The 72,089-nt window shown below is 40.4% G+C and overlaps 1 protein-coding gene across 1 annotated transcript; it reads left to right on the top strand.

Annotated features, from left to right (window-relative positions):
* The first annotated feature begins 19,078 nt into the window (after positions 1-19,078).
* LOC119722722 (phospholipase D1-like) lies at positions 19,079-68,442 on the top strand. The gene is made up of 21 exons (XM_038192991.1): positions 19,079-20,170; positions 23,902-24,052; positions 27,067-27,195; positions 30,494-30,602; positions 36,808-36,873; positions 39,911-39,969; positions 42,138-42,248; positions 44,374-44,526; positions 45,480-45,623; positions 47,646-47,811; positions 49,642-49,752; positions 51,016-51,216; positions 54,572-54,833; positions 56,616-56,734; positions 57,703-57,813; positions 59,296-59,406; positions 60,988-61,076; positions 62,480-62,646; positions 64,748-65,033; positions 66,390-66,510; positions 67,957-68,442. Exons 1-21 carry the CDS (start codon positions 19,120-19,122, stop codon positions 68,179-68,181), a joined length of 3,942 nt encoding a protein of 1,313 aa, XP_038048919.1. The 5' UTR covers positions 19,079-19,119; the 3' UTR covers positions 68,182-68,442.
* Positions 68,443-72,089: the final 3,647 nt, after the last annotated feature.

Here is a 72,089-nt window from a genome sequence, read left to right as displayed (position 1 = left end):
AAAATGGTATTTTTGTATACATTTCCAACGATGGTCGGCCGACCACCGTTGGAAAAACCTAACTATTTTTCAACTACAGCTCCAAATTTACAATTTTGTTTAGTCCAAATTTTGTTTGCTATTGGTTACATGTTTTTGAACGGGTGCAGGCCAGCTGGACTGGTTCCCTTACCTTACAATTTTCCGACATCTATGAATTGATCCATTTTATCTTTAGTGGAGTCAGGGAACCAGACTACTTAAACATTTTTGTTTTTCTTGGTTTTTCAAGCATTTTCGAACACAAAACTTCAAACATGTCAGTTAAACAATATTTGATCTATTATACTAACCCCTCAACTAGTTCATTTCTGAAAATTACAGCAAAAGCCAATGATGTACATTCCCTTTAACTTGGGAGTTTTTTGCTTGATTATACAATATACATGCATTAATAACTTCGTTATCAACAGAGCACCACTGAACTGATTATTAGGCATAGTAAAAAAAAATGAACTAGTTGTGGTCCCCGCCCGCTTCCTTTGTTCCCAGCTATGGTTTTTTTGTTTTGTTTTTTTCCTTTTTAAAATTCAGACATTTTTGCAATATATTTTGCTCTATTGTCAATATATTGTTTTTTTATTTGTCTGCAACAAAATTGTAGCTATGTAGAAACATGGAGCTATAAGGTAGAAAGAGAAATGGCTCCTTTGGACCCAATTTTGTAACAGCAAAAAAAAGTTGAGAAAATTGAAGAATCCATGTGCCGTCTTGGAAAATCCACCATTTTTGGGGGGGAAAAGCCCTCCCCAAAGGGCCGCCTTTGTTTTTAACCATAGTACCCCCGAAAAAAGTCATTTTTTGGCCCCAAAAGTCATTTTCTCGAAATTCAGTCAAATGTTTTACACAGGCTTATAAATCTGGAATTTGCGACCTTGGTTTTAGAATATCAGGCTTGAAAAAAAAAATAGTTTCTTAAAATCCACGAGGACCTCAATAATAATGTGCTGTGCAATTAAATCCGCTAATAAAGGAATGGAATTGTTTGTGTTTAACTTCCTGGGGGATAATGTTCTGAAGAAAAAGTTTGTTCTATATCCCTTAAAATTCTCTCAAACCTTCAAAATAAAGTCTGAATAATCTGTAGGGGTGTAAAGATGTTAAACTCGCTGACACTATACAATTACTCCATTCTTTGACCATTTTGGACGGCGCGCGAGCACTTCTTTTGAGCACTGACGAATAAAAAAAAAGTTTATGGTCACCACCGCCCCGCCGTTCTGTCCATACTGATCGCGATCTCCCGATTAAAAAAAAAAGTAGCGATAACTCAAGATAAAACACATTGCATTGTGTCAAATATCATAGCAAAATATTGGACGAAATTTTATTCCAATGCAATGTGTTTATCTTGAGTTATCACGACCCGTATTGACAGAAGTTGGGGCGGTGCTGACCACCGGTGCGTGACCAGTGTTTATGTAGCGCGCCCTCTTTTGGATGAACTTGGAAGCATGAAAAAGTACATCACGCGTATACAGCCTGAACTTTCTCTAGAACTAGAACTTTGACATGTTTGATGTTTGACATGAGAGAAGAGAACGTGTGTGATGACTGTACACGTACGTACACATACACATAACGGTACTTAAGTGTTGACACAGGTCTCGTTTCTTCGGCTTTGCTGCACCTAGTACCTTTCCCTTTGACAGATCGACGAAGTGTTTTGCACCGTGAACCAGCACAAAATATTCCGACCCAGCCTGTGCCGAACAGCAAGTTGTAGTGCTTCGTTGAGCACTGTCGGAATACTTTACGGACTGATTATATTCGTACGTGATGTAGGCCGCGCCTATGCAATTTGTTGGCGAGGTTTCCGGAACTGCAAGTGGCAACTTCCTTCCTCCGTGTACAACTCGGCTTCTTTGTAAGTACCGTGTGTGCTACATTTTGTATGCTGTACTTGTAATAAACTCACTAGTGAGGGCGATCGTGTAGTGTAGGGCCCGGTTCCTATCATAGTAAGGGAACAAAATCCACTTTAAAATTATTGGACCTACCAAACTAGTTCAAGGCGGCATTCTCAATAAACAGGTATGATGTCATAGGGCAGGGTTTTGATTTTTGAGGGAAATTTGGGGGTTAAATGACGATGACAGCGCGGTGATAACATGCGACCTGAAAATAGAGATGGCGATCACCGGGCGATGTACCGTGAGCACACACGGCGCGCTGAATCGCAAGGCACAAACCGCGCAGGAAAATCGTGATTTCTACCTCAAGAATCTGTTCAAAATTGCAAAACGTGTATCATTGATTGTAAAGGTATTTTTGAGCAATTAAAAACATTTTGGACTCAAATTTGATCAAAACAAAACAGGGCCCTACACTTCACGATCGCCAGACTCCCTATTATCGGGGTAGGCCTATGCGGAAAGTGCTTTTTATATATGATCTCAACTTTTTTTTTCAGAGTTAATGTTTGACCAAAACATCCCCTGAATAAAGTCTAATATTTTCCCTGTAACGTTCAAGTTGATTAAAGACTGATTGCCTGCAGGATGATTCTTAAGACCCTGCCCCTCCCCCGAAAGGAGAACAAAAATCACTGAGACACGTATACGGATTGGCGATTGGGGGCGCCATTCACTTTACACAGTGTGCCGTTTTATTTTTTTTAACGCGCTGTCCTTATTTTGATCCCGTAAAAAGTTTTTACGATTTCGCGGTGGAAATATCGTCCTTCGACTTCATTTTGCATAAATTTTGCAGTTGTAGAAGGGGAACCAGACAATGGAACTTTCATCATGTTCATGGACAGATCAATATTAAAGATTTATGTACAAATATACATGTAGACGGTACCTTTTAGCAGACACGGTGAGGGAAAATTTGCAAGTTTAAGAAAATGTTAATATTTATTAAAAATCATTAAAAGTCCCGAAAGACACAACATCGTTCTTTTTACAACTCGGCAAAAAGCCCTTAATGCCTGGTGAACTGGATAAAAATTGCCACTTGAAGGAGCTTTGGCAAGGCAAAAAAAAAATTTCCTTTGCCGCGATAATAGGGATGCCGTGATAATAGGGAGTCCGACTATACTAGTGCATGTGAATAACTTTGAATTCAGGCATGATTTTGTAGCCATGATGATGTGTACAGAAAACTGAAGACATATTGGAGGTTGAAATGTGAGGTTTTGTTACCAGATATTTACGATAGGAGTTCTGGGTAGACTATTTTCCGGGTTTTAGTGTCGGTGTGATTGCTGAATTTTGCAAGACAGAAATCATTGAGCTATTGCACGTCTTTGTTACGCGCCTATCAAATTTTGATAACGTGTACAAAACCAATGAGAGCTGTTTCAAAAAAGTTTAACTACAAACACAGGAAAAGGGAAGAGGAACAAAAGAAAATCCTCGATTTACACCATTAACAAACGCGTGTGTCTGTGCGCATGTTTATGGTGTAAACCGCGGACACATTTTCGAATTTGTTGGACAAAATTGGTTCGAAAAAGTCACTTGTTTTACACTAAACAAGGTGACAACTTACAAGAAGATACTGGATTAATTTCTTATGTTTATTGTCATGATTTTGGGGAAATTGGGGTAAATCAAGCAAAATACTAAATCTACACTATCTTGTATTTGGTCGATTTTTAAATCATTGTGTATTTGGGTCTTTCTTTGAACACTGTGTGACGTAAAAATTGGGCTCGTCTGATTTTTGAAGCTTTACCCCTTGTTAACTACAGTACAGTGATGTATTTCTTTCGCTGGTTCATCAGGTTAAGTACTTTTTACTCCCTACCTCAGAGTATAGTTTCTACTTTCACAAATTGTGTTGAAATATTAGGAAGAGTCATCAAAGTTTGGTCAAGTGTGTGACATCAGACGCAAAAATGTTATCTGGCCCATACCGGAATTCACGCTCTTCTCCAAAGTTCTAAGGACACACACACCCATACTTATTTCGGAGTAAAGACTCTCTTTTGTGATTTACAGAATGCATAAACAATGTACACCCTCTGCTTTAGTTTTACTAAATGGGATTTGTTCTGTGGTCACGTGTGTGATATTTTGTCCGTTCATGTGTGTGACATTTTGTAAATAAAATTATGCTAATTTATGCACGGAATGACCAACTTACGAAACTTTTTCCAGAAATTTGCATCTTTACTTACTAGCAACAACTTAGTGACCAATAATCATTTTGACATCGCATAAAAAACTTTTTCCCCCTCAAAAATGTATTAGGTTAAATTTCTGAAGAATTGCCATTTGGTTGATAATTTGTAAGTTCATGTGGAAATGGATTACACCACATACATGTACTGTAGTCTGAAAATCCTGCTACCCTACATGTGCAGACCTCTAAAAAGAAAAAAAGTACATATAGGGCCTACCCTTTAGTAAAATTGTTTTATTTTAGGCCCCCCCAAAAAATATTCGGTCTCTGGTCAGACCAAAGTTCCGGAATTGACGCGGCCACGCGGCTTTTTTTTTTTTCTTCAAGCTTGGATTGTACAGACAAGGTGGGGTACTATTTTGCTTTTTTGGTGTCCTCATGTACATTGGTGTCCTCCATAATTTGCCTTGGTGCTTTCGATCATTTGCCTTGGTGCAATTTCCCATTGCTTGGTGCTCTTTGGTAAAAAAAATTGAGGAGGTGCGGAAATAGAGGGCGCTGTTGGAGCTACCGCGGAACATTTTGGAAAAAAAAAAGATCAACGCGCATGATTAAAATTGACGCGCGCACTGACCAGAGACCGACTTATTATTTTTTTTGGCCTTATGTTGATTTTTACCATGTGGGCACACTATAGATTCTTACATGGTACATTTACAAAATTATACAGAGATCCGCACAGGCCTTGGTACAGTACATGTATTACAGAAATCGATTGATTCCAACAGTACATGTTGTTTTAAGCAAAATATCGACAGTTGTGCCCTCATTTATATGAACTGCTCTTTGCAATATGCTGTGATGATCATCATGCATCAGTATCTTATTCTCCTGTCAGACTGATGCATGTGGACTTTAGCCCACTGACTCAGAGTCACTTGTTTCTGTTTGGGAGTGGTCTTTGAAATATTAACTCTCTGTGGTCCTAGTAAATTTTTGTGTGGTCTGCTACCAGTAGCAAAATAGAGCAACTTGAATAATGTGTGGTCAGTAGGTACATCATTTGTGTACATTGTATGTATTAATTAACCCTAAGCCCCTAAGGGCTCTTTGGGGGTCAAGTACCAAATACCACATGTGGTGTGCACACTTGTATGGAAAGAAATGCATACTACAGGTTAGGCCCCCCCCAAAAAAAGTCGGTCTCTGGTCAGCGCGTGTCGATTTTAATCATGCGCGTCAATCTTTTTTTTTTCCAAAATGTTCCGCAGTAGCTCCAACAGCGCCCTCTATTTCCGCACCTCCTCAATTTTTTTTTACCAAAGAGCACCAAGGAATGGGAAATTGCACCAAGGCAAATGATCGAAAGCACCAAGGTAAATTATGGAGGACACCAATGTACATGAGGACACAAAAAAAGCAAAATAGTACCCACCTTGTCTGTATAATCCAAGCTTGAAGAATAAAAAAGAAAAAAAAAGAAAAAAGCCGCGTGTCCGCGTCAATTCCGGAACTTTGGTCTGACCAGAGACCGAATATTTTTATTTTTTTTTGCCTTACTACTGAGTAGTATTTTACAGCTTTAGATGAGTTAAGGGTTTTACAATGTAATTAGAGGATCACTTTTTTTATGGGGTGGGTTTGGGGTGGGGTAGCTCATCTTTGAAGGTACCGGTAGGAAATCTAGATCAATTGTCATTTATTCATCTGTTTCGTTTCAAGCAACAAAAGTGCGAACAATCTAGCAACTAACCTTATGAAGTTTTAGCTCTATGAATGCTGTGTATTCAGAGATATTCTAACAGTAAGATAACAATATATTCTATTGTAGGATCTTGATTCCAATTCAAAGGTCGCCAAGTCATAATTGAATTGCACCCGATATCAGCATCAGGAACACGTTCTCATTCAACCTATTGCAGCTTCTCGATGTTGTGCACTGAAACGACAAATAGGCCTAATGCGTACGTGTGGTGTGTGTTGTGTCAGGGTTTGTGTGCACCCATTTCGCAGAATTGCCCAATAACAAACCAACTACTAACGGAAATTTCCCAAAATGCATCAAGTGTTGGAAATGGCCTTCTTTTATTATTTTTTTTCGCAAAATGACAGCTTGCCAGAAGGAATAATTTCACAGGGAGTTTAGTGTCATTACTATTTAAACAAAGTAAGCTTTTCAACAATAATTTGGTCAGTTACTTTTTGGATAGCTGCAAATGATCTACTCTACCTTTAACATACAATCTGATATTGCATTTACTTGAGTTGTAGGTCTATTTTGGCTCCGAGGAGTGGTCCAACGTCCCATTCCTAAAAATCTCTTGTTGTTCAAGTCTGGTAACGTACCGTACATGAAGCATCCTTCTTTGTTGTCTGACAAAATGGAGAAAACAAAATTTAAAATGTTATGCATCCATGTATACCGTATTATACAACACCTGAATAAATCCCCCTCATCTGATTGGTGGATCGTTGGTCACATTTTATTGAATTATTCGTCCCAATGCACGGCGCGCCCGCGGCACGCAGCGCACGCGCGCGGCGCACAGTGCAATGGAAGTACCATTGCACGGTGAATAGAGCTTCCATTGCACAGTGTCATCGCTGCTGGCGGTGGCGCTGTTTTAAATCGAGATTACTTGAATATGATGGTTCTCAACCTGTTGATGAACTTGATGTTGATGAACTATGATGAACTTCCTTGTCAAACTTTTAAACAGTTTTTAACCTGAATAAATTGGCTATTAAAAGTCCACCAATCAGATGACAAGGATTTATTCAGTGAATGTTGCACGTTCGTGTAATGGAAAGAATAATTTCATTCGGTGACAGATGAAATGTTCCATTCCACTCGGCTTCGCCCCGTGGAATGGAACATTTCATCTGTCACCTCATGAAATTATTCTTACCATTGCACTCACAAACATTCATTATTTGTATACCAATAGCCTACATGTCATCGTATGCAAATGATAGGCAGTGGAAATAAAGTGGAACAAGTGAAAACCTTTCAAAGGATCACCTTCCCAAATTTGCATTTCATCCTGGCAATACATTATACCGCTAGATCTATCTATTTACAATGTAAATTAGAGTTTACCCATTACAGGCAATCAGGTTATTAGAGACTAAGTGAAAATGTCATGAGAAAGCAAAGAAGCTTCCCTTTTTTTCCCCCCGTCTAAAAAGAACCTTGTCTTTTCAAATTTCCTACTAACTGATGAACTTGTGCTGGGATTATAAAAGAAATTTCACCCTACACATAAAGTGCATGTACGTACCTTGAGGGGAAGCACAGTGCACATTAACTCATTAGTTCATCTCTCAATTGACACTGTACTAGTATGTGGCCCAAAACAATTGATCCCATTGAGGTCTTCATGAAACTGAAAGGCACGTAACCACCCCTGGGTAAAAGCTTAGATGCACAATCTAGGAAGTAAATTGCCTTGTAAATTTAGAATACTTGATACAGTGTACATGTACATTGTAGATAGCCAATTACATACATAGATCTCTATGTAGGATTTACGTGTATTCCAGGAGATTTTTCACCTTGATGAACCTGTCAGCTTTTCTGATAAGGTACGTGAGGCGATTCCATAAAAGAAGCATCCACGCTCAATCCATGCACATATTTGATCTAAATTCCCGGTAATCTCTTTACTTGGAGTGGAGGTTGTGTTTTTTGTATGTGATCCAAACACACTGATGTAGTACCGGTAGGTCTACAAGTTTAAAGCTATAGTCCATCATTTGCAGGTATCCAAACCGTAACTGGCATAATTATTGTTGAAAAACATACTTGGTTGAAAGATAGTAAGGGAACTAAACTCCCTGTGAAATTGTTGTTTCTGGCATGCTGTCGTTTTGAAGAAATCAACGAAAAAAGGCCTTTCCAACGTTGGAAATCTCCGTTAGTAATTTTTTTTTTTTATTCAGCGAAGCTCGCGCTGGCGTTGACATGACAAAGGGCGCGCAGTTACTATAATTCGTCGGATCATTGCGCGACATCGCGTAGCTGCATCGGCTCAGATGAGAACGTGTCTCGGACGCTGAATTCAGGCCCCATTCAAAACATGATTCAGCAACTTTTGATTTGAAATCGAGAACCTAGAATGTTGTTTTTCTCAAAATATATGTACAGCTGAAGCTGAGCTGAAACTTCATCAGGTTAGTTGTTCAGCATCCTTCTTTAGATCGTGAAAACTTTTGTTGCTTCAAACGAACAAAATGCACAAATTACAAATGATGGACTGTAGATATTTTTAACTCATTACATGTAGTCCTTCTCTCAGTTGACACCGTACTGTATGTGGCCAAGCACACCACGATTGATCCTTTTGAGGTCCTCATGAAAGGCACGTAACCACCACAGGGTAAAAGCTTAGATGCACAATCTAGAAAGTAACTTGCCTGGTAAATTTAGAATACTTGACACAGTAGCCAATGACATAGATCTCTATGTAGGATTTATGTGTATGCCAGGAGATTTTTCACCTTGATGAACCTGTCAGCTTTTCTGATAAGGTACGTGAGGTACATGTAATTCCATAAAAGAAGCATCCATGCACAATCCATGCACATATTTGATCTAAATTCCCGGTAATCTTGTTACTTGGAGTGGAGGTTGTGTTTTTTGCATGTGTTCCAAACACACTGATGTTGTAGTAGGTCTGTAGTACCGTAGGTCTAAGTTTAAAGATACCGGTAGTCCATCACTTGTAATTTGTGCATTTTGTTCGTTTGAAGCAACAAAAGTGTTCAAAATCTAATGAAGGATACTGAACAACTAACCTGATGAAGTTTCAGCTCAGCTTCAGCTGTATATTCCGTGAAAAACAGCATTCTAGGATCTCAATTTCAAATCAAAAGTTGCTGAATCATGTTTTGAATTGTTTTGAATTGCAGCTATACGCGATGTCGCGCACTGATTCGACGAATTACAGCAACCGCGCGTGCCTGTGCGTCGTGCCAATGCTTGCGCGTGCTGCGCCGAATAACAAAACGAACTACTAATTTAAATTTTCCTACGGTGCGTCTTAAGACGCACCGTTGGAAAGGCCTTCTTTAGTTGATTACTTCAAAATAATAGCTTGCCAGATTTTTAATATCACTGGGAGTTTAGTCCACTTACTATCTTTCAACCAAGTATGTTTTTCAACAATAGTACGCCAGTTACTTTTTTGGATGGCTGCAAATGATGGACTATAGCTTTAATATTCACAGTCTTGTTTAGCTTGCCAAACATATCAAAGGAAAATAGGACAAGCTTTTTTCCCGAGAAATTAAGTACCATTTCTGATGATAACCAAGATTATATTTTTTTTCATTCAGTCCTTATCAGTCTAATTCTCCTGTCCCTTAGGGAGGTACAAGTTCTTAACTTCTCAGCCGGCCCTAGACAAGTCTCAAATCCTCCTCCAGGGTAAACCTGCTGATGCAGATCGTTGAGATGGGAAACAACGAGCTCGTAACTCATAGAGAAAATAAGAATGATCATAGAGGAATTTCTTTGTAAGCTTTTTAAAGGTAGAGTAGATCATTTGCAGCTAACCAAAAAGTAAAGTCTGACAAATTTATTGTTGAAAAGCTTACTTGGTATAGAGATATAGCAGTGGACTTGACTCCCTGTGAAATTATTTTTTCTGGCATGCTGTTATTTTGAAGTAAACAGTGAAAGAAGGCCATTTCCAAAGATGCGTCGAGTGACACATTTTTGGAAATTTCTGTTAGTAGTTGGTTTGTTGGGCGAATCCTCGAATGGGTGCACGCAAGCGTTGATGCAATGCACACTCATGCACGTTTTTTGTTTTTTTGGTTGTTTCAGTGCTTGAGATCGCATAGCTGCAATCGGCGTATTGAGAACGTATTCCTGATGCTGTTTTTAGGGGCAATTCAAAATATGACTTGGTAACCCTTGAATTGAAATTGAGATCCCAGAATATTGTTTTCTTGGAATTCACAGCAGTCACAGAGCTACAACTTCATCGGGTTAGTTGTTAAGCACCGTTCTTTAGATTTTGACCACTGTTTTTGCTTTAAACGAAAAATAAATGCACAAATGACAGATGATCTACCCTACCTTTAAGAACTCTGCAGATACACACTATACATGTTTATATGGAAATTGAACATTCATCCAAAGAGAAAGAAAAAAAAAACCTCTTTTTTTTTAAAGAGTTCCCGCACATGCGACTGCCTAAAAAAATGCCAATTTCACATACCAACGGGAAAATTTTCTGTGGCCCATAATTATTATTTTCATGTGGTTCCACTTTATTTCTATGGGGAGGCTGCTTTTACATGTACAGTAGTTCATTTCTGGAGATTATCTTTTTTAACACCAGTCACTCTTCCAACACCAATCTTCCCAGATATTTAGACTTCTCAGCAAAGCCTTGAATTGAATTGAATTTGCATTACTGATATTGATATAATACCGGTAGCCTAATAATGAGGCTATCCGCTCTGTTCACAAGTACCCCCTCACCAGCAAAGAAAGTACAGTTGGGGGTGGCCGAACGACGCCATCTTGCCTGACTGCAATATTTTGCCGCGAAGCGCGGCCACTGCGTGTACATAGTACAAATCCCCTGGTGTACGTGCGTCACACACAAGGAACAGTGCGCACGCATCAACCAGCAAAATGTATTGGTCCCGCCCATGGGACGTCGTTCCTAGGTAAAAAGGCGCCCTCTTTTGTTGGCGCACGGAGCCCATTACTTTCTTATTTTGTGTCTTTTGCTTTCTATAACTGCGTGTCTTCTCAACTAAATCACCCATGTACAGTACATTACTCCCCATATTTTCAACCCCAACACGAATACGCCCTGCCTGATCATGATCGGGTAATCAGCTTGTAGAGAATAAGGAGATTGGTGGCATTTGGTTTGTTTGTTTTTGGTCACCCTGTGCATTACTTGTTTGATGTGGAACGGATGCAGAGTAATTTATGGAGTGTGAAATTTCTTAGTAAAAAATTGATGAGTGCCACCCACTAATTCCCCCTTCAATCAGTCGTGGCATATCAGTTGGCTATATGCGTTACTTTCATGCATTTTAATGCACTGATGACAGGAGAAAAAATGCCCCCATAAAATCACTCCGCCGCTGGCCCTACTTGTCAGTTAAATCCAATTATGCCTCTGTCTGTGATGTGTAGACCTACAGATTACATGAAATACAATGTGTGTAGAGCTGTCTGTTACTACTACTAATAATAATAGTGAGTATTTATAAAGCGCACGTATCCACCAGGACTGGTGCTCACTGGTGCGCTACATTGTAAATCATTATTACTCCTACTCATTGGGCCCATGAAACATTCCTAACACCATCTCAGCTCCCTGGGGAGTATACAGCTCAGTGATGTCATTTTGGCACACAGAGCAGCTAAAATCAACCACACTAACCATCTCTGCCCCTTACAAGTACCCATTTACTCCTGGTTGGAGAGAAGCAATGAGTGACAAAGTGCCTTGCCTAAGGGCACACGCACCATGACCCCAGGCTGGACTCGAACCCACAACCTGCAGCTTTACCAGCAGACCATGAATCCAGTGCCCTTAACCACGAGGCCATAGCACTCCTCACTTTCATGCTAATTCCGCATACCTCTAATTCATTAAAAAAACGGTGGTTGTGTTTAAAATTCTGTAACTTGAAAAGTACGTAAGTGATTTAAATGATTCTTGTACTTAAAGAAAGCTTATGAATTGGGCTTTCATATCCTAGATTTTGAAAGTGTTACATTTAAGCAGAACTTCACTCAGACAGTGGTCCCAACATTTGGCTTTCATGTTTTTTTACTCGCCCTGTATTGATATTTTTCCTTGGAGGATTTTGCAAGATTGAGGCTACATCCTAGCAAAAAGGCCTAGGGAGTTTTTTTTTCAACGATGGGGTTGAGGTAGAACAGACATAAAATAGTGATTAAGCGCAAGGTGGTTGACAGTTACCAAGGTAACCAAATATTAATTTGTGCGTATACGCCCTCCGCCCACACAGTAGTTTGTTGACTCTAATTTAGCTGACTCGATACTGATGAACTGGACACTGAACTTTGAGAAGGTAGATAGCGAATTGCAAATGCAGCGTTTGCATTATGCAGTGATAGAATTCTTCAACACCGACATGTCGGGGCAGCCATCAATCTAAAAAATGTCAGCGTTCGTTCTGAAATAAGTCTCCTTTCGTCAGGCAGCTACAGTAGGTTAGCTAGACGTCCAAATCCTGCTTTCTAGCACAGATGCGGTGAACGATTACAGATAACTTTGCATCGTTCTGCGCATCGACTTTGCTGGCTGATTTCTGTTCAGGTATGGACCATGAGTACAATGTATGGACGTAGATACCAGTTCAAGTAGATGTACGTGTAGATAACGAAAACCTGATAATCCTGCTGATAGATTTTGGATTGGCTTTGTACCCTCCGCCCTACCCAGCCTAGAGCACTGGGAACCATTAAAGCTATAGTCCATCATTTGCAGCTATCCAAAAAGTGACTGACGTAATTATTGTTGAAAAACACACTTGATTGAAAGATAGTAAGAGGACTATCCTCCCTGTGAAATTATTCTTTCTGGCTTGCTGTTATTTTGAAGAAATCAACGAAAGAAGGCCTTTCCAACGGTGCGTCTTAAGAGGCACCGTTGGTAATTTTTGTTAATTGTTCGTTTTTTTATTCAGTGAAGCGCGTGCAAGCGTTGACATGACGCACATGCACGCGCGCCATCTATAATACTTCGGATCAGTGTGCGATATCGCGTAGCTGCATTTGGCTCAGTAAGAACGTGTCTCGGACGCTGAATTCAGGCCCAATTCTAAACATGATTCAGCAACTTTTGATTTGAAGTCGAGATCCTAGAATGCTGTTTTTCTCGAAATATACAGCTGGAGCTGAGCTGAAACTTCATCAGGTTAGTTGTTCAGCACCCTTCTTTAGATCTTGAGCACACTTCAAACGAACAAGATGCACAAATTTCAAATGATTGACTATACCTTATATACTTTTTACAAAATCTTGCGAAGAATAAAAACACGATGCAATGTACCGGTAGCTCACTTGCCATTCAATATGAATGGTTACATATAAGTACATTCTAAGCGCATATGGAAGTGTTAATCCTGGGGTACTGCATGCGATTTTACGAAACCTTACGCAATGGCGCAACTCTACTTGCGCCACAATTCATTGCGTATGGTGCGCAACATTTCACGCTGGGCAACATTTCACTTTATGGCACACTTCACGAAAGTTGGATAGTGCGTAAGTCCGCAACTTGCGCAATAACTTATGGCGTACCTTGCGCAATCATTTTAGGTGGCGTAAGCTGTGGCGAAGCGACTGAAAATGAGTTTTACCAGCAAATTGGAACTGTCGTGGAGCCTGTTATTGCACAACTTATCAAGGCCAAGGAACCAGTCTAGATGACTTGCACCCGGTCACGGATGTGTAACTGATTTCAAACAAAATGTTGGCTAACTTAATTTGGTAAATTGGGGCAGTATTTAATTACTTGTTTTTTTTTTCCAACGATGTCAGCCGAACACTGAAAAATAAAAATCTTGAATGCAACTATTTTTTTACATGGTTCACATAAGTCAAGTTTTCCCTTATGGAGTACCGAAGTGTGACGTCATTTAGAACCAGAAAGTGTAGTGCAAACGAATGGAGTACGTGCGCGTGTTGGTTCACGGGCTGAATCACACGCTAATGCCTTTTACACACATTTTGTGCACGTGGCGTATTCACTTCGGTACCCCATAGTTCTCTTATATCAAAGCATTTTTTTAATGAACTACTCAAAACTGTCTTTCGATGAAAAAAAAATAGCGCAGGCAAAGATTTGAGTAGTTTTTAATACAATTCAGAAGAATTATACCGGAAGCTACATTTAATCTATGTGGACTGTATGTACATGTATCTACAGGTATTATAAAACCACTTCAAGTTGTTTGGGTGGAAAAGAAAGCTGGATCATACCGGGGTACATGTAGTAAAAGAATAGTACCACTCATGTATTGTGTATTGTTAAGCAATCATTTTGTGAGCAGATATTTACTGGTTGTGCCATGTTGATTCAACTGGGATATATTATTATTAATATGAGCCTGTATGCATGTACTGTTTGTTTACGAGAAGGTACATAATTTATCAATTTACGTGATGTTTAACTGCCAATAATATTTACTCATTCACACAGCCCGCAAAGAATAGAAAGAAAAATTTCAAGATTATATGATTATAACCAAAGTAAACGTCTCTGTGAACACTCAGAAATTACTTCATGTAGAGGGAATCAATTGGAAAAAAAAGTAAGAAAACTTTGTACACTGTATCCAAATTGTGAGTGAGATTTGTCAAGATTTTTGTTGATTTTAGGATTTTTTCTTAGGATTTTCCTAATTTCAGGATTACTATTAAAGAATCTCTTTTGAAATCTGGGTTGTTTGGGATTTTACTGTGAAATGTTTTTGCCTATAATACTTCAAGTATTTTAAGGGAAATAAATATTTTAAGGGACGCCTTTTATAGGCAAATATAAACATATACCGAAGATCCTGTGGCCCTCGACCATGCGGCTCAATTGATTACAAATGTATTTCATGGATTTGTCATTCCCCCCCCCCCCCCCATTGCTACATTAACGGTAATGATTAGGTCTTTCAATTTTGTTTCCAGGTGTGTGTAGTGGTGGGATTTATATCCAGATTATTTAACCCTAACTCCCTAGGGAGGATACAAAATCCAGTCCTGATGATTTGCAAATCACAGGCGTATGGAAAAGGCACACCTGGATTTTTTCTAGGCGTGTGATTTTCTACGCGTGCGATTATGTGGTCCAAGCGGGGACTGAACAATCTGGTATTTTGAAGAAAAAAAAATGTTCATCTTGGTTTACAGTCAAGACATTTTCTCTTCATCAATTGCTTGAGTAACTCCAGATTAACAATGCCTGATAAGCTTGTTAAGCTGGAGTTACTCAAGCTACTTCATCAACATACTTTTTTTTTCACAAATTATGTATAATTATGTCGTAAATGTATACCGAGGTGTGTGGTATAGAGGGATTCAGGCGTGTGATTATTCGCACTTCTCAGGAAGCTTTTAGGTATGTGATGGCGTGGGGTTGTGATCACACGCCTCCAATCAGAAGGACTGAAAATCGTATTCAAATTGGAGGATTCAGGACTGTTAGGGCTATGGTTTGAATTCCACTATTCGGTTTCGATTTTGGAATCCGGATATATTCGAAACCAGCCTTAAAACAAATTCAGCCTTCCATTTTTTTTTGTGGCACAGGCTATAGATAACAACTGGAACATCCCCCAATTTGCTCCATGGTCTCTGATTGTAACTGCATTCACGTGCTAGTAGTCTTCTTGGTATATGAATAGCCTGCCCACGACTTATCAGAGAGTTCCCATCCATTTTTTCATCATTACAGCTCTGGAGTGTTTTTGTAAAGGCCCAGTGGTCATTGAATCCTGCAAACTATACCCAGTCATTGGGAGGGCATTGCATGTGGCATCTCACTCATCACTTTTTTGTTGTGCATGACTGTGAGCTGGATGGGAACTTTCGGTGAAATCAGATAACCGGTAATCAGTTAAAAAAAAAAAAAATAGGATAAACCGGATTTTGAAATCTCCGATTTCTCCCACCACTAAGTGTGTGCAGACAGCCACGCTTCGACGGGCCCTTCTGTTGTGAGCTGGTGCATTATCTGTGCAATATTATTATGGAAATAAATGTGTGGTTGGCCGGTTTGAAACACTATGTTTAAGACGGGTGGGAGTCTGGATGCTGATAATCCAGACTCCAACTGGTCTTAAACATAGTGTTTAATACCGGCCAAGCACTTATTTATTCCCATTCATAAATACCTTTTCGGTAAATATAAAATCAAAACTTTTCAGTCCAAAAGTCAGAACAAGTCAAAAATTATAAATTTCCAACGATTTTGTTCAGCAACTTGTACTGCATGTTTTTCAAAACACCTCTCTAGCTATGCCATGGTACCGGTATGGCCCCCTCGTGAGTCAGTCGTAAACACGTCCTTATGGAGATTGTCGCACGCATCGCGGGTACTGCGCGATGTGGTGCAGAATGCTGCTGTGCCGGTGTAGTGTGAATTAAGGACTGCAAAATACTGACTCACTGGTAGTATTGCACACGCCCATATGTACCGGTTGTGAACGTTCAACCAATAAAATGGTACTGACATCGGATTTTATAGGAGTCCACATTTCATGTGACACTGGAAAAGTGTTTAAGACCAGCCAGCCGTTCTTTATCAACCGTTTGATACCAGCCACGTGATGGGCCGTCGACCAATGGGAATGGGTAAACTGTCTTAGGTATTTATGAATCATGAATAAAAACCAACTCTTAGGTTGCTTTCTATTTAAAATACAATTGTCAATTATTAACTATTCCCTCATTAATCCAGTTGCAATAGCCATATGCTACAGTAGTCACAGCCCCACACACCACCAGATGGAGCTCAAGTGTAATTTATACAGTACATGTACTTCCGGTCATATTTCGTTCATATTGTTGCTACTCAGGAAATACTAAGGCAACTGATAAGGAAATGCGGAGGGAACCAGTTTCACTTCTCATTCGGTTTGCACACCAATCCAAGTACATGTACAATGTCGATTTAAAGATATAGTCTATCATTTGTAATTTGTGCATTTTGTTCGTTTGAAGCAACAAAAGTGCTCAAAATCTAAAGAAGGGTGCTGAACAACTAACCTGATGAAGTTTCAGCTCAGCTTCAGCTGTATATTCCGAGAAAAACAGCATTCTAGGATCTCAATAAGCCTTTTCGGAGTTCCAACTGCACGCATTCGTAACCTGTGACAACGCACATTGTTTGTCTCAAATGCCATTTGACAGTACCCACAATGCACAAACAGCCTTTTTGTAAAGTCAGTGGCGCGATGATGTCAAAGGCCATTTGAGACAAACAATGCGCATTGTCACAGGTTACGAATGCGCAGTTGGAACTCCGAAAAGGCTTATTTCAAATCAAAAGTTGCTGAATCATGTTTTGAATTGGGCCTGAATTCAGCGTCCGAGACACGTTCTCACTGAGCCGATTGCAGCTGCGCGATGTCGCGCACTGATCCGACGAATTATAGCAACCACGCATGTGTGTGCCTTGTGTCAACACTTGCGCGCGTTTCGCTGAATAAAAAAATGAACTACTAACAGAAATTTCCAAAGACGCACCGTTGGAAAGGCCTTCTTTTGTTGATTACTTCAAAATGACAGCTTGCCAGAAAGAATAATTTCACAGGGAGTTTAATCCCCTTACTATCTTTCAACCAAGTATGTTTTTCAACAATAATTACGCCAGTTACTTTTCGGATAGCTGCAAATGATGGACTATAGCTTTAAAAAAAAATATAAGTTTGAATGTCTGTTATTACTTGGAAGTGGTTACTTGGAAAAAAATGTTACAATGTTGTTAGTTGCGGTCATGTGAACTGTTGACGGAATCTATGGTTGGTTGAGTTAAAGTCCGTGACACTGTGAACATCCTGTTCAAGGCATCAATTTCCTTCCGTAGAAGCCGACAGTGAGGCAATCGTCGAGCCAGTCGGTGACATTGCAGATTTCCTGAGAAGTGTTCAAGTACATTTTTTTGTTTTATAAAATCTGACTGCAGTCTTGCTGTCAAACGCATCTGTAAGGCAGTACAGTTGGTGTGGTTGTGCACATTGTGCACAGACGGTAGATGACTGAATTCCTTTTTTTCTCTGGCTGTGATGCACTGTTCTCGTGACTGAGGCATCAATTATGGATTTCTGCTTTTGTTTTTCTTGTATGGAGGTTTAGAAAACTGTTTCGCAGCAGTCGTATTTTTTTGCTGTTATAAAGATTTGTGTTAAAGGTAGGGTGGTTCATTTGTCAATTGTGCATTTTTTTGGGGGGGAAGCAACAAAAGTGCTCAATATCTAGATAAGGGTGCTTAAACAACTAACCTGATGAAATGTTAACTCAGTGAATGCTGTATAATCTGAGAAAACGATATTCTAGGATCTCGATTTTAATTCAAAATTTGCTAAGGCATGTTTTGAATTGCGCCCCAAATCAGCATCCGGGACACGTTCTCATTCAGCCGATTGCAGCTATACGCAATGTCACGCACTGAACTGACGAATAACAGCAACTGCATGTGCTTGTGTGTCGTGTCTTCGCTTTCACGCACCCATTCACGGATTCGCCGAAATACAAACCAACTACTAACAGAAATTGCCAAAAACGCATCACTTGACTCATCTTTGGAAATGGCCTTCTTTTATGGTTTTCTTTGAAATGACAGCATGCCAGAAAGAATATTTTCACATTGAGTTTATTGCCATTATATCTTTAACCCTAACTCCCTAGGCCGTTTTGCTAGGATGTAGCCTCATTCCTGCAAAATCCTCCATTGTTTCTTGAATATGGTCCGTGGAGGGGTGATCATTACCCGAATCCTTCAAAATCCTGCGGCAGTGACTGTCAATATGTTGAGGCTTGGCCAGTGACATCCTGGAGCAGTACGGAGGATTTCAAGCATAATCCAGGCCTATATTTGTGCATGGCTGAGCAAAAACCAACACAAGGTCCGGCCCAAGAACTTATCAAAGTGCATCCTACGAAATCAGTAATGCACTTTTGCCATGTAACCTCAATCCTCCAAATTCCTCCACTTTGGCAAAGAGGATTTTGAAGGATTCAGGGCGGTTAGGGTTGAACCAAGTAAGCTTTCCAACAACCTTTTGGTCAGTTACTTTTTGGATAGCTGCAAATGATCTACTCTTCCTTTGAAAAAGGTGTCAAGTTATATTTGATTTGTGGCTTGTCACTCACTGCTTTTATTGGATATTGTACATTTATGCAATCTCAGACAACCACTCTCTGCAGCCTGTTTATATTTTGATTTACTTTGTTTTTACACAGAGACATGCTAGTTAGCTGGTGATCGAGACACACCGTCAAGTTGGTTCATGATGGATCGGGACTCGGATCCCATCATAGCAGCCAATGACAGCTCAGAGAGCCTCGATGCGGACGCTGACTTCATCGCTAACTATGGCACATTCGAAATTGACGAGAACGAGGGTGACGACTACGGACGGGACGAGGTCGACGAACCTCACGAGGAAGAGGAGGAGGAAAGCAACGACGATGACACCCGTAAACTTGTCATCAACGGCAATGGGTATAGGAGGCGAGGCGATTCGGGAGCATCCTCCAATAAAGGCGTTACCACGGATACAAAGGACTACCGAGATGATGAAGAGGGTATCATTGGGAGCATTTTAGGGGCGGAGCTTGGGGACAGTTTGCCAGGGGAGGAGATTCGGGAGAAAGAGAATGGAGAACGGCTGGACGCTAGAGAAGGAGATTCTGACAACGAAGCAGATGAAGGGCAAAGAGGAGTGCATGACAAGGAGTTTGAACTGGAGGACAGTGGAGCTGACGCAGAGAGGCGCCAGCCAGAGGAGCTTCAAGACACGGGAGCAGAGTGGAAGGAGCAAGGAAACGATGATGCAGAGGACAGCGACGATGATGCTAAGCGAGAGGACGAACCTGAGAACATCACCCTGGAGACGGTCGTCAGTGACGAGGACCGTGAAACAGACCCCTCAACGATGTCGGCCGTTAGCGAGGAGCAAGCCGAAGAGGAAAATGACGACCCAGACGCAGCCCCCAAGCGATCGTCCAAGACCCTAGCCATTTCCATCAGCATGGTCAAGACCTCGCAAGTCTGCGCAGACGGGGTCGACAGGCATCTGCCCCCCGAGCAGATCGTCCTGGAGAGGTTGAGGAAAGAGACTGACTCGTCTTCAAGTTCCTACGACGAGAAGAAGGAACCGGAGGGGGAGAGGGTACGGGCCTACTCCAAGAATCAAGGGCACCTGTCTATCGGTCGGCCCAAGGACTTCCACCGGACTGGGTCCTTATTCAGCGATCAGTCGGACCGAGCCAGCCAGGCCGTGGACAACTGGGAGTGGATTGAGGAACCCGACCCGCTGGACAGCACAGACACACCAAGTGAGTTCATGATTTGTTTGGCTTCGTCTGTTTGACTTTTTGTTTATTCTTCCAGTCAGTTTCTTGTGAAAAAAAAATTCATCCTTTCATTTCATTTGCTATAAAATACTTGTACTCATCCAATTTGGTACTATATGTATGCCCAACCTGCTGGTATTTTCTGAATCATTCGTGATCCCTGTCAAAACCGCTGTGGCTCCTCTGAGAATTATCTGAGCCCCCAAAACAAACCCATCCCCCCCCCCCCAAAAAAAAACACCAAGGAAGAATTGTAATCCACCAAGCAACTACTCTGCTCTGTAAATTATCTGAGCCCCCCCCCCCCTAAAAAAGTCACCTCCCCCCTAAAACCACCAAGGGAGTATTGTAATCCATCAGCAACTATTATCCTTTGAATTATCTGAGCCCCGCTCCACTTTAAAAAAAACCCTTAAAATACACCAGCAACTACCTAGTATTATACTGTGAATTATCTGAGCCCGCCCCCCAAAGAAAAGAAAAACACCCCCCCCCCCTCAAAAACACCAAGAGAATATTGTAATCCACAATGCATTTACAATGAGTTACTTGTGGTACTGGTACCTCTCATTGACTGTCCCACGGGTCAAAACCAGTCGACTGATATTGACCCGCCACAGTACTAACCATGTAATCTGACCATTGGTGACCAACCTCTCATGGACTGTCCCAAGGGTCAAAACCAGTCGACTGATATTGACCCGCCATAGTACTAACCATTTGTATTCAATCTGACCATTGGTGACCAGCCCCTCATTGACTGTCCCACGGATCAAAACCAGTCGACTGACATTGACCCGCCACAGTACTAACCATGTAATCTGACCATTGGTGACCAACCTCTCATTGACTGTCCCACGGGTCAAAACCAGTCGACTAATATTGACCCGCCATAGTGCTAACCACATTCACTCTGACCATTGGTGACCAGCCTCTCATTGACTGTCCCACGGGTCAAAACCAGTCGACTGATATTGACCCGCCATAGTGCTAACCACATTCACTCTGACCATTGGTGACCAGCCTCTCATTGACTGTCCCACAGGTCAAAACCAGTCGACTGATATTGACCCGCCATAGTGCTAACTACATATGCAATCTGACCAATGGTGACCAACCTCTCATTGACTGTCCCACGGGTCAAAACCAGTCGACTGATATTGACCCGCCACAGTACTAACCATGTAATCTGACCATTGGTGACCAGCCTCTCATTGACTGTCCCACGGATCAAAACCAGTCGACTGATATTGACCCGCCGTAGTACTAACCATGTAATCTGACCATTGGTGACCAACCTCTCATTGACTGTTCCACGGGTCAAACCAGTCGACTGATATTGACCCGCCACAGTACTAACCATGTAATCTGACCATTGGTGACCAACCTCTCATTGACTGTCCCACGGGTCAAAACCAGTCGACTGATATTGACCCACCATAGTACTAACCATGTAATCTGACCATTGGTGACCAACCTCTCATGGACTGTCCCACGGGTCAAAACCAGTCGATATCGACCCGCCGTACGTAGCACTAACTATGTAATCTGACCATTGATGACCCCCCTGTGTTGAAAGTACCGTTAGCAGGGGAAGTGGAAGTGAATTGTGACTTTTTCACCTTTTAAACAAGAGGAGGGCATTTAAATGAACCCTCCTGCTGTTTGAACCGTCACAGACAGTCAAAAAAATGCAATCTTCTTCCCCTGCCATGCCTTTTACACAGCCTAGTCACCAACAGTCAGATCGTATTTCAAGCAAACACCGTGACAAGTCAAATTCAGTCAACTGACAAAAGCAGACACCTGGTAGGCACAGCTGGCTTATCAATCACCTACAGTCAAAGCATAGCTGTATCAAAGTTACAGCCAGTAAGACCTGCCTTATGTGGGCTTTCGAGCTCTCTTACATGTAACTGTTGAAAACAGTCACTTGATTGATTTTTACTGAAAGGGCAACTTTGCAGAGAATGTAATGTGTTACAGAACCCAGCCCGTACTTGCCTTACACTAATGGCCAAAAGTTCAATTCAATAACAAAGACGAGATTCTGATGGGTTTAGTGTACACAGAAATAGATAATGTGTTATCATTTTCGCCCACTTTATGTGTGCACAACTATATTGGCATCACGGTGTACGTGTACTTTGTACACCTGAAGAGCTCAAAATTGGTTGGGAAGTTCAACAACAACCAGATATAGCCTGGTTTGTGCTCAGAATAGTTTGGACTGAACTGCACAATGATGAAGTTTCACCTTGGCAGGCTAATTTATGAAAATTCACGTACTTGACATCATCAAGTAGCAAGCATTCTGTTACCAAAAATGCATTACGTGTACTCATTAATGCCTCCATTTCTAACAGTCTTTTGATACAAATTTTATGTATACATTTGAAATGCACATTTTTATATGAATTTTTTTGGGGCAGCGTATGCAAATGAATGATTTTGGGCTGTTTATGGTACTAAGAAGGATTAAAAAACGTACTGCCATGAATAATGTGTAATTTTATAATTGTGTGATGAACCATGATAAGGTGTTGATTGGATAAAACATACTGAGTAAGATTTTCCCTAAAAAGCAAAATTGATATATTATTCTGTTTTTGAAGAGAAAGTACCGTAAAAGAAATCAGTTTTGGCAGTATTTTTATTGTTACATTCCGTAACAAGGTACAAAAATGTTACAATTTATGTGATAAGTAGGCCTACAAAATGTTACAATTTATATGCAGGGAATTCTAAATGTACATGTGTACATTGTATGTACACATTTTAAAAATATTAAATACACTGTAGTCACATTGCCACATCTGCAAGTACTGGTATGACATGGACAAAGAATTTACAAACATTTATCCACTTTCCTATTAAAGTACATTTTCCCGCACTATTGAGGGTGGCCTAATGATTAGGGTTTGTGACTCATGATGAGAGGGTCAGGGGTTCGAATCCAGCTGCTGGCCATATGTTGTGTCCTTGGGCAAGCCACTTCACCCCCACTTGCCTCTCTCCACCCAGGAGTATAAACGGGTACCGGCATTAGCTGAGGAGTAACCTGCGATGGACTGGCATCCCATCCAGGGGGAGTAGAAATAGTCTCAGTCATTTCATGCTTCTGAAACCGGAGATAAACGCCAGCCTTATGGGCCACATTGGCTCATGACAGACTTTACTGTTACTTTTACTCACTGAGGTGAAAAGAAAACACTGAGAGCTTCAGTAAAATACATAAAATGCATCAATATTATTTAAACAGTGAAACTACATGTAAACTGTTCACAAAACACTGAACTGTTATGCAGAAAAACGGTTTAACGACCAAACACTCATCTCCCCAACTCCATCAAACTCTATCCCCCCATTTCGGTGGATTTTGGTTGGGGGACTTGGTCCCGCAGGCCTGGTTTGACTAGATATTGATGGAGTATGATGGACTTGGGCCTGGAGGCCTAAAGTAAAGCATGCATGGGAAGCAGTGTGATTGATGGATTTTGGCGGACGTGGTCCAGTACTTAGTGAAGGACAGTAGGGAGTTAGTATAAAAGAGAATTGTTGATTTTTATAGGCATTTAACTTATCACGGAACTTGCATAATTGCGTACATGTACCGGTACTTTTGGGTGGAAGAACATGTAACTATGGGATAGATGTGCACAATATCTTGGCATCATTCATTTTATTTTATTCATATTTGTACTTTTTTGCAGCTGCTAACATCCGGTCCTTTGCCAGCACCCACTCTGAGCCCAAGGGATTCCGGGAGGTCGGCCGAGGGGTGTTCCTGCCCCACCAGAAGCTGGAAGTATCTGTGGTAGACTGTGGACGCGTCTCAGCCTCCCAGTACCTCAACCCTAACCTGTAAGCACAAAAATGCTGGACAACAATTGAGCTTGGGTTTTAGGCATTAGAAAAATGGCTTAACCAGTTCGCATCGGATGACGCGTTAACACAATCTGGCTGTTTCTATGCACAGCCACGGCTTCCGGGTTAAAACGTCAAGCGTGCCTCGACTCGCCTCCAGATGACGTCTAAACACGCTAATCCCCCATTTGTTTTGTACACACACACAAAGTCTGAGAAGTCTGTGGAGGCAGACCGTGTGTTTTACTTGAACTTGGTTGTCGTGCACAGCCTGTTGTGGTACAATTTACACTCGTGGGCACACCCGGAGTGTTGAGAAATATGAGGTTGCGGTAAGAAATATCGTACAATTACTGTTGAAATGATTCTTGCGAATCAGTATTTGTGGCGTTTGGCTGTGTAACAAAAGTCGGCTGCTATATCTTGCCTTTTTGGAAAATTAAAATTTTCAGCAAATATAATCCGGGCGCGAACTGGTTCAAGGCATACATGTACCGGTACATGATCATTTGTATTTATCCCAAGAGTAACCTACCGTACCAAATTACTGGTACATGTGTAGGCCTATTACCAAAAAAATCTTACTTCAAGGATTAAAGATCCTACTGGTTCTAACTACTCTGTGAAATTATTCCATCTGGCTTGCTGTCATTAAGAAGAAATCAAGAAATGTACAAACATGTAAGGGATTTCCAATATGTACTACATTGTATTACATTGTGTTTATTCACTGAAGAATCAATTAAACCATAGAGAGCTCAGGTGGTATCAGGCACTACAGTGACTGAAGGGTTAATCTATAAATCATCCACCAGATGATACAGATCCTGACCTTGATTTCATAATTAGTTTGCCAAACTTGAAGGGTCAGCCTACCTGGTATCTTCCTCTGACCGATAAAAATTCAGACACCTTAAATAAGGACTGTATAACGCGGTGACAGCCTGTATCCTTGTGGAGACATTTCTTTGTTCTCGTGTAGTAAAGTTTTCGAGTTTGAAAGTGTAGTTTCAAAATGCTCTTATTTTAACCAGAATTAATTTCCTTGGCTGAAATTCGGACTACATATCCCTTTTTTAAAACTCTTCCATTTGCGACAAATCAACCCACCTTGGAAATTCCCAGTTTTTGAGTGAAATCCATATATCAAGTTGAAAACCTTGTGGAGACGTATTCATCTATAGAAATTGCCCTGTGGAGACGTATACAATCTTTTGTTCCCTATTGCTATTGTATGCATGTCTCCAGAGGGCACGGTGTATCAGACCTTGCATACAGTACCAAAAGTGCATTCATGAAGGATGCAATCTCCACACAAAAAAGTTTGGAAACAAATATGTACAAGCAGGTATAAAACTGCAATGTACCTGAGGGATTGAAACAGTTGCCAAACCATTGCACACGTACTGACCCCTACTAACCCCAACATGATGCCCAAATGCAAAAGTAGGTTTTGCAGTATTTTGATGTAATGTACATGTGCATACCTACATGTAGATTCAGGATTGTTCACCCCATTCACACGTCCCTTTTACGCTGGCCTTGGTGTTTTGTGTGTTGGAGTTCAAAAATAAGCCTATCGGGCTACTGCACAAAACTTTGTTGATTTAAGCGGACTAGGAAGCGTCCAGCAAAAATCAATACAGGGAGTTTAGATTTACAGGTATAGAAAGAAAAACAATCCCAGAAAAACAGAAAATAAGGAAAATCAATTAAACACAAAGTGTAAAATAAATGTTTAACAATAGTTAGCGTTATTGCTTTGTTTCTCATCATTTCATTGCTGTTTTCACAATTAAATAAAGTTTTCCCCAAATGATAATTTTTGTATTTTAAACCCCATAACCCCCCAACTCGAAAATCCATACCCCCCATTTTTGGTGGATTTGGGGGGAATCGGTCCTGCAGGCCTGGTTTGACTAAATATTGATGGAATTTGATGGACTTGGGCCTGGAGGCCTAAAAGCAAAGCATGCATGGGAAGCAGTGTGATTGATGGATTTTGGCAGACTCGGTCCAGTACTTAGTAAAAGACAGTAGGGAGTTAGGGTTAAGAATGACATGTATGTATGTATGTATGTATAGGCCTATATACATTTTGTAAATTCCCGTTCATGTACCCTTAAAGGGACACTGGGTCCTGGAACAGCCCAATTGGGCTACGAAACCCGCTTTGAACAAGATGATGCGAAAGAACATTTAAAAGTAGGATATAAACATCCACACAACTATCCTTTCAAAACTGGCCGTTTTTGTGTTGTTCCTGTATCATGCATGCGAGAACGAATTTCGGGGTCCACTTTTGCGACCCCATAAATTCGAGCTGTTTTGATGCAAGTTGTGATTTCATTCGTAAAGTGTTCGCCTTTTGCGGACGTTGAAGAAACTATATTTTTTTTGCATTGGTGATTGGTCACCGCTGTTCCCGAGACACACAACGTGTACATCGTACACTGAGAACGACATGAAAAACGTATTCGTTCTCTGTTAATTGTGTCCGATTTAAACAACTGAGACCTTTTCCTCTTTTTTTTGGGAACGGTAAGACATTAGGTTGGTTTCCTTTCAACCAGATGTTTGAAATAGGCTAAGTAAACAATCCAAAACATGAAATTTTCAGGGATTTCAGGACCTAGTGCCCCTTTAAGGAGACATTTTTGTTTTCATAAGTTATACCTCAGAGAGACACCGGACATTAGGGAGACATTTCAATGTCTCCCTAATGTCCCAACTCCTATTTAGAGGCAAAATTTTACCGTCGCAAATAGGCTGTATAGATTGCTCGTGGTCCAAAACATAAATATACTAAAAATTTGTCGGGGTAGGATAAGGGAAAATTAGGGTTAGCTAGAGTTGAAAATGTTTGACTGGTCACAACCCTATTGGAATTCCTCCCTAAAAGATACAATTTCCCGTAATCATAATTTACTTCTTAATTAATGAAAATTGACGATGATGTTGAAAATTGTAACATTGTATCCTTTCCTCCTGATGTTTCCACTTTATTCCAGGTACTTCGTTGAGGTGAAGCACGGCACGTGTATATGGACAATACAGCGGCGCAGCAGTGATTTCTTCAAACTTTATGAGGAGATGTTGCTGTACAAAGCCCGACTCGCCATACCTATCGGCGACCGTGGGTAAGTGATCGTATGTTCGTCAGGCCTTGGGAACTTTGATGTTTCATTTGACAAACTGTTTTATGTTAAACCAAACACAAAGCCCTTTAATCCTAACTCCCTAGGCATTTTTGCTAGGATGCAACCTCAATTCTGCAAAATCCTCCAACTGCCTCCACGTAAAAATTGCATACAGCCTCAATCCTGCAAAATCCTCCATTATTTCTTGAGTGTGGTCCTTGGAGGGTGACCAAACTGCCTCAATCCTGCAAAATCCTCCAGCAATCACTGTCAATATGTTGAGGCAGAGCCAGTGACATCCTGGAGCAGTGCGGAGGATTTCAAGTATAATGCAGACCTGAATTTATGCACGGCTGAGCATAACGCAAGGTCCGGCGCAAGACCTTGACAAAGTGCATCCTCCAAAATCAGCCACACATCTTTTCCATATACCAGGTAAAGAAGATTTGGGAGGATTTGGGAAGATTAGGGTTAAATAAAATCTTCAATAACATCTAAAACATAAACTGACGCTTACAGGTAAAAAGTATTACTTTACGATTCTCATAGTGAGGGGGTGGCTGATTTGCTACATCTTTCAGTGAGACATTTTGGGATAACCAGGGCATGACCACTACTCGACCACAATTTTTTACAATTTATTTTATCTGGAGGCAGCATATCTTGAAATTAAGTTGATGACATGACTTTTTTTCCAAATTTGTACCGGAGGATCTGCGTTCAATTTCTAGCTTTGGGATATTTAATCCGTTGATGGCGTCATCATAATTAACATTTTCATGACCCAGAATAATTCGGCAAGCCTGTTTCTGTAGTTGTTCTATAGGTCTCGGTCAAATGACGTCACTTCCTACAGACCATCCATGTGCATCAGCATTTTGAGCGTCAACTTGCATAACGTGATCGGCTGCGTCGTATTTCGAACACATTTCGAGCAACATGCGTGCGTATTCGGCTCATTTTCAACACTGCGCAATGCATGGTTGACATGGTTGATTGCGTAAAATAAGCAGTTGCAGTTCTCCTACAGAGATGGCCGTCATTGAGCGAGCCCTATTTGATTACTTTGCTTTGACACGGTTATCGTGCTCTCTTGCAATGAGAGCTACATGTAACTGTCATGTACATGCAAACCAAGCTCAAAATCTGGAAATGTAATTTAATCTAAACGTCAAAGATGCTGCGACTTGATATCCTTCGCGTTACATTAGCCGCTGAAATGTAATACATGTACATTGACCACCTGCATCTCTAGAGCAGGCTACATACTGTAGCCGACACTTTTAGGACACTCCAAAGGTTGGCGGTTTGAATTCTGCTCTTGTGGATTTTCTTTGTTTATTGTGATAATACATGTACAATGTGTAAATGAGTACATGTATGGTGACATTGATTGAAAGTTTTGGTTATCCCTATTAATATTATACTGTGGGATTTGGTGATAAGCATGCATTTTTAAGGTAGAGTAGATCATTTGCAGCCATCCAAAAAGTAACTGACAAAGTTATTGTTGAAAATCTTACTTGGTTTAAAGATTGTAATGGCAATAAACTCCCTGTGAAATTACCTTTTCTGGCATGCTGTCATTTTGAAGAAAACAATACCCGAAGGCCATTTCCAAAGATGCGTCAAGTGACACATTTTTGGAAATTTCTGTTAGTAGTTCGTTTGTAATTCGGCGAATCCGTGAACACATGGGCGCATGTGTGTGACATTGCGCATCTGCAATCGGCTGAATGAGAACGTGTCCCGGATGCTGATTTGGGGCACAATTCAAAACATGACTCGGCCATTTCTGAACAAAATTGAGATCCTAGAATATTGTTTTCTTGGAATATACAGCATTCACAGAGCTGAAACTTCATCAGGTTAGTTGTTAAGCGCCCATCTTTTGATTTTGAGCACTTTTGATGCTTCAAACGAAAAACATGCATAAATGGCAAATCATCTACCCTAACTTTAAACATGCAAACCATCATCACCTCAAGCCATAAACACTACAAAGGAGGCGTTCTTTAAAAGCTTATTAAAATATAGCCATTATCCCTATTTCGGGCTGGTTGTACAGTTGTACAAACCCATCAGAAAATAACTGTATTTAAGCCACTCCTTAGGCATGTTGGGGAGGGGGATTATCTTATCAAACAGTCTTTGTGCAGTCTTTATTTAGCACTTCACATTCAGCTGCATGGGCATGTCCAGTTCAATCAAAGTTTATTGTTCAACTCGAGAGAGTATTGCAACCATAATCCCTGTTCACACTAGACAAATCTCGGGGTTGACCAGGGTTGATGCAGGGTTGAAAACATGTATCTTTTCACACTGGAAGAATTTCAACCCTGCGTCAACCCGAGATTGATTTCGTCCCGGGTTGAACTCAACCCTGCTCCAGACAAGGGTTGAGATTTTCAACCCGGGTTGAAAGTCTCGCCAGGGTTCAAAACAGTAGTTACTGAGCATGATAAGCTTGATTTGCATGAAACAAGTGTGAAACGATGGGGGGGGGGGGGGGGGGGGTTGAATGCGGGGTTTCAAAAATCAAGAACTCAACCTGGGGTGGCACTGGGTTTACCCAGGGTTGAGTTGGGTTGAGAGGCTCTAGTGTGAAAAGGGCTATAGAGCTATATTAAATTGAATTACTACTGGTAGAGTGCGGACTCCATGTGCACAAACCTATGGAAAACCCAAAATTTGTACGGCTATTTGCATATCTGCGTTTGTATTCTATACAGATGTGTTATCGAAGCCGATACGCCCAGAACCGAAACGCACAATCAGTAAATGAGCGTTTCATTTTGCTCGGCACATGCATGTACAATGCAAGCGCGTGTGCGTATCCCCTGCAGAGGATTTTTGCCAAGACGTTTTTAACAGTTGTTTGTGTATGTTGTACTTGTACGTTTGCATTTAGAATACACTTTCAAAATTCACTCCATCACATTTCATTATGTTCTACAAACACGCACATTAATTCCAAATGTCTGCGTGCAGGACGGCTTCAAAGCGTCTCTGCGCGTAAGAATAAGGAGTTAGTGCTCTAGTAATTTAATATCTACATGTATCTCTGTGGTTGCAACTTGTACAAAGAATTCAAACCCCTCATTGAATATGAACGTATTGTGCATGTTTGAATGTCACAATTTGATATTGACAACTGATTGAAGCCTTTCCGCTTTTGAAACAAGAAAGATACATAATGCAGAAACGAATTTGCAGTTAATGAAATTGTAAAATCCCACACCTGTCTTTATTGTTTCATTACATTAGTTGCTCCATGTATTTCTCTTTCTCCCTACAGCCACCTTCAAAGGCGACGAACATTCAGGGCCCACCGCGATAAGGATTTGGCGCATTTCCCAAGGACGCCAGATGCTTTTGTGAGAGCTCAGCAATTACCCAAGAGAATGGTGAGCCCTAGTATATATTACATTCATGACATCTGAAGATTGCCTCTTGAAAATGTGTAAATTAGCCTGGATAAATCATACAGCTGTCGGAGGAACGTATGGCTGTGCATTTTATCGAATAAGTTAGTAATCCATCATTCCAAATTGGAATTGATTGAAAATTCAATATTAGATTTTACATTGCACCTACATGTACATGTGCCAGCTTGTTAAAACTAGCTGACAATCAGGATTTGCATGCGCCTGCACTCGTTTTATAGTGTTACCCCCCTATGCAAACATACGCTTTGTGCAAAATTGCCCTTTCAGTCAAAATCAGTCAAGTGACTGTTTTAGCAGTTCAGAGCTCCGAACCTACATGTACATAAAGCAGGATTGACTGGCTGTGACTGTTTATGTAACCTGATACAGCTGTGCATTGACTGTAGTGAATGATAAGCCAGCTGTGCCTACCACTTGCCTGCTTTTGTCTGTTGACTGAATTTGACTGGTCACGGTGCTCGCGTGAAACATGATCTGACTGTTGGTGACTAGCCTGTGTAAAAGGCATGGCAGGGGAAGAGGATTGATTTTTTGACTTTTGACTGTCTTTGACTGTTCAGATAGCAGGAGGGTTAATATAATGTGAAGAATCTGTAGCAGAATGGCTGATATTTGACTGATTTTAAAGGAGAAATTTGAGCTAATTTTCCTCACGGAAGCCATCAAATCATGCGCCAAAGTGGCTTTTAACAAAAGTGTGGCATTTGACATACAATAAAACCACGCAACTTATGCGTTAACCAAAAAAACATCATGGATGGTTTTCTCTACCATTTCCAGATCGGTCACATTTTTCAAATATTTGAATCGAAAAAAAAATGCTATCCCGTATTCAGTTGACGATCAAATAGAGCCCAAGAAGAACAACGGAGAACCCATACACACATCTGTCCATAACTTAGGCCATTCATAGGATTTACGTAACATATTTCTTGAGCAGTTGCACACTAAACATTCTATCGAGTTTTGTAATGAAATTACGAAATGATCCATTTTGTAATGAATTGACGGCATAAGTTATGCCATAACTTGTTACGTTTAGTTATGGACTTACGCACTGTGAAACGTTGGTGAAAAGTGTCGTAACTGAAATGTTGTGTAATGTGAAATGTTACAAACATTATGCACTAAAAGTTGGCGTAAGTGGAGTTACGACATTACATCAAGTTTTGTGAAATTGGCTGTAGATGCTATAACTTCACATGGTATTCAGGATCTATGTAGTACAAAGAATGTTCCAATAGTTTCCTGCGCTGTGTTCAGATGTTGAATGTTCAGGAAACGTCCCTTAGAATAGTGTCCAGGGAATTTTCAGCTGACTGTTTTAATCCAGAAAGTTGTGTCGTTGTGTCTGATGCTAAAATTGATCGAAACAGCTAGGACTATCACTCCTAGGCATTTCACATTTTGGCTAGCATCTGTGAACGCTAAGAGAAGTGCCTTTGCAATCAACGAAATTGGGTACTTTGCAGCACCAGTAAAATTATGCGCTGCTCGGAAGGACGCGCGTGACTAATAACTTGATTATTCTCTGGTGGACAATGAGAGAAGTAGTTTCATTTATATTATTTTTTTGTTGGTTTGGAAGTGCTTTTTGCCGCTTGCCAGGCACCATCTGAAACTCAGCAGTTTGATTGCCTATCGTGAGAATTGCTCGTTTCTGTAATGGACCAGTCTGTCTGGCGCTGCTTGGCTTGTTACAAAATTTCTGCTCCAGTTACCAGAATCGACTTTTGCCCATTGCATAACACACACAGTCATCTAGTCTGTTGAATACATTATGTACATATGGATACACACATGTACCTGCACAGGCTCCGGTAGCCTTAATTTTGAGGCTGGATTGAAACGAAATGGTGGATTTTGACTGTACAGTGTACTTACATGTATATATGGAATGCGTTTATTTATATATTTTTTTAACCCTAACTCCCTAGGTCTTTTTGCTAGGAACCATCCTCAATCCTCCAAAATCCTCCAAAATGTTACATTAGCGCCTAAATTCTTCAAACTTTTTAGACAGTCCTGCCTCAAAATGCATTCATCCTCAATCCTCCAAAATCCTCCTCATCCAAAAACGTTGCACTTATGTTCAAATGAAGGGTACCCAGCCCCCTCAATCCTTCAAAATCGTCAGACAGTCCTGCCTCAAAATACCATTCAGCCTCAATCCTCCAAAATCCTTTTCTGAAAAAATACCATTCAGCCTCAATCCTCCAAAATCCTCAAAAATCACAAGGAGGATTTTTGAGGATTGAGGAGGGTTAGGGTTAGAGAGAAAAGTGTATACAAGACACTGATCATGTTGGCCAGAATTGAATTCCCAGTTTATTTTGTTTATTTTTCATATGTGCATACATACATTTCCAATGCAGTGATGTACATGTAGTCATCATACCGGTACATGTGCATGTACGATTAACAGATATTTAGAAATTCTACTTTCATGACTTTACTTACTGTATTTGTAATTCTTTAACTTCTTCGGAAACGTCTCATGCAATCTCATTTTAACCTATAACACATCCCTGTCTATGCACCTACAAAGTTTCAACCCAATCGGACTTGTACTTCAGAAGATATAGGGCTTTGAAAATGCACCTGTAATGTAACGTCACATGACCATCTTTAAGTGGTGGTCTAAGTGTCTACCAAGTTTGAAGTCGATCGGACTTGCGAAAGTGCAAAAATGTATAAAAGAAAAAGTGTATGAAAATCCTATGGATAAGAGTCTGATAAAGAAGGGGGGGGGAGATTTTAACCAAAACATGAGCTGTTTCACCGGAATTGCTGAAACAGTTTAAAATGTTTCATTACATGGACATGTTTACATAGTATACAGGGTGAGTAAAAAAAAAAGCAGAACCCAAACCCCCCAAAAATATATTTCATATTTAAAAATTATGTAGCACCAAAAATAATAATGACTGGAAAGCCAATTTCATACACTACTTTTAGATGGAAAAAAAAAGTATGAAATCGCTCAATCCGTTCAAAGAATATCACCATTTAAATGCAATGACCCTAAAACAAACAGTTTATTGTGTATTCTAATTGTTTGGAACAACAAAGCAAATGACACAGAATACTTATTTCAACAACTGTCAACAACTGTAGAACACAATATCTTTATTAACAACCCTGGTAAGGCAAATAATATGATTTATAAAATCCACTTTGTTTTAAAAAAGGCGGGCCTTCAATAGGACTTTGTTGAATATTGTTAACTTTTAAACTGAGGTTTTATCGCTGGTGATGTTTGTAGACAAATGTGACGACGATTCTTGAAATCGCATTTTTTGAACGAGACAGGTTTTATGGTCATTGTGTTGAAATGGTGATATTCTTTGAACGGATTGAGCAATTTCAGTTATTTTTTCATATAAAAGTAGCTTATGAAATTGGCTTTCCAGTCATTGTTATTTTTGGTGCTACATGTTTTTTTTAAATATGAAATATCATTGTTGGGGTTAGGGTTCCGCTTTTTTTGGACTCACCCTGTGGTATACGCATGCATGATTGCTGTATTTTTTTGTACAATGTGCAGAGTGGTGAGTTTCGTTCTCGGCTTTTCTTTGTACGTTGTACATGTACATGTACCAGTAGGGCCCTACCGTATAATAAACTCAATCTATAGTCACCTTCTATAATTAAAATGATTGAGTCCTTGGAAATTGTCAGAGGAAATGGATCTCCAAACTTGAGTTGCTCTAACCTTGATAAAACGAACAGTAAACACGGAATAGATATAGAGAGATATGCACTAGCGGAGCTCAGCAATATACTGCAGCTACACAGTACACGCTATTGTCATGTATGTATGTACATGTGGAACAAAAAGGGTCTGTAATTATAGCAAACCGTTTCTGGCCGTAGTTTCTCGGTGCAATTAATAATGGGTTGAGTATCGGGAGGAAATTTAACAAAGGACGATTGCCACTGACACAGATACCGAGAATGAAACTATATTTATATTCAATTCACGCTTGACATGCAGCTCTGAAGCAATAGAGCTAAATGCATTGTAGGTATCTCAGGGGGTGGACTTTTTTTATTTTATTATTATTATTATTATTTATTTTGGGTAATGAAACCAAGGATTCCTCAAAAGCGCCCTAGGCACTGTAGCTCGCAAGCCTGAAGAAACCTGTAGAGAGGAGACAATGAGAAGAAATTACAGTTTCAGAGGTGGGAGGAAAACCCCAAAGAACATTCTGGGGAAATCCACAGACTCAGGCAGGGACTGAACACCCAATCCACATGTTGACTTAGGTGGGATTCGAACCCGGGTCACAGCGGTGGATGGCGAGGAAAGTACCGCTAGCGCCAACTTAACTTTAATTTAGTAACAGTGAACGCACAAAAGGTTTTTACTCAGGCCTATCCGAGCGATACAAAATCGTTGCACTCTAATTTTTAACGCACAAGAAAATAACCGTTGCACTTGCATTCTTGCCAAAACGGAAAATGTTGGATCCAATTATGTCGTCACCGTTTCCACGAAGGGGCGAATTTCATGAAAATCATCTGTTTTTCGAAAAAAAAATTGTTGTTGTGAAAATGAATAAATATATGAATATCTACAACCTGGTGAGGCTATACTTTCAAAAAATTAATTAAAACCTTAATTAACCTAATTAACGAATGGGCGAATTTGCCACAAGTGCTGTTTTGCGTTTTCACGAAGGGGCAAACTTCTGCACTCTATGGTATTAATAAATTTTCAGTAAATAAATACATTGTAATACAATGACGCGTTATCATCGAAGAGATGAATTTCAGGCGCGCGCAATAAACGTTTTCAGGAAGGGGCGAAGTTCAAGGCACATGCGCAGTGGGGCAGAATCTGCGCATACTGTACAAAAATGCATACTCACTTTAGCGTTTTCACGAAGGGGCGAATTTGCTAATTGGTCGTTTTTTTTGCGTTTTCACGAACAGCCACTTTTCTTATTTGATTAATTCTGCAAAACTAATCACCTATTTTGCTTAAAGTTTGCTACATTTAGGAAGATTAGAATCTCTTCTTTCCTCTGATACCTAAATCTTGCATATTTTATGCATCTTTAAGTTTCAAATTGTCAAATGAAAAAAAAGGACCAACTTTAAACGCGATAATCTCGAATGTTTGTTCAGACAGTGAAATACTAAATTCGCCTCTTCGTGAAAACAGTGACGATGTATACAGTTGACTAAGAAATATACAAAGGTACAATGTTCAATCGCAGGGTCAAAAATGGCCAGCAAAGGATTCAAGTAATTGGCTTGTGAGATTTTTTTGTCAGAAATGTCCCATAATGTGTATCAAGATGCAACAGGCTGCAACTAGTGGTGTGCATGTACGGGAACAGGGCACCCTATTGAAGTAAAACATGAGTACCAGGTATTAAAAGAAACCCAACCCGAAAATTCAAATCCCGGAAGTTGTCTGAAGAGCTATATAGCTTTGCAGTGTAAACTGAAACTGTCACGAGTGTCATCTGTTGCATGTTAAACACATAAATGTGAAATCTGTTTTGGTTTTCCATGTGTCCCCGCTTTCATTTTGGAAATTGCTAACACATGGCATTCAAACCTTTCTGTTTCATTGTCTGAGAAGTTAAATAATGAAAGGTTTGCGGAAAACACCATGTGCGAATAATTTCTCAACTAAGAGAATGGTTCTGAAAAGAACCAGAGGTATAAACTCAACGTTCCTGAAGACGGTCAGAGCATACTGACCGGAACGTCGAGTTTATACCTCTGGTTCTTTTCAGAACCATTCTCTTAGTTGAGAAATTATTCGCACATGGTGTTTCCGCAAACCTTTCATTATTTAGTATCTCCACCATGCAAAGCCTCTAATCTTTACTTGTCTGAGAAGTTACTAAGTAATTTGTAAAGTTGGTTATTGGTACCCGATCCCATAAACTGGAACCGATTTCTGGCATCAGCGGTCGGGTGCTCGGGTGCCTGGTCCCGATGCACACCCCTAGCTGCAACACATAACTAGAAGAAATGAAAGTGTCCTTTCAGTTTTTTAATTCCAGTAAATTGCCATCATCAGTTCATAAATTCCTGCTGTACGCTCTCCAGGATTCAGTATTGACTGTAATAACCTTGATTTTCTGTAAATGAAAACCTCACTGTGGAATGGTTTTCTTTTTCTTTGTTTTAATGACAGCATCAATACGAAATGTACTTGAAGAGCTTAGTGAGCAACCCCCTGTACCGAAACCATCCTCAGACGGTAAGCTCTCTTATTCTGAAAAGTAGATATGGTTTCAAGCCAGACAATCCGAGATTTAAAGCTATAGTCCATCATTTGTAATTTGTGCATTTTGTTCGTTTGAAGCAACAAAAGTGTTCAAAATCTAATGAAGGATACTGAGCAACTAACCTGATGAAGTTTCAGCTAAGCTTCAGCTGTACATTCCGAGAAAAACAGCATTCTAAGATCTCAATTTCAAATCAAAAGTTACTGAATCATGTTTTGAATTGTTTTGAATTGCAGCTATACGCGGCGTCGCGCACTGATCCGACGAATTATAACAACCGCTCGCGCGTGTGCGTCGTTCCAATACTTGTGCGCGCTGCGCTGAATAACAAAACAACTACTAATTTAAATTTTCCTACGGTGCTTCTTAAGAATCACCGTTGGAAATGCCTTCTTTCGTTGATTACTTCAAAATGACAGCTTCCCAGAAAGAATAATTTCACAGGGAGTTTAGTTCCCTTACTATCTTTCAACCAAGTTTGTTTTTCAACAGTAATTACGCCACTTTTCGGATGGCTGCAAATGATGGACTATAGCTTTAAATCTTCAGACTTGAATCCGAGATTTAAGTCTTCAGACTTGAAGGGGATTGCACCATGTACAAAATTATCTTGGGGAGAGAAAAAAAGGAAGGTTTAAGAAAGTCTCAATTTTAACACTTCTTTATTAATTGTCGTTTTTTTTCAGTAGTCATTTTATCAATATTTAAAGGTTAAAGGGCCCATGTAATGTGATTTTGTTAATGTACATGTAGTCCTTGGAAATGCACCTTTGTGGTCCATTTAACCTTATTTTTAATTGTCATTTTGCCATTTTTTTTTAAGGGCATTTTGGTGCCGTTTTGGTTTTTATGCTAATCAAAATTTGCATATTCATGAGCAAAAGGGTGATGTCATTTCAGGCAGAAACCTCAATGTGACAGCTATTTCAGCATCAAAATTTGCCACAATTTTGGATATTTTTGCTATCGTAAAGTTTCTTTTCTTTGGTGATATATTGTTGTCTCAGTACATGACATTAGGCCAATGAACAAAGTTTCCCACACATGTTTTCAATGACAACTTTTGCGTTCACAATTTGAACTCAAAACCCCTATACTGAACAGTGTTTTCCTGAAATGACATCATAGCAAAAATGCCCTCATTTGTCAAGGAAAGCATGGAAAATTTGGAATGTTTAAAAAAGTGCACTTTTCAATACAGTTAACCAAAAATGGATGTTAGATAGTTTTCATACATTTAAGAGGAGTAGAAAGTTGCACAAAATATGAGCCCAAGTAAAATTCATGTCATTGGCCCTTTGAACCGAAAGATTCACTGGGGAGAATAATGTTCTGATGCTCAATGGACTGAGCTACTTAGCTAGCCTGAAATTGGCCCAGGCATTTCATTCGTGGAGTGCTAGTCAATTGCCATAAAACTGTATGTGCTGGTTGGCAAGGGATCATGCCAAAAGTCACATAATTGCTATCAATACTTGGCGATGTTTTTAAACTTTGGAACAAGATGGCAATCAGGGATTATAGCTTCCTCGTAAAAATCTTTAAATGAACCACATTGGGAAACTGACTGAGTATGGTTGTACAGGCTGAGTCAAAAACAGCGAAACCCAAATATCGGGACTTCTGTTTTAGTGAAGTTCTGCATGTAACACTTTGAAAATCTAGGATATAAAAGCCCAATTCATCAGCTTTCTTTTAGAACAAGAATCATTCAAATCGCTTACGTACTTTTGAAGCTCCGGAATTTTAAACACAACCACCGTTTTAAAGTTCTGTGCACGGATCACAAAAAGGTGTGTGTTCTTTCAGCAAAACGAAACAATTCACACACATCCCTATGTGATTTGTTTCCGTTTTGCTGAAGAACGCTTACCTTCTGTTGATCCGTGGACAGAACTATAAAACGGTGGTTGTGTTTAAAATTCCGTAACTTCAAAAGTAGTTGAGTGATTTGAATGATTCTTGCACCAAAAGAAAGCTTATGAATTGGGCTTTCATATCCTAGATTTTGAAAGTGCTACATGCAGAACTTCACTAAAACAATGGTCCCGACATTTGGGTTTCTTTTTTTTTACTCACCCTGTATACTTCCCAAAAAATCATTGTGAATGTAACATTTATCTGTAAATGTCACTTCAAAAACGTGCTATCTCCCTCAATTGTACGTTTTGTACTGTTGGATGTTATACACGTAAATGGCAGAAATTTAAATTCTGTAACGGACTGACAACTTTGCAGATTTCATTTGATTTTGTACAATTTTTTGTCGTCAGTAATTGACCTGGTCGACCATGATATAGGTTCTCCTGGCTATTTTAAAACACTTTTCGTTCAAATTCACCAACTCTAACATTCAATTTCGTCTGAGAAAAGTTTCACATGCTTTTAACCATTTACCATTCAATTTCAAAGTTTGGTCACCCTCTTTAGCCACCGGGTCGAGAGTAGTCGTCATTGCAGATCAAATTTGTCTAAGCTGTTGCCGAATGGCAGCATTCAGAGATCGAAATTGTCTTACATTTGTATATCAATCAATTGGACGTATTGATTTCTGAATAACATGGTTTGGTGTAGACGAGACGAAATCGAATGCTCCGGGACGAAAACGTGTGCTAGTTGATTGAATTTGCTTGAACTGAATTTGACATTGTCTGACAAAAGACAAAATTAAACATTGGAAGTGCACTAAATCGATGTTGATGTACGAATTTTGAATATTAAAATTGTGAATTCGAATGAGAAACATTTTAAAATAGCCGGGAAAACCTATATTATTAATAACTTAAAGATATTTTTTTGTCCTATTACCATTTTAAAATTAACAACTGCATTACAATTCGGTCAGTTCATGAATTTAGTTGACTCTCATTCATTTCCCCAATACCTTTGAGAACAACTAAATAGTCTTTTAGTCATAACTCCTTCAATGTCTTTCAGCCATAATTTGTTTTTAAAGTACATCACAGTTTAGTTTCAAAGCATTTGTTTTGTTTTCGTTTTTTTTTTCAGCTTGAGTTCTTGGAAGTTAGCCACCTTTCATTTGTTGACGAACTGGGAGCAAAAGGAAAGTAAGTTTCACAACTGCTGGCGTTTCATTTGTGTTTTGTTGTTGTATCGAAGACCGTTCAAGGTTTACTGTTTTCACAGGTGGCCATCATGATATGTTTGTTGAAACAATGTGCATGCAATATTGAGACTAACTTCCTTATTCGTTTATTGCTCATCGACACTTATTACAGCTATTTTCTTTCTTTCCTAAAGTGTTCTCACTTTCTGTATACAGGGTGAGTCAGCATGATCTGGACCCATGTTTATTAATTTTTTTGTGGCAAATTGAGTATATTGAGAAAAAAACGAGTGTTTCATATGAATGGTTATTACCTTGTCTGCCACAGGAATTTTGAATTTTTCAAATTTAGTGGCTGTGGTGAGGAGTTATGCCATTTTCATTGAAGTGGCTCATTTTCCAGTCTGCACACGGAATTGGTTTTGTCCTTTTTTTATGGGTCAATAACTTCAAGTGAGTGAATCACCATTTGTTGTTACGCTGCTGCACATCAGTATGTGATTTCAATGAATTTGCTGAACCATGGAAATTGGGTCAGTTTTTTTTTTTATTAGCGTGTGTTTTTTGCTAGCATTTTTCTCCAAAATGGTACAATGGATATACATGTACGTGAAACTTTCACCAAATATGTCCAACATACAAGCCTAGAACATATCTCATTTGCACTTGTTTCGATAATTGCTACATATTTTTAATATTTTTGTTGATTGGGGTCACGATCATTCTGACTCGCCCCGTATGCTAAGTGTCATTATGTCAGTTTATGCCTGATTAGTGCAATTAAACTTTTCTAAATGTTTACAGTACAAGTTTTATGAATTAAATAAGGCAGAAAAATTCACTTTGTTAGTTCTACACTCCATACTTTTCTGTGTTTCTGTGTCATACAGGGTGAGTCAGAATGATCTGGACCCAATTTAAAGAAAATATTACAAATATGTAGCAATTAACAAAACAAGTGCAAATGAGATATGTTATAGGCTGGTATTTTGGACATATTTGGTGAAAGTTTTATGTACATCCATTGTACCATTTTGAAGAAAACTGCTAGCAGAGAACACACACTAAAAACACTCTGACCACGGTTCCATGGTTCAACAAATTTATTGAAATCGCGTACTGATGTGAAGCAGTGTAATAACAAATGGTGACTGACTCACTTGAAGTTATTGACGCATTTAAAGAAAGGCAAAACCAATTTCGTGTGCAGACTGGAAAATGAGCCACTTCAATGAAAATGGCATAACTCCTCACCACAGCCACTAATTTGAAAAATTCAAAATTCCTGTGGAAGACAAGTGTATAATAACCATTCATATTGCCAAACAAAAAAATGGTGAACTTGGGTCCAGATTATTCTGACTGACCTTGTATATAAATTAAAATCTGGTAGTTATATTTTATGGGAAACTTAGGGGTTTCGTTTTTGGTCAATTTTCTGGGGCAGACATATACAAAATAGATGCGCAGGCGCATCGATCACGACAAAGCCAGTTTTCAGATAACTTTCGTTAAGAGTGCATTTACTGACGACGGCATGGCATTTGGCCAATTTTTGGTGACACATTTTTTGTCCATTTTCAGGGACATACAGACAGACCAACCGACCGACCACCAAGTGACATATACAGCCTGTCTCCAAAAAAAATGGTACAATCAGAAAAAAAATTGGTTAAATATGAAATTTCAAAATAAGTCATTCTTACTTGGCATAATATAAAAGAACTAAGACTGGGCTTTCCAATAGTGTTTGTTTGATCTTATTTGCTTTTGTCAATTCAGAGATATAATCAATTTCGTGCGATACACCAAAATTGATTTTGTGCCACTTTTATGCATGGGCAGAGTTGTTTTGAGTACTGTGCCATGCTGTCTTGAAGCTCACAAAAGATTGCAACTTGGCAAAAGAAACAAACTTGATTTTTGTGTTCCGCAGTAAACTGGAGTTATCTCTGGATTGACAAAAGCAAATGAGATGAAACAAAAAGTATTGGAAAGCCTGGTCTTTTTTCTTTAATGTGATGCTCAAAACGACTTACTTATGTTGAGATTTAATATAGAAAAAAAATTGTTTTCGATTTGATTTGAGACAGGCTGTAGAAGCTCCTACCAGAGCTTAAAAAGTAGGAGTGTCATAAGAAGTAATCGTATTTTATTCATGATTAACAGGGAAGGTTGGATACAGAAGAGGTCAGGAGGTCACCGAGTGCCCATCACCAGGTGTTGCCCTTGTCTGGTGTGTACAGACTGCACCAAGGTTGCAGCTCATTACAGTAAAAGGTACATGTGTGGTACAATTCAACTATAAAGTACAATTACAATTTTTGTGTTGAGTAGCTGTTATCCTGGAAAGCAAAAACATGACGAATACACTGGATTTCTTGAGTTTGAATGTTGAGAATATTTTAAAGGGAATATACAACATTTGCAAACATCGAAAAATAAAACTACCAAGTTTTTACGAAATACCTTACTAGGATGTTGGTAAATGACAGTCTAAAGCATCCTGTAAAATTATGGCACCTGGTGTGAAGTCATTTTCAAGAAAAGTGGTATTTTTGAATACATTTCCAAAGATGGTCAGCCGACCACCGTTGGAAAAACCTATTTTTCAACTACTGCTCAAACTTTACACTTTTTTCAGTCCAAATTTTGTTTGCTATTGGTAAGATGTTCATGAACGGGTGTAGGCCAGCTAGACTGGTTCTCTTACCTTACAATTTTCTGGCATCTATAAATTGATCCATTTTATCTTTAGTGGAGTCAAGGAACCAGACTACTTGAACATTTTTGTTTTCTTGGTTTTTCCAGCATTTTCGAACACAAAACTTCAAACATGTCAGTGTAACAATATTTGATCTATTATACTAATCCCTCAAATAGTTCATTTCTGAAAATTACAGCAAAAGCCAATGATGTACATTCACTTTAACTCCCTAAACTCATTCACATGTTCATGCACATACCGTTTATAAAGTTCTTGGAGAAGAAGAGTTCAACCCATAGAGCTGTATTAAATTACTAGAGCGCTAACTCCTCATTCTTGCGCGTGGAGACGCTTTGAAGCCGCTCTGGGCGCAGACATTTTGAATTCATGTGCGTGTTTGTAGAACACAATCAAAATAGATGGATTGAATTTTAAAAGTGTACTCTAAATGCAACGCGCAAGTAGAAGATACGCAAACAACTTAAAGCGCGTCATGATGGTTCAAAACACGTCACGGCGAAAAGCATCTGCAGCGGAGGGACGCGCAGACGTTGCGCTTTTTGCGTAGAGCAAAATGAAAGGCTCATTTGCTGATCGTGCGTTTCGGTTTTGGGCGTGTCGGCTTCGATGACGCACCGGTATGGAATACAAACGCAGATATGCAAATAGCCGTACAAAAGCCGTACAAAATTTCGAGTTTTCCATAGGTTTGTGCACAAACATGGATGCGCCCATCAGGCGTTACTTTGTACACAGAGTTAGCGCTCTAGTAATTTAATATAGCTCTATGGTTCAACCACAGAGTAACGAGCTTAAAGAGCTTGTTTTTCCTTTGGGTTGCAGAGAAGAAATAGAAGAGTTCGAAGAGTTGGTTGTCGAAAAATTTGCAAAAGTGTTTTAATGAGGCTCATTTTTTACTCCTTCCGAAAGGCCACTTGGGGGGAAATTCTTTTCAACTACGGTATTTCAGATTGGCTAGAAAGTTGGTACAGTAGAATTAGTTGTAGGGGTCACGTAATGTTATACAAATATTGAGTGGCTCAGAGTGAAATGGGAGGAATATTATCGCAAGGTAAAATCTGGACTTAACGAGGCGAAGCCTTGTGAACTGGAAAAGTCCAGATTTTATCGAGCAATAATATTCCTCCCATTTCACAATTTAAAGCCACTCAATATTTGTTTTATATAACTGACATAAAGATCCTTGTCATTTGATATACTTGCACTTTTATTTCACTTCAAAATTGATGGGAAATGTATTTCTCTCTTCCAAACCACCCCTTCACGAAAATGTTTGAACCCACTCTTTTAGCGCTGGCTCTTTGGAACAATACGCGCTACGCGCAACGCTGAATGCGCACACCAGCATGCATTTGCACACAAATACCGCGTCATGGAACAAGAATGATCCTAACTGTTCAATAGTATTTCCCATTCTGTATAGGCCGATAGTACTTCTTGAGACCCGGCATGAATGGGAGTAATAACGAATGTCACGTGATGTGAGTTCCACCAATCATATGACAAGGATATGTATGTTGGTTATATAAAAAAGAATAATCCACTTTCGTAAATTGCATAGAGACTTGACTTCTTGCCTTCATGTGTGAAAAAAAAACAGATTGATAAGGCTATAATGTCATGTTCCATTACTTTTTGACAGATATTAGTAATTTGTTTTTTATTTCTTAACTCCAGGTGGTTGGTAACCAAGGATTCCTTTGTTGCCTACGTCAGACCCAGTGATGGTCACCTCCGTGCCGTCATGCTGGCTGATAAGGACTTTGACGCCAAGTGGGGTATCGAGGAAACCAGTTTGAAGACGGGCCTTATCATCTCCAACCAGTACAGGTAGGTGTACAGTCAACTTTGAAGGTTGGGAGTTGCTCATTATGAAAAATGGTCAGGGTTCCCAGGGTCATGGAAAAGTTACGGAAAGTCCTGGAAAAAAATCTTGTCCTGGAAAGTCATGGAAAAGTCCTGGAAAAAAATATTGTCCTGGAAAGTCATGGAAAATTGAAAAAAAAAGCATGGAAAAGTCATGGAAAATTGAAAAAAAAAAAGCATGGAAAAGTCATGGAAAGTCCTGGGAAAAAAAGTTTTCCTGGAAAGTCATGGAAAAGTCCTGGAAAAAAATCTTGTCCTGGAAAGTCATGGAAAATTGAAAAAAAAAAGCATGAAAAAGTCATGGAAAGTCCTGGGAAAAAAAGTTGTCCTGGAAAGTCATGGAAAAGTCCTGGGAAAAAAATCTTGTCCTGGAAAGTCATGGAAAATTGAAAAAAAGGCATGGAAAAGTCATGGAAATCAAGATCATGAAAGGCTTTTTTTTGATGGGCCATTTTAAGGATGGCTGTAAGGGGGTCAGGGGGTCGGGGGTTCGAATCCAGCTACTGGTCATATGAAGTGTCCTTGGGCAAGCCACTTCACCCCCCACTTGCCTCTCTCCACTCAGGAGTATAAATGGGAACCGGTGTAGCATGAATTAAGATTTTATAAAATACGGACTCATTGGTGGTATTGCGCATGCTCATGAATAGATAATTAGGAGAGGGACCAGTCACATGAGAGGGTTTAACCAATAAAAGGGAAAAAGAGTCCGATTTTCATACGAGTCCAGTTTTCATATGACACCAGCATTAGCTGGGGAGTAACCTGTGATGGACTGGCATCCCATCCGGGGGAGAAATAGCAAAAATTCTCAGTCATTTCATGCCGAGGAAACTAGAGATAAACGCCAGTCTGTTGGGCCATATGGTTTGTGACAGACTTTAATTTTGCTCTTATCGTTTCCGTCTCAATCTCAGGAAGCTGTTGGTCAAGTTTGACACAGTGCCCATGGCCAGGCAGTGGATGGTGGAGATTATGGAGATGATCTCAAAGTCGGAGTACACAGACGAACACCGCTTCAACGCATTTGGCCCAGAGAGAACCGACACTTACGGCAGATGGTAACTACAGCCAATCATATTCCCCCCCCCCCCTATACTCAGCTCAAACGCAAAGGGATCATTCTATAACTTTGGGCAACTGCACGTGTGTGTGCATCGTGTCAATACCCAGACACTTGCGCGCACCCATTCACAGATTCGCCAAATTCCAAACCAACCACCAACGGAAATTTCCAAAAATACATCACTTGATGCATCTTTGGAAACGGCCTTCTGTTATTGTTTACTTCAAAATGACAGCATGCCAAAAAGAATAATTTCACAGGGAGTTTAGTACCATTACTATCTTTAAACCAAGCAAGCTTTTGGATAGCTGCAAATGATCTACTCTACCTTTAAGATCTCTTTGATACAGACAATACCGGAATCGGTATACCAAAGGGCAGCTACATAAGTTCTTTAGTTTTCCACTAAAAGTGAAAAAAAAAATTGAAAGGGAAGGCAGGAAGCAAAGGAGAGGAAGTGGTAAGTAAATTCACAAAGAGAGGAAAGTGCTTGATTTCTATGAAGTGTTGAAGTGGCATTGGGTTGGGTGTTGCGGTTAGTCTGCGGTCACAAAATTATTGCCTTTTTAAAAAAAAATTTGGTGGAATTAGTGATATTTTGTTGTTTATAGATAAAACTAGTTTATAGATAAAACAGGGTTCGACCTTAACTTTTTGATCACTAGCCAGCCGGGCTACTGAAACAGACTCTTAACTAGCTTGCGGGCATTTTCACTAGCCCGCATGTTTTTTCTTTTTTAGAGTGTCTCATAAGCAACAATGAGCATACATGTAAAACCTGTATCCTGATTGCTGAGGCAATCTTGTCAGTGTTTTTAATAAACAGATCCAATAATTTAACCCTAAACAGTTAATGAAATTAGACACAAATTGATACAGGTTTGTGTTCTGAATTTAATTATTTATTTCTTCCTGTCCTTTCATCTTTGCCATAGCCCAATAATTTTTGACTCGCCAGCCGGGCTACTTAAGGAATAGTTTGACTAGCCGGCTTGGCTAGTATTTGGCTTGAGGGCTACTGCTAAAGTCGAACCCTGCATTAACATGTACATGTACATGAAGCGTATACTTGTTGATCATTGGCATCTTTTTGATCATTCGTGGTCTGTGGGTAAAGCTGCAGGTTGTGGGTTCGAGTCCTGGCGGGGTCATGGTGCGTGTGCCCTTGAGCAAGGCACTTTGTCACTCATTGCTTCTCTCCACCCAGGAGTAAATGGGTACCTGTGAGGGCAGAGATGGTTATTGTGATTGAATTAGCTTCCTTGCGCCTAACAGGCTGCATCGAGCTGTATACTCCCCAGGGAGCTGAGATGGTATTTGGAATGTTTCATGTGCCCAATGAGCAGGGGTAATAATGATGTAGCGCCTTGAGCACCACTCCTGGTGGATACGTGCGCTTTATAAATATCAGCTATTATTATTATTATTATCTACTGTTCATTAAGCATTGTAATTGAGTAAATCACAAGTCTCTGCAAGCTGTCACAGGCCAATCACAAGTTATCCATTCTTAAGTCGTAAGCTTTTCAAGTGTACTGTGACTGCCTTTGTACTTCAGGGAAGTAGTCAAGTCAATCACAAGTCCATGCAAGTCCTTGTTTGACTTGTGATTGACTTGTGATTGACTTGTGATTGACTTGTGATGGACTTGTGACTGACTTGTGATTGACCTGTGATGGACTTGTGACTGACTTGTGATTGACTTGTGATGACATGTAATTGACTTGTGACTGACTTGTGATGGACATGTGATTGGCTTGTGATTTACTTGTGATTGACTTATGATTGACTCGTGATGGACTTGTGATTGACTTGTGATTGACTTTTGATTGGCCTGTGATTGACTTGTGATTGACTTGTGATGAGTTTATGATTGACTTGTGATTGACTTGTGATTGACATGCAATTGACTTGTGATTGACTTGTTATTGAGTGCGATTAACTTGTGATGAGTTTATGATTGACTTGTGATTGACTTGTGATTGTGATTGACCCAATATCAATTCTGCCCGTGAAGGTTCGTGGATGGGTCCAAGTACTTTGATGCCTTGGCTGATGCGCTAGAGCAGGCCGAGCAAGAGATCTTCATCACGGATTGGTGGCTGAATGCCGAGATCTACCTGAAGAGACCCGCTGTGGAGGGACCCTACTGGCGATTGGATAACATCCTGCACAGGAAAGCGGTACGTAGTAATGATGCGAATAATTTGTGCTTCAGAAATCCACAGAAAAATATCCCCTATCCTAATTGAAACGCTTGTTTTTTTTCTTCAGTTGAAACAATCTCAGGAAATGATATTGACCAACAAGCACAAAACCTTCCTTGCATATCTACTTATTTTACTAAATTTTATTCTCAGGAAGATTCAAAATTTATGGGTTTTTTTGCCGGTTGCAAGTAAAGTCTGTCCGTAGCCAATACCTTTCACCAGGCTGGCATTATTCTTCTGTTTCCTTGGTATGAAAAGACAGGGAATGCAGTATTTCTTTTTCTTGTAGATGGTGAGTTGACCTTGCCGCAATAGATAAGGAGAATATCAAGATGTAAGGACATTCTTGATGGTGCACTTGTTGTGCATAGGCTGATTTAGCAGCTTGTTAGGTACATGTACATGGATGTACGTATATACGTAGCACCCCAGTACTGGTCTAGTTTTAGCACCCTACTTCAGAATGTAGTGTACATGCAGATTGGTTTGAGCATGCGGAAGCCAAAGAAAGTAAGGATTCCTGAAACGTTTGGGTTTTCTGAATTTCGGTACTTCTGAATACCATTCAGGTAACTTTGTGAACAATCTACCTTAAAGCTATAGTTCATCATTTGTAATTTATGCATTTTGTTCGTTTGAAGCAACAAAAGTGTTCAAAATCTAATGAAGGATAGTGAACAACTAACCTGATGAAGTTTCAGCTCAGCTTCAGCTGTATATTCCGAGAAAAACAACATTCTAGGATCTCAATTTCAAATCAAAAGTTGCTGAATCATGTTTTGAATTGTTTTGAATTGCAGCTATACGCGATGTCGCGCACTGATCCGACGAATTATAGCAACTGCGCGCGCCCGTGCGTCGTACCAATGCTTGTGCGGGCTTTGCCGAATAACAAAACGAACTACAAATTTAAATTTCCTACGGTGCGTCTTAGATGCACCGTTGGAAAGACCTTCTTTCGTTGATTACTTCAAAATGACAGCTTCCCAGAAAGAATAATTTCACAGGGAGTTTAGTCCCCTTACTATCTTTCAACCAAATATGTTTTTCAACAATAATTACGCCAGTTACTTTTCGGATGTCTGCAAATGATGGACTATAGCTTTAAGGCCTTTTTACACTAGGCATATCTGGGGTTTGATGAGGGGTTGACGCGGGGTTAAAAAAAACATGCAGCATTTCACACTGCGCCAACCCTGCTTCAAGCTTGAGATTGATTTCGCCCCGGGATAATCTCAACCCTGCTCCTGACCGGGGTTGAGATTTTCAACCCAGGTTAAAACTCTCTCCAGGGTTCAAAACAGTAGTAACCGAGCGAAATATGCTCGGTTTGCATGGAACAAGTGTGAAATGATGCCGGGTTGAACGCGGGGTTGAAAAATTAAAAACACAACCTGGGGTTGGCACTGGGTTTGCCCAGGGTTGAGTTCAACCCGGGTTGAGAGGCTCTAGTGTGAAAAGTCCTTTGGAGGAAATAATCGGGCTAAATTTTGAACAAGCCCCAAATCAAGGTCCCAAATAGACAAGGCACATCTTCGATTGAGTATACGTGTTCTACATAACCCCCCCCCCCCCCCCCCCCCCCCGAGGATCGACACACAAAGGGAGAACAACAGATCCTTTCAGTCCTCGGGAGTTGGGTCTTTCATTTGAAACGGTCCTCTGTAGTAAGTTTGTGTGCTTAGTCTATGGAGAGTGTTATATTACGGGGACAAAGGGAAACACAAAGCATTGTCCTCGAGAGTAAAGTAAAACAAGAGTGGGTGTATAAATGTGTGCACATTTTTCATTGCTTTATAACAGGCACAAGGTGTCAAGATCTTTGTGCTGCTGTACAAGGAGGTAGATGTTGCCATCGAGTTGGGAAGTAGTCACACCAAGCACGTACTCATGGGCCTGCATCCCAACATCAAGGTACATGCAGACAAATTAGATTACCTATGGTTGCAGACCAGTAAATAGACTCCCATAGGGTTGCAGACCAGTAAATAGACTCCCATAGACCTCAGTGATAATTACGCGCACTTCCCGAAATTATTTGAAAAAATACTTACAACTCTCCAAGGTGTTTGAGACACCCATCAAATAAAAGCTTATTTCATCATTTTCTTTTCAAATTTGGAGGGGTTAACCAATGACTTTTAGAAGAAGATGCCATACCAAGATGATCCCCCTAAAAGTAGTCCTGAAGCCCATCGCCATTTTGAAGAAAAAAAATTCTCGCAAAATCTTGGATAGCATCTCTGACTCTCCTCAGTCTCCTGACGATGACTAGAGCAGGCTAGTTGAAACGTTGAGACCAAAGACAAGTTCTTTTAGAACTGAAAGCAGGACTGTTCTTATCAGAACTAAAACTACTTGGCGAAAGTTGATAATAAACAGGACAAGTTCTTATCAGAACTAAATATCTACTGAGCGACAGTAGTTATTACTACACCTCATAGATATTCATGATCAAATTGGAGTGCGTCATTGGCCGATTTCGCCGCGCGTCCGGGAAGTAAAAATGATACGTGCCTAGGTGACGTCATCCCGGTGACTATCCAGCTCGCTGCCGTGCTGTAGTTCTTTCTGGTAGTACCAAAAATTCCCGCTGGAACCCGCCTCGTAGAACATGTAGTCTGTGGCATGAAATCTTTACGGAACCAGTCTGTTGTTGTAGTGTTTGTACTAACTACTGTAGTAAAGACAAATTAAAGAGTGTTGGCACAAGACTATTTCATTGACTGACAAAGAACTTGAATATCTTGTAGAAGTTGTACAGAAAAAGATGCAAAATCTACGAAGGCCGTTATCGACAAGGCAGTGAGGCCACTAAAAAGGCAGTGAGGCTACTAAATATTTATGAGCTGTAGTAAAACAAATACAGCATGGTTTATTTCTGGAACGCAGTTGGAATTATTTGTCCCTCGGTGTAGGTCAGCTTGACTACCTCCCTCCACTTCGCGTCGGGAGGTAGTCAAGCTGACCTACACCTCGGGACCAGTAATTCCAACTACTTCCCCTCAAACCATGCTGTATTTGTATATTACCACATGGTGTTACCGCAAACGAAACGATACTGATACTCCACCATGCAAAGCCCAAAATCTTATAAGGTACTGGTTACCACATGAGGTACTGAGAAAGCTTGACCATACTTTACTGTAATTCTTTTTCTTTTTATCCAAATTCTAGGTGATGCGGCATCCAGACCACAACCCCGGCCAAGTCATCCTGTGGGCCCACCACGAGAAGCTGGTGGCGGTGGACCAGAAAGTGGCCTTCGTGGGCGGCCTGGACATCTGCTACGGCCGCTGGGATGACTTCAAACATCGCCTGACCGATGTGGGCTCAGCTCTGGTGGCCAATAGGAATGCGTCGCTGCAGCGGCAGCAGGTGATTGGTCAATTTCTTGCCATTTGAAATCGGGAGGGAAAGATGAATTAAGCTTAAAATGAAAGCCGTTACGAGTCGAAATGTCTTCAAATTTTAAGATTTTAACCAGTTCGCGTCGGAGGCGTGATAACACGCACTGGCTGTTTTTATACACAGGCACAGCTGACGGGTTAAGACGTCAAGATAGCCTTGACACGCTAACCACTGGTGCCTTTTGTACACACACAAAAAGTCTGTGAAGTCTGTGGAGGTGGACTGTGTGTTGATCTTGAATTGGCCACTGTGCACGGCCTGTTGTTGTACAATTTACGCTCCAGTGCACACCCCGGAATATTTAAACATATAGGTTTCAGCAAGAAATATTGTACAGATACTGTTAAAATCACTCTTTCGAATCAGTATCTGTTGCGTTTAGCTGTATATCAGAAGTTGGCTTGAAAATGATTCTTTTAGGAACATAATTGTTTTTCTTGGTTTTTCCAGCATACACGAACACTAACGTCAAACAAGTCAGTGTAACAAAGTTTGCTATAAAATACTAACCCCCAAATCCATCCATTTCTGAAAATTACAGCAAAAGCAAATGTATATTCCCTTTAACAGTAGCGTTTGAAATAATATATTTTATTTTCAGATGGACTTGTTTATGAAACCTCCTAGCCTAGAACCAGACCCGGCCCCCGAGCCCAAAGTTCATATCGACCCGGCCCCCGAGCCCAAAGTTCATATCAAAACTAATCAAGTGGACCACGATGGTGATGATGATGAGGATGGTGAAGTAGGTCAAAGGTTAAAGGTTAAAGCACCTTGACCTCCAATTCAAAAACAGCCATCTGAAATGCTCGTTCATCCAAGCCATCTGCCCTTACATAATTCCATGCTATATTCCCTTCGCTTCAGAATTGAAAATGAAACCATGGTTTGCTGTTGATCAAAGAGAGTGTTATTTAGTACAACGTCATAAGGCGCCTGTCACACTGTCACAATGTAGCCTCCTGATCACGATTAGACAGTGCTGAGACGCAAGACTCGACGACATTGTGAAACTCGGAAGGACATCTGAACTTTTAATCGGAACGACTTCTTGAGTGCTGTTTCGGCATCCTACAGTCGTGCATGGTCCGCAGTGGAGCCACGATTAGTTTCAACAGTTGAAACATATTGTGATGGTCAGCAAAAAATTCCAAAACAGATCAAAGTCTGTCTGTGAAATGGTTGTGTCGTAACGAAGTCGTCACGAAATCGCAATATACGAGAACGGCAGTGACGTGAAATTCTGAATACAACGTCACTCGTCATTTCGGTATCGGTTCTCGGTCTTTTATGTTGGTACTCAATCGATTGTGTCAGTACTCTGTCGGTTATGTCGTACCGAGATAGTCAACTCAGTCGTGAACAAAATTAGCAAAATTAGCAAAGTTGTAGTGAAGTGGTAATATTCAGTTCGAGGTCGTTTCGGAGTCGTCGTATTCAGGACGACATGGCAGCACATTCTGAGTGTGGTGCGCAGACTGGAGCTTAGAAGACGAAATTTGAATTTGGCGCAACATTTCCTCTGTATTTGGTACGAGTTTCAAGGTATTTTTGGTCTTGGTCTTTGGTCTTGGATGTGTGACAGGGGCTTAAATTAAACTTAAATTTTCTCAGCTGGATGTGGATTTTTTTAATACTAAATCATTTGCCGATTCCCTCCGTGTGTGAAATCACAATGAATGGAAAGTTTGCAGTAACACCATGTATTAAATGATATCTCTTTTGAGTTGTGTGGTTCTGAAAAGAACCCGTTGTTTTAACTTGACGTTTCGAACAGTGTGCTCTGTTTGTCATCAGGAGACTGCCAGACTCTTGCTGACATAGTTGTTTAAGTAGTGGAGGTTTGGATTCAGCACCGGGTGATTAGTTCAGTGGACCGTTAAGACAGGAGATTCTGGATAAATTCACATGGTGTTACCGCAAACTTTCCATTTTTTGTTCATATCCACCATGCAAACCTTTAAGTCCAATGGAATCACAATATTGGGAAAAAAAGGCCCAGTTAATGTTAACACACTAAGACTTGAATGGCCCAATGATTGTGTACATACTTAGACCTGAATATTCAAAAAGGCACATCTTGTATTTTACGACGTCTACACATTAGAAAATAACTGTGTATGCGCTGGTCCAGGTATTTATCAGAAAAGCTTGTTACTATACGAGGTAGACGAGGTAAAAATGTTACATGATATGGTTCACAAATTGATTTTACCGAATAACGTTTCATACAGAAACTTTGACTCTTAAGCCACTTTGTCAACAAGTGTGTTGTGTAGTGGTACATGTATGTTGTTCAAATGGCTTGTTTCATCTGCAGTTCATACCTACATATGTAAATGTAAAAGATATGGCCAAAACTTTCATACCATTGGCTAGTGCCATAAACTTGTTCAAATACATACGCTTCTTCAATGTCATTCATCTTTTCCTAGGAGAGTCTTGAAACGGTGTTTAAAAAATTACCGTAAACGGTGACATTATACATACCGGTATATGGAAAAGGTGGAGTATTAGGGCCATTTCACAGAATGTTCTATGATTGAAAGATTTATTTTGGAATTGAATTTTGCCACCAAATTCACTTGACAAGATAATAACACTTTGCCTTGTAAAGCCCGGTTCATACTTCATGCGAATGCGAAGCGAATTTGACGTCATGAAACATTCGCTGCGAAATTCGCCCGAGTTGAAATGTGTTCAACTTTTGCGAATTCGCAGCGCGAATACTTGCCATGGCGTCACATATTCGCGTTCGCTTTCGCTTTCGCATGAAGTATGAACCGGGCTTTATGATTGAAATAATTTTTCGTGCGGGAAAGAAACTTCAATGTATTCCGCATATTTTTTTAAGAAGAGTTTGGCATCATACTTTCATCCAGTCACTACGCACATCTAGGCTTAATAGGATACGCTTGCTAAAGTGCATTCCCTGAACACAGTCGACAAAACCATGCTTGATCTGATATCGCACCCAAGTCGTCATACTTCAGAGTTATAATCAAGTCAGTCACAAGTCAGGTTTAAAAATATCAATGTGTGAACGAGGACAAGTGAATGCCTTTGTGACAGCTCATTTGAATAGCTTGTCACGTGGGTCTAGTCGACTTGTGATGGTTTGTGATGACTTGTGATGACTTTTTTTGCAACACTGCTCAATTATTAATGCTCATTTTTTCATATCACATCAGTTCCAACTTTGGACAGGCAGCATTCTGCACAAAATGTTTGAAGTGATGGGTTCCCCTCCAACTCATCAGACGCTTACTGACTTTCTTTGTTTGTTTGTTTTTATTGATGGATTTATTTTTTGCCATCACAGCCACCTCCTCAGTCCCCCCGCTCCCCAACGACTCCCGACATAGAAGACGAAGGAGGCTACTTCCGTCGGCCCAGGCTGAAGAGCGCCACCGTCTACTTCAAGAACCCCATCAAGCGGCTGCGCCAGGAAGAGGTCCAGCAGACCAGGGTGGACGAGAATATGGACAAGCTGGGAGTATTCGGCACGCCGAAACTCTGGATCGGCAAGGATTACTGCAACTTCATCGCCCAGGATGTGCTGGCCCCGCAGGAGTCCCTACAAGGTTCAGATTAGTTCTAATCTTGGTTATCCCCCTGGGTATGGATTAAGTCTGATTCTGTGTGGATTAGTGTGGATTACTGTAGATCACTTTGGTTTAGTGTGGACCACTTTGAATCCTTTGATGAGGCATCTTTTCTTATCCCTGTTGGGTAGGGATCAATTTTGATTTCTTGGTTGTGGGATGGTGTGGATGAATCTGAATCTGCTGGATTAACTTTTTAATTTATTTTACCATCATCGCCTTCCTTAATGACGAGGGGTGTGAAATCTCAGCTTTAAAGCTGATTTCAGCTTCTTTTGTTTTGGATTTCAGCTTTTTTTCCCTCACTTGCGGTGTACAAAAGTATAGGAGATTTCCAAAGTTCAGCTTTTTTATCAGTGGTCACTCACACCCCTGAATGACTGAATAAAATTTTACCTGGCATTAGGTATGGATTATTTGATACATTTCCTGTGTGGATTAATCTTAATCTGATAATCCAAAATCTCTTTTGGTTGAACTAATCCTAATCATAATCCTAGTTATCCCATGTGAGATAAATCCTTTTTCTCTTGGAATTAATAATGTGGTTTGGAAGTGGTTATTTTTTACGTTTGGGTTAGGGGGGGAGGGTTTGCTATATTGATTCGTACTTGGGAAATTAAGCTCCTGGCTTCCAAAACTGTAAAATATATTTTTGGGGCCAATTTAACCATTTTAGGGGTTGGTGATTTTATGTGCACTATTGCACCAGTTTTCTTTCTCCCACACCAGAGTTGTAAACGAGACAGTCACAAATGCATTCACAAGTCAAAATCATAAGTCAGGTCAAAAGACAAAAAAAAATAGCTCTGCTTCCGGTTTCCCTACCTACCCTTTTTTGACAGCCCCTACCTTAATGTTTTTAGGGGGAAAATGAGGAAAAAACCCCGAAAACCATCAATTACTACCTTTTACCCTTGACTACACGCAGACACCTCCATATGATCGTACACACAAACATTTGCCAAAAAAAAAAATAATAATTTCCCTACCTACCTACCCTATTTTCAAATGCCATGTAATCTGAAGGAGAACTATTTTTGGGGGGCCCAAGTAACAGGGGATGACCATGAACAATGACAAGGGAATGTCTATGTTATAGCTGGGTGTAATAGCTTATGACATAACTTGAGACTGGGTGACTTGTGATGACTTGTGATGACTTGTGATGACTTGTAACTGACTTGTGACTAACTTGTGATGACTTGTGATGACTTGTGATTGACTTGTGACTGACTTGTGACTGACTTGTGATGACTTGTGATGACTTGTGATGACTTGTGACTGACTTGTGACTGACTTGTGACTGACTTGTGACTGACTTGTGACTGACTTGCGACTGACTTGTGACTGACTTGTGATTTACTTGTGATGACTTGTGGTGACTTGTGACTGACTTGTGATGACTTGTGATGACTTGTGATTGACTTGTGATGACTTGTGGTGACTTGTGACTGACTTGCGATGACTTGTGACTGACTTGTGATGACTTGTGATGACTTGTGATTGACTTGCGATGACTTGTGATGACTTGTGACTGACTTGTGATGACTTGTGATGACTTGTGATTGACTTGTGATGACTTGTGATGACTTTTGGTGATTTGTGACTGACTTGTGATGACTTCTTATGACTTGTGACTAACTTGTGATGACTTGTGACTGACATGTGATTGACTTGTGACTGTCTCTCTTACACTCTGCACCAGGCTAATCCATATGTCCTCTACATCTTGGGTTGATTTTTGTTCCCTGCATGTAGATTCGGTTGATCGCATGAAAACACCCCGCATGCCGTGGCATGACATAGGCACATGCTTGTATGGCAAAGTAGCCGCTGATGTGGCCAGGCACTTCATCCAACGCTGGAACTTCACCAAGGTATATCTTAGGGGTGAGAAGGGGGGGGGGGGAGGTTCCATATTCCTGTTGTTATTTCACACAGGGACGTTAGGGTGTTTGACTCAGGTACGATGGTGCGTGGGTTCGAACCCGGCCAGGAACATGGTGTTTGTGCCCTTGGGCAAGACACTTAACTACAATTGCCCCTCTCCACCCAGGAGTATAAATGGGTACCTGTGAGGGTAGTGGACCGAATGTGCACTGATATCGGCTGCCATGGGTCTTGTGGCCTGATGAAGGGGAATAATTGTAAAGCACTTTTGAGATTGTTGATACGATGGAAAGCGCCATATAAGCATTACAATTTCATTTATTTTTATTTATAATGAGTGCACCAACACTAAGGTGCATTTCTCTGCTAAATTGGTTTGTAAACATTCAGATGACAAGCATTGTGGGAAAGTTTTCTATTGCAAGGAAAATTTTCTACTGTCCCCACAGCATCTTTGATCCCCCAGATAACTATTGTTATCAGGCTTTGGGGTCCCCACAACTTCGGACAGCTAACAAGTATGTGTGGGCGGGCCGTCACCGCGTTATGGGGAGGGTTTTTAATTGTTAGGCAAATTAAGACCGACTTATGGGAACTTTCTGCTGTCCCCACAGCGTCTTCGGTCCCCATAGCGTCTTCTGTCCCCATAGTACCATGGGACAACTCATGCGTAGTTCCCACAGTTACGGAACAAGTATGAGTGTACCTGCTATGTGTTATCCTGCATTGACCAGCTGGCGGCTGAAAAACCAACAGCCATTCTCAGAGAATCGGGGTGACAAAGAATTAGAATTCCTTGCTCTGTAAAGTTGTTTTTGTAAAAGTAAGACTCGTGAGAAACAAGGGTTTGTGTTTTTGCGGCTGCATCATTCTGAGATTAACATGTAATCAGCTTGCTTGCCCCTTGGTCTTCTTCTTTTTACATCTTTTTTTTCTCTTTTTCGTAACCACCCAGAAAGAGAAAGCTGAAAGGCTGAACCACTATCCACTGCTGCTTCCCAAATCCACGACTTCCATGGAGGTGAAGGAGGAGCACAAGACCAACTCCGAACCTTGCAAATGTCAGGTACACATACAAATATTGACTGCTGCGAAATGAGTAGGTGAACGCTCGAGTATTGTATTCTAAATCACACAGGGAGGCTAGTTTTACTATTCTACCATTTAAAACTGTCGACATTTGTTTTACAGTTGTTAGGGTCGAGAAGAACAAAAGCCTCGCCAGTGGGCTGTGTGCGCCAACAAAACAGGGCGTGTTTTTAATGCTTTTGAGAGCTCCGTGGACGGGACACACAGCGTGCGCATGCTGCACTGTACTGGTTCGCGCATGAAGTACACACCACTTCCTGAATGTACAAAAGCTATTAGCCACAGTGTCTTCGCGTGAGATCAGGCGTCGTTGGCGCGCGAGTACGTTCGAACTCAACTTGCGATGGTCGCCGAGACTAATCCCCGCCTTCAACAACTTTGGATACATTTGAAATACGCAGTGGATGGACCGGGAGTCCGGGAACCAATCGGAAAATGTCACCCCCAACTCTCCTTTTCTGGTCGTTGATGGGGTACTTGTACACGGAGCCCATAGCATCTCACAGTTTAAAAAGTAATCGAGATGCCAAAAAAATATTATATTGTACAATCAATTGTATCACAAAGGCCCCCTTCAGTTGTGGAAGCATTGTTCTAGCCACAGTTCAGATAATCCATCATGGGGCAGTTGCTTTGTACAATAGCATCCACAAATGGTTTCTCCATTGATGCCTTGTGAGCGCACAGTGATTACGTGCCTGGATTTGTCAATGAGACACTTAGAATAATTCAGGAAAAGAAAGGGCCAGTGAGTGTGCTTAACGGTAGAGTACATCATTTGCAACTATCCAAAAAGTAACTGACAAAATTATTGTTGAAAAGCTAAAGATAGTAATGGCACTAAACTCCCTGTGAAATTATTCTTTCTGGCGTGCTGTCATTTTGAAGAAAACAATATAAAAGGTCATTTCCAAAGATGCGTCTAAAGACGCATTTGTGGAAATTTCCGTCAGTAGTTCGTTTTTAATGAGGCGAAACTGTGAATGGTTGCGCGCATGTGTTGACACGACGCACACGTGCCCACGGTTGGTATTATTTGTCAGTTCAGTGCGCGACTTCGTGCAGCTGCAATCAGCTGAGTGAGATCGCGCCACGAATGCAGATTTAGGGCGTAATTCAAAACATCACTCGGCAACTTTTGAATTGAAATCGAGATCCTAGAATATTGTTTTCTCAGAATATACAGCATTCACTGAGCTAAAACTTCATCGGGTTAGTTGTTAAGCACCCGTCTTTAGAATTTGAGCACTTTTGTTGCTACAAAAAAAAAAGCACAAATGATATACTCTACCTTTAAGCCTGTAAGCATGGGTCAAAAATTAAAGCAATTTTTGAATTACACCAAAACTATCTTGAAACATAGGAAAATTTCCTCTAGTCATGGCCAAAGCCAACAGCATTGCAATAAAGAGACAAAATTTACTGTTATTATTTGTAATTTGTGGTTCCAATCCTACAGTTGTTGCGCTCTGCCTCTAAGTGGTCCGTAGGCATCAAGCACACAGAGGATTCCATACAGAAAGCTTACATCAAGATGATAGGAGAAGCTAAGCACTACATCTACATTGAGGTAAATCAAGCCAAAAGAAATTGACTTAACAAGTAGAAATTGCAAACCAGTAACAAGTGATCTCTCTAATCCGCATTGAAATGGTCGACCAGTTTTCCTCCAGATTATTTTAATTAAAAGCAGGTAGAAACATTGACACTCAAGAGCAGCTGATTTTACGAAACAGTGCATAACTTACACCATGCGTAGGACTTATGCAAGTAAGATTTGAGGCTTTGCATGGTGGAGATACTAAATAATGAAAGGTTTGAGGAAACACCATGTGCGAATAATGTGCAAATTATTCGCACATGTATGGTGTTTCCGCAAACCTTTCTTTACTTAGGACTTATGCAACAAATTTATTGCGCAGCTGCTCAATAAACATACAATCGATTTCACGAAACTGGGTGTGGCTGCGCACAATTTTAAATAGTACAAACATCTTGGATCAGGATAATAACAGCATTTACGACGGCTGTTTGTGCATCATTTTGTTTGTTCGTGAAACAGTAATTGAATCACCTCCGCCCACCATTTTGACAATATGTTTGACTGACTTCCTTCGGAATCGTGCTGCAACTCTAACAACTCTTGTCATGGGTAAAATAGCAGTTCTTTTACTTCAAACACACAAGCTGTGAGTATCTTGTATCATTATGAACCTTGATACATTGTTCAGTAACAGGCTCCAAGGTGATCACGATTTGCTGGTAAAATAGTTCATTTTCAGTGGCTGTAACACAACTTACGCGGCCAAAAATGATTGCGCAAGTTATGCCATAATTGTTGCGCAAGTTGCAGACAATTTTTACGTCGCGGACTTACGCACAACAAGTTTTTCCTGAAATTGTGATAACTGAAAAGTTGCTAAACGTAAAATGTTGTGCATGTTGAGAAATTTTTAGCTCTGAGGCTACCATACATTTTGCAAGCGGACTTAGGCCATTGGGTAAAAGTTTTGTGAAATCGGCTGCTGGAAATGTACACATCAATTTAATAAGGAAAAATTTGCTGAAAGTAAAGAAAATGACTTATTTGCTTTTGCTGCAATTTTCAGAAATAAATGGATTTGGTGGATTAGTATGTTATAGAAAATGTTGTTAAACTGACCTAATTCACGTTTTGGGCTTGTAGATGCTGGAAAAACCAAGAAAATCTATCATATTCTTGTAGTCTGGTTCCCTGACCGCACTTAAGATGAAACGGAGCAATAAATACTCTTTGGAGAATTGTAAGGTCGAGAATAATTCTAGCGCAGGCTTGCACCCCTTCACAGGTGTGTAACCAATTGCAAAGAAAAGTCAGAATAACTTAATATGAAAGAGTAGGAACAGTTTTTGAAAAAAAAGCCAGTTTTTTCCAACGCTAGTTGGCTGACCAGCGTTGGAAGAATACAGTTTTTCGTGAAAATGTCAGCACAGCAGGAGCCACGATTTTAAAGGATGCTTGAGACTGTTATTCCCTAACAATTCAGTAAGGTATTACGTGATAGTTTGATCATTTCATTCTTTGATGTTTGCAAATGTTGTATCTTCCCTTTAACCTGTGTTACACATTTTGGAGAACTAATTGTTTGTCTTTTGCTCTTTGTGATTTTAGAACCAGTTCTTCATCACAATTCACGACACTCATGAGGTAACTAACGGCATTGCTGACGCTCTCTTCCAGCGAATTCTGAGAGCATTTGAGTAAGTTCACATCAGTCGTGCAAATCTGAATTTTGGCTTTGTACACTGTGTGTACATCGTGTGGCTAAGGGTCATGTGCATACAAAATCAGTACTGGATTGTCTTACTAGCTGAATTGTTTTGCAGCATTCTGTGGTTAGCGGAACCAAGGTATTAGGCCTAGATTGCCAGTGATTGTGCAAAATATCTCCAGAAGGCTAGCTCTTTTCGTTCATTTCACCGTCTCTCAACTATGCTTGTCATTTTGGGGTCATTGACCCTCCTGCTGTTTAAACAGTCAAAGACAGTCAAAAAATCAATCCTCTTCCCCTGCCATGCCATTTACACAGGCTAGTCACCAACAGTCAGATCATATTTTAAACAAGCACTGTGAATAACCAAATTCAGTCAACAGACAAAGCAGGCTGATACCAAATACCATAGGCAATTATCTCTTCTGAAATGGTACAAAAAATGTATCGCATGAAAGAAAATAATCATTGAGGGTGGTTACTGGCTTATCAATCACCTACAGTCAAAGCATAGCTGTACCAAGTTACATAAGCAGTCACAGCCAGTAAATCCTGTTTTACGTTGGCTGGGAGCTCTGAACTAAAAAAGTCACTTAATTGATTTTGACTGAAAAGACAACTTTGCCGCACAGAATATATGTTTGCAAAGGAGGGTTAATGCATTGACCATGTAATTTGTGTTATTATGCCTGTCCGTGAAGCAAAACTGCCACCTAAGCATCTTTCTAATTTTGTTTCCCCCTGTAACAATACATATACACCATCCATTTTTGAACTGATCTAAATACAATGCAGAAAAGAGGAGTTGTGTACGGAATCGCAGCTTCCACAGCATCCAGTTTTGTAAAAAAAAAAAAAAAAATGGTCTATAAGGCCAAAAAAAAATATAAGTCGGTCTCTGGTCTGCGCGCGCGTCGATTTTAATCATGCGCGTCGATCTGCGTCGAAAATGTTCTGCGGTAGCTCCAACAGCGCCCTCTATTTCCGCACCTCAATTTTTTTTACCAAAGAGCACCAAGGAATGGGAAATTGCACCAAGGCAAATGTTCGAAAGCACCAAGGCAAATTATGGAGGACACCAATGTACATGAGGACACCAAAAAAGCAAAATAGTACCCACCTTGTCTGTACAATCCAAGCTTGAAAAAAAAAAAAAAACGCCGCGTGGCCGCGTCAATTCCGGAACTTTGGTCTGACAGGGACCGAATATTTATTATTTTTTTTGGCCTAGTACCAGACATCCTGCAAGTCGCCCACATTATATTAAGCATGTAAGTCTCGTACAATCTAGTCCACCATTCCAACTTATCAAAATTATGCCAAAAGGAACTCTTGTCACGATGAAAAGAAATACACAAACTAATTCTGGGGACTGATGCTGATATCTTCCAGAAATAACGAGACGTTTCGAGTCTACGTATTCCTGCCCCTCCTGCCGGCATTCCAAGGTGACGTCGGGGAGGCAGGCGGGGGCGCTATTCACGCCATCCTTCACTGGGAGTACCAGTCCATCTGTCGTGGGAACAAGTCACTGCTTGGACGCATGTTGCAAGCCGGAAGTAAGTTTCTTTGCTGGTCTTAAAGGGAAGATACAACATTTGCAAACATCACAAAACGAAATGATCGAATTATCACGAAATACCTGACTGGATTGTTATGGAATGACAGTCTAAAACATTCTGTAAAATCATGGCTCCTGGTGTGCTGTCATTTTCAAGAAAAATGGGATTTTTCCAACGCTGGTCGGCCGACCAGCGTTGGAGAAAACTGGCTTTTTTCAAAAAGTGCTCCTAATTTTTCATAATTAGTTATTCCGCGTTTTCTTTGCAATTGATTACACACCTGTAAAGGGGTTCAAGCCTGCTAGACTGATTCTCTGACCTTACAATTCCCCAAAGTTTATAAATTGCTCTGTTTCATCTTAAGTGGGGTCAGGGAACCAGACTACAAGAACATGATTGGTTTTCTTGGTTTTTCCAGCATCTACAAGCCCAAATCGTGAAACAAGTCATTTTAACAATATTTGCTATAACATACTAATCCTCCAAATCCATTTATTTCTGAAAATTGCAGCAAAAGCAAATGTTGTACATTCCCTTTAAGAGACCAGCTAAGTGCCCTTTTATGTACCATTCAGACTCACCAACTGGCTGTCACTGGTGAGCTGGGCAGTGCTGTTGTATAGGATAACCCCCTAAAACATGAATAGACTAAGTCCAGCCATTGTGTAGACCAGATGCATGACAAGATTTCTAGTGAATAGCCATTCTGAATCTATTGAATAGTATACAAATAATTAATGTTTATGAGTGCAATGGAGTGAATATTTTCATGAGTTGAAAGATTGAACGTTCTGCCGAGTCGAATGGAACATTCCATCTTTCAACAAATTAAAATATTCTCACCATTGCACGAATGCAAAACATTCATTATTTGTTTGATATAACATCCAAGTAGATCTTTGTCATTCGATTGCAGGATAAAACTTTAAGAACAAACAAAACTCACAGAAAATCAACATTGTAAGTTCTTAAAACAATGCAAAAAATCATCAAGGCATCTGCATCCACTTCAAAAGCAAGTTTTGTACTGCTATAATGCAACATATGGTCTAACTAGCGCAAAGATTGTATGGCGCCGGGCCGCTGCGCGTTTTAGCATTTTGCGGCATGCAATAGATCAAATAGTCTATGTAATAGACCCATGGCAAATGCCATGGGTCTATGATATGTTAGCAGATTCGCTGATTAATTAGGCAAGACCCCGCCTCTTGACTTCCTAGATTTTGACCAATCAGCGGGCGCTTTCTATATCGGGTCTCCGGTGCGCGTCATAGACAATGTATTAAAAAGCCCTGCATCATGCGCTCTGTTATCATGTTACGCGATAACGCGCCCGGCTGTTGTTGCATTACAAAACACTGCATTCGAATTGACCAATCAAACGTTTAGTCCTGATTTGGGAATGAAATGACGTCACGATTTAGTAAAGTCCACTCCGATTGGCTGAGGCACGAGATCGCATAAATCTGCTTGCTTTGACATATCAGACGTTAGAGACAGGAGTCTGGGCTCCGTGGATAACGGGTGATACTCGGACTATAGATCAAAGGGGATGGGATGAAAATGCACGGTGAATGGAACCACAAATGCATGGTTATGACGTAGGCCGTGCAATGGTTTGATTAATGAATGCCACGTACAATCCTCCAATCAAATGACAAGGACTTACTTGGGTGTTGTATAAAATTTGTTTGTACACTGTTGGACCAGCTGTACTAGGCTTACCCTGTGTTGTTACTAAGGGAATAAAAAATGGGCTTGGCCAGTTTTAAACAAGTACGTTGAAAACTGGCTCTGGGGCCTGAACTTTGGGCTCGGGACATTTATCGGCGACCAGGCCCCTGAGCCGGTTTTAATACCCGCCAAGCACTTATACTCATCTATAAATACCTTTGAGTTAAAAAGTCCAAATAAAGTTCCAACGATTTTGTTCAACAATTTTACTTTATGATTTTTGACCCACCCCCCTTTGGCTGTGTTATGGGATGTGCCTCTGGCGAGTAGCCATAAACAACTCCTTATATAGACTTAACAAAACTGGGCTGTTCCAGACTGCAATGCCATTTGTTAAATATGTCCAATCATGACTCCATTCTAGTCAGAGACCCACGCAAGTTCCTGACCTTCTACGGCCTGCGCACCCACGACACGCTGAACGGCGAGCTGGTGACCGAGCTGGTCTACATCCACTCCAAGCTGATGATCGTGGACGACCGCTCCTTCATCTGCGGCTCGGCCAACATCAACGAGCGCAGCATGCTGGGCAAGCGGGACAGCGAGCTGGCGGTGCTGGTGGAGGACACGGAGATGATCCCCAGCCGCATGAACGGGAAGGAGTACATGGCTGGCAAGCTGGCCTTCGGGCTACGGGAATGGCTGTTCAAGTGAGTAATAGATCCAGGGGCTGATTTCTCCAAAGTGGTACTTCAGATCCAAAATAAACTTCAGGGGACAATTTTCAGTGGGCTGCTCAGCTAACAAGTGCGAGTGCACAATAAACTCTGGCCATGTTGCAAGAAGTCTTGCATTAGGCCAAAAAAAAAAAGTCTCCGGTTTCTGGTATGCGCGCGCGTCGCCGTAGCCATGCGCGTCGGCAAAATGAAAAAGTTTTTTTTTCAATGAAAGATGATGTCTCAAAACCGCCAAACTCACTGGTTTGACTGGAATCCTACTGCTGCACAATTTTAACGTGTTTTTAGATGGGGTTATGATCGAGAATAAGCTTTATGTGGCCTCTCTGGACTCCCATATATTTGCACTAAGTTCAGTCGGGCACCATTTGCAGTCATCAGCCGACATTTGAAGCAAAAAAGTCAGGTAAAAAAACAAAAAACCGCGTCGCCGCACCACTTTTTGGGCAAGCTCCGTACCAGAAACCGGAGACTTTTTTTTTTGGGCCTAATAGATCCAGGGGCTGAACTCCCCAAACTGCTACTTCAGATCGAAAATAAACTTCAGGGGACAATTTTCAGTGGGCTGCTCAGCTAACAAGTGCGAGTGCACAATAAACTCTGGCCGTGTTGCAAGAAGAAGTCTTGCATGAGGTGGATCAAAATGATCCCTTGTCAGAGCCATAGAGCTGTATAATAATACAGCTCTATGGTCAGAGCTGAAAAATGCGACGCCGAAAAATGCAACGCCAATGGCCCACATGGAACACCATACTTTTGGTCAATCCCCTATGCCTCCCTTGAGACCCATAAAAGTGCCACAGGGCCCGAGCCCAGAGCCGAGGTGATTCATAGTGCACAGGTGCTTTCCAAGGTCTGTTAGGGAACCAACAAAGAAGCCCCCTAGCCCCTCAAGTTTATGGCGCATGCATTTACCACGTGACTACTACATTACCACACATTATCTTGCCTCTATTCAAATAACTTCGTAAACAATGTCACGAATTGTTACAAACAATTTTGTCGAGTATTTAATGTGTTTCGTTTGCTTTTTTGGACAGTTACAATTTGATACTTACAGTTTTTGGTCAATTTTTTTTTTGGGGGGGGGGACTGACCGACCGACCGACACCCGAGTGACTTGTAAAAGCTCTGTTGCCAAGAGCTTAAAAAAAAATTTGCTAAGCTTATAAAATATTTGTTGAGGGAAAACAGTTTACTAAAATGTGACTGGCTCCAAGTTGATTTGTGCTTAGCGCGTGCAATTGCGAAGCAATCTTTCTCTACTAAAAGCTGCATGAAATTGAAACCAGTTTCCTATTGTGTCCTTGTGTCTCCCTTTTCTTGCAGGGAACATCTGGGGGTGCTGCAGGGCCACGGGGAGATTGACGTGACTGATCCTGTGTCGGATGCCTTCTACAAAGGCGTGGTCATGAAGCTGGCTAGCGATAACACGGCCATCTACGAGCAGGTCAGTAATTTATATGAAAGGTCAATTGAGGTCTGGAGCAGTTTCAAAAGCAATTTAACCCTCCTATGCAAACATACATACTGCGCCGAGTTGTCCTTTCGGTCAAAATCAATCAAGTGACTGTTTTCAACAGTTAAGAGCTCCCAGCCTACATAAAGCAGGATTGACTGGCTGTGACTGTTTATGTAACTTGATGCAGCGATGCTTTGACAGTAGGTGATTGATAAGCCAGCTCTGCCTACCACTTGTCTGCTTTTGTCTGTTGACTGAATTTGACTAGTCAGGGTACTTGCTTGAAATGTGATCTGACTGTTGGTGACTAGCCTGTGTAAAAGGCATGGCAGGGGAAGAGGGTTGATTTTTTGACTGTCTAGGACTGTTCAGACAGCAGGAGGGTTAATCCATTACTCAACCTCCTGCCCCGAAACCGCTGTGGCTATATCACTCCGTGAGTAAGGTGTATTGGTCATGGTAAAAATGAAGGCTTCCACGTACTATATCCTTCAGGGGTGTGATTTTTCCGGATTTTTCTGGATTTCCGGATTTTTAGTCTAACGTCTGCAGAATTTTATGCGGCTTCCGGATTTCCAACATTTTCTGTTTCCATAATATCGCCCGAAAACTTCTGGCGAAATAAAGGCCCTAATTTACGATATTGGATGGACTGGTGACACAAGTCTAATAAGCAGTGCGGTCAAGAACCTGACAGACATCAATGCAGTATGCGCAGTGGAGTACTTGAGGACCAGAATAAAAATAATTTTCAATGGGTTTGCACCTCTTGTTTGTATATCGCGTGTGGATGTGTGTGTATTGTGCATACATTGTGCAGTGACGATCGTGAGCTAGCAATTCGCAATCACATTGGTGTCAATATTGCCGCGATTTTGTCAAGGAATTTAAGAGTATGGTTGGAAGAACTGGTAATAAAGTGTCACTGTGGATGGAAATCAGTTTGAGCTGAGAAGTAGTGCTTTGAAAAATAGCCACCACCAACACAAAATTTCAAAAATGTTTTGGAAGCCTGGGACTGGAGTTTAAAGTAAGATTACTATAAACTTTTTAAGCACAAGTACATGTACAATAATACATGTACATATGTATGTATACATGTCAACCGAAGTTCGTGGATTTTTCATTTTTGTCCAATCACACCCCTGATCCTTTCATACGGAAGTGGGAGAAACACCAGCATGAACAAACTTGGTGATAATAGAGTCCAAATCCAACGTTTTCCAAAGAAGAGGTAACTATTAGTGGTATCATTTATGTTAACCAAGTGACACAAAAATAAATTGGTCTTTTGAATAATCACAACTGTAAAGGGAATTGTTTATCGATCTAAACAAATAATTGCATGCTCATGTAAACACTAGCTAAGAAGTTCACCTTTACAGAATGGAATAAGTGATACCCATGCCTCTTTTTTAAAACTCTTTTTTGAAGGTGTTTCGCTGTTTGCCCTCCAACTCAGTCACCTCAAGTGCTGCCGTCCACGAGTACAAGAAAGTCACCCCGCTGTGCAAGACAGACCCCAAGGCGGCCCTGCAGCTGCTGAAAGACATCCAGGGCTACATCACCTGGATACCGCTAGACTTCCTGAAAGATGAGAATCTGCAACCCAAGCTGACCTCACAGGAAGGGATAGCGCCCACCAAACTGTGGACGTAGGTCTCGGGTTTCGAGTTACGATGGAAATTTCATGTAAAGGTAAAGGTATCCCATAGCGATTACTGGCCATAGGGGCAGTGGGACGTTAGAAGTCCACTGTGTCATGGACGTAGGTTTCTGGTTTTGAGTTACGGTGGAATTTTCATGTAAAGGTAAAGGTGTCCTATAGCCATTACTGGCCGTAGGGGCAGTGGGATGTTAGAGGTCCACTGTGTCTTGAATGCGCCCAGTCCTCTCCTCTCGCCCCCCCCCCCCCTAAGATCTCGGCCATCGAGTGACGAAAAATTGCGAAACTCGATACATGCATAGAGCAACTCTTCATGAACATCCCCAAGAAATTTCATGACTATAGGTCAAAGGGTTTTGGAATTATGGCTAATTAATTATTCATATGTATGAATGGCAATTCTGGTGTGTGTACACGATGTATATGGGAAAATTCAGTTTTCACGGCGCATAGCGCCAGAAAAATTTTCGCTGTGCGACAACCCCTCGTCCGATTTTAATGTTTTTGGTGTCAAAAGATGCGCAAGGCTCGAGGCTAAAAAGTCATAAAAGCTCGGGTCGCGAAAAAAAATTTTTTGAAAGGCTATCGTGGAAAAAGTCGAGGGGGGGCAGATTCCCCCTCCCCCCCCCCCAGGCCCCTTTAGGGTTAAAGGTAGAGTCCATCATTTGCAGCTATCCAAAAAGTAACTGACCAAATTATTGTTGAAAAGTATACTTGGTTTAAAGATAGTAATGGCACTAAACTCCCTGTGAAATTATTCCTTCTGGCAAGCTGTCATTTTGAGAACACAAAATGTCCTTTCCAAAGATGCGTTTAAAGGCGCATTTTTGGAAGTTTCCGTTTGTAGTTCATTTTTAATTTGTGAATGGGTACACGCAAGCGTTGACACAACACACATGTGCGCGCAGTTGCTGTCAGTTCAGTCCGTGACATAACGTAGCTGTAATCGGCTGAATGAAAACGTGTCCCAGATGCGGTTTTCGGGCGCAATTCAAAACATGACTCGGCAACTTAATAATTGAAATCCAGATCCTAGAATGTTGTTTTCTGACTATACAGCATTCACTGAGCTAAAACTTCATCAGGTTAGTTATTAAGCACCCTTCTTTAGATTTGAGCACTTTTGTAGCTTCAAACGAAAAAAATGCACAAATGACAGATGATATACTCTTCCTTTAAGTGAGCAAAATGTCATCATCTTGACTGCATGCATTCAAAATATCAAATTTAAAATGTTGAATATAAGAACATTTTTCATTGGCACAAAACAGGTAATGTGTATGATCAGTACTTCTCAGCTTAAATGTATTTATTTAATTGCTTTCATCCAAGCGTTCTGCATATAATGAGGAACTTGATGCACACGAACAAATTATATTATGTTCAATTTATTTTATCTGCAGAAGTTAAGTTTTAATAAATGTTATCCCAGTATGTAGTTTATATCAAACAGTGCCTTAAAATGTTCGCTTTCAATGCGGATGGGACTGAATTGAAAAGTACAACATAAAACGTTATAACAAATGTTGTATACTTTGTTAAAACTTTGCATGTATTATAGTCATGATTCAAATTTTTGATATCTTTTGTCTGTTAAGTGGAAAATGTTATGTTGGAATTAATAACTTGAATGTTCCAAGTTGGATTTTTCAGTGGGGTCAGACCATCACCAGTAGAGGGCAGTATTGAATCGGAGCAGAACAGCTGAAAGGTGCTATGTGACCACTCTAACAGCTCCAATGTGTGGTACATGCAGTGGTATGCAAAGTTTACTTGACTTCTTGTCATCTGAATGTGCACAGACCTGTTGTACAGGGCAAGTAAAAAAAAAACGAAACCCAAATGTCGGGACTATTGTTTTATTTATGAAGTTCTGCATGTAGCACTTTCAAAATCTAGTATATGAAAGCCCAATTCATAAGCTTTCTTTTAGTACAAGAATCATTCAAATCACTCATGTACTTTTCAAGTTACGGAATTTTAAACACTACCACCGTTTCAAGGTTCTGTCCATGGATCACAAAAAAGTGTGCGTTCTTTCAGCAAAACGAAAACAGTTCACACACATAGGGTTGTGTGTGATTTCCTTTCCTTTTGCTGAAAGAACACTGAACTTTTTTGTGATCCTAGGACAGAACCTTGAAACGGTGGTAGTGTTTAAAATTCTGTAACTTTAATAGTACATGAGTGATTTGAATGAATCTTTTACTAAAAGAAAGCGTATGAATTGGGCTTTTATATACTAGATTTTGAAAGTGCTACATGCAGAACTTTAAAAACAATGGTCCCGACATTTAGGTTTCATTTTTTTTTACCCACCCTGTATTTCTGCATGATGCCAGAAGCATGATGTTACATATGAAATTTGGACTCCCGGGAATTCCGGTCTCTTTCATGTCATGTGGACACCTGAAGCAACCAATGAGTCCATATTTTATACAGTCCAAATGTCACACAACACCGGCATTGACTTTCAAGTGCCTGACATAATGTCGCACAGGATCTGTGCGAGTGGTGGCCATTTTCATTTGGACTGGACAAGATGAATACTTATGAGCAACCTACTTAGGCTTGACACGAGGCTGGTTCGTTAGCCTTTTGTTTCATTTTATGCAAAAGGTTTCACGGTGATATTTGATTGTATTTAGACTACGGATCATTTGAACGTCGCTAGTAACTCACAGGCTTGGCTTGGGGCATTAATTTGGTAATAACATGTACTTGGTACTTACTTGGTACTTGGTTCTTCTCCTAAGGACTTCCATAAGGGAGTATAGCTAGGAGGCCAGAAACACCGGGGCAAACCCCTTCTCTTAGCGAGAAGTGTAACTGGGTTCTTTTACGTGCGTTAGGCCTTATACAACACACGGGACCTACGGCTTTGCGTCCCATCCGAAAGACGAAGCAATAATGGTTAAGTGCCTTGCTCAAGGGCACAAGTGTCCAGGCCCGGGCTTGAACCCACGCCACTGTTGCCTCTGAAACACCAGAGCATGAGTCTGGTGCTCTTAACCGCTAGGCCATGACACTCCATGTACATGTAATGCAGGCATAAGAATCTTTCTGTTTAAACAGGAACTTCTGTTTTCTTGGTGGCCCTAATTTCCGCGTTTTTATTTATTTTGAGCCTGTTTTGGGGCTTTTTTGCCTGATTTCACATCTGTTTTTCCTGTTTTTTTATTCACAAGTTTCCTGGGGTTTTTTTTCATTGAAATTCATTCTCATGCCTTGTATAAATGACAATACTTTTTATACCAAACAATTATAAATGATGTTAAACTACTGGAATATAGACAAATTCAACTCGGTGTTGAATTTCAATACTGCAGTATTCCCTTTAAAATGTGGTCAGATGGGTGCAAAAGCCCTTTAACAGAAGGCTTTCAAAGAAAAAAAACTTGGCTAGATCTAAACTATATGAATAATTGTTTAAATTCCATAAACATAAGACGAACATTGGGGAACTGGACTTACAACCGAAACTTCTGCCTCCTGGCCATCCATTAGGGCTGTGGAGGTTCTGTTGATGCCATCCGTTTGTGGTTTCTCTATCACTAATTTCTGATCTTATTTGGATGACATAACAGTTTGCCTAGAAAAGTACCCGGTAATACCGAATATCGCTGTATGTTTGTGACGATATATACCGTGGACACTCCATTTTCAATACCGCACAAGCCTATAGTACAGGCGTAAGGTTCACGTATCTCAATAATCAACAATTAGTTGTAAGTTCACTGAACTTACACTGTGCCTTGTACACAATAACCCACCAGTGAATAGTCACCATTCAGCTTTAAAAAAAAAAAAAAATTTCTTTACGGAAAAAATTTAACATTTGTACAAATTGATGAATCATTTTTTACGGACAAATCTTCCAGTTGAACATTTCATGCATTTG

This window comes from Patiria miniata, unplaced genomic scaffold (genome assembly GCF_015706575.1).
Source record: "Patiria miniata isolate m_02_andy unplaced genomic scaffold, ASM1570657v1 HiC_scaffold_16, whole genome shotgun sequence".
Lineage (NCBI taxonomy): Eukaryota > Metazoa > Echinodermata > Asteroidea > Valvatida > Asterinidae > Patiria > Patiria miniata.
Note: the sequence above shows the minus strand (reverse complement) of the source record. Positions and strands in the feature narration are given on the sequence as shown.

Excerpts from the sequence above, each read along its gene's own strand:
- LOC119722722 (XM_038192991.1), top strand. The coding sequence starts at position 19,120 with ATGATGGATCGGGACTCGGATCCCATCATAGCAGCCAATGACAGCTCA. Across the intron at positions 44,527-45,479 it reads ATCATCTCCAACCAGTACAG|GAAGCTGTTGGTCAAGTTTG; the intron begins GTAGGTGTACAG and ends TCTCAATCTCAG. Across the intron at positions 62,647-64,747 it reads ACGCATGTTGCAAGCCGGAA|TCAGAGACCCACGCAAGTTC; the intron begins GTAAGTTTCTTT and ends ACTCCATTCTAG.